Here is a 72,089-nt window from a genome sequence, read left to right as displayed (position 1 = left end):
TAACACCAAAGGTGGTAGTATTAGTAGGTAATGGCTTTGAGAGGTGCTTCAGTTATGGGGGGGTCCTCATAAATGGGACTAGAAACTTATAAAAGAGGCTCCAGAGAGATCCCTAGCCACGTGAGGACACGATGAGACATCTACAGCCTGGATAAGAGCCCTCACCGGATCATGCTAGCACCCCGATCTTGTGCATCAAACCTCCAGAACTGTGAGAAATAAATTTCTGTTGTTTATAAAAACCTTATCTTGTCTGTGGGATTTTGTTACAGCAGCTTGAAAGGACTAAGACGAGCCCCAGTGGATGGTAGCCCAGACCAGGCTGAAGAAGAGGACAAGAAGGGGCCTTCTGCAATCCGCTGGGGTTTGAAAGGTACCCAGTTTAAAAAATCAACATCAAAAAAGTTATTATAAACCTATTATTAGAGGGAGCTGTGTTAAGCAACTAGTCTCCATGCTTTGAGTCAGAATTGAGTCAGATTCCTATGAAATTGAGTCAGAACACCAAGAGCCTGCCTAGGTCCAGGTCACACATGTACAAACAAACAATTAAAAAAAGGTTTATAATAATTAGTCAGTTCCAGATAGAAGAAGATGATTGGAGAACAAAATTTGTATCACACAATGCCTGGTCATGTTTAGGTTTTCAAAGAAGAGGGTGAGTTACTGAGAACTTTGTTAAACAGCAATCTCAGAAAAGTTGGGGACCCATTGCTGGCAATAATTAGGAGTCCTAGCCAAGAATCCTCTTGCTTGAAAATAAGCCTGGAAAATGAAAGGCCTCCATAAAGCCTGCAAGTGAGGGCTTTGCCCTCTTGGTGTAAATCATGCCCTAGGTAATGAGCTTTGACTTGACACAATTGTAACCTTTCTTTGAAAACTTAGGATATTTTAGCTAAAAAATTAAATGGACTGATACCAGTCCTAGAGCTCACTTCATCTTTAGAATGCAACAAAATGTTAACTATGGACATAAAATAACAAGGTAATCTAAGGTTTTTAAAGTCCTAGTAGGAATCCATGAGGGGCTTCCCCGGTGGCTCAGTAGTAAAGAATCCACCTACAATGCAAGACACACGGGTTTAATCCCTGGGTGGGGAAGATCCCCTGGAGAAGGAAATGGCAACCCATCCAGTATTCTTGCCTGGAAAACCCCATGGACAAAAGGATGGGGTCACAAAGAGTCAGACACAACTTACCAACTAAATAACACAAATTTATGAAAAGTAGGTGGGTGCTTAAGTAAACCCCTGAAAGACCTCTGCAGAGATCTTCAGATTGGGCTTTATTAGGACACAACAATATAGGTAAGTCTGGGTCCAAATGAACTATAACCTCATTATGAATTGAAGAACCTTCATGAATTTCAAGAAGTAATGATCAGAAAAATGTTTATTCTGGCAATACCATTTGCACTATTCAGTTATTAGATGTTATGCCACAAGAGAAAAGAATGTTCTACGGTGTGAGGTCTACATTTTTATTATTCTAATAGAAAACCTGTACCCATTAAACAATAACTCCCCATTCCTTCCTCCTTCTAGCCCTTAGTAACTTCTATTCTTTTTGTCTATGAATTTGCCTATTCCAGATACTTCATATAAGTGGAATCAAAGGGATATGCTCTGGCAAGATGGGCTGCCAGATAAACAACCTTCTAAGTCTCATGGGTCTTATTACCTGCATGACAAGTATAGCCTAGTGTTAGGAGCATGCACTGTCATCGGGTGACCTGGATTTGAATCCTAGCTCTACTACTTCTTTTTCTCTTTTTTAATTAAAATATTTTTCTAATTGTGGTAAAATGCACATAACATTAAATTTATCATCTTAATGACCTGCCTTTTGCAGGTCAGGAAGCAACAGTTAGAACTGGACATGGAAAAATAGACTGGTTCCAAATAGGAAAAGGAGTATGTCAAGGCTGTATATTGTCACCCTGCTTATTTAACTTACATGCAGAGTACATCATGAGAAATGCTGGGCTGGATGAAGCACAGGCTGGAATCAAGACTGCCGGGAGAAATATCAATAACCTCAGATATGCAGATGACACCACACTTATGGCAGAAAGTGAAGAAGAACTAAAGAACCTCTTGATGAAAGTGAAAGAGGAGAGTGAAAAAATTGGCTTAAAGCTCAACATTCAGAAAACTAAGATCATGGCATCTGGTCCCATCAGTTCATGGCAAATAGATGGGGAAACAGTGGAAATAGTGGCTGGCTTTATTTTTGGGGGCTCCAAAATTACTGCAGATGGTGACTGCAGCCACAAAATTAAAAGATGCTTACTCCTTGGAAGGACAGTTATGACCAACCTAGACAGCATATTAAAAAACAAAGACATTACTTTGCTAACAAAGGTCCGTCTAGTCAAGCCTATGGTTTTCCCAGTAGTCATGTATGGATGTGAGAGTTGGACTATAAAGAAAGCTGCCTGCAGAAGAATTGATGCTTTTGAACTGTGGTGTTGTAGAAGACTCTTGAGAGTCCCTTGGATTGCAAGAAGATCCAACCAGTCCATCCTAAAGGAGATCAGTCCTGGGTGTTCATTGGAAAGACATGTTGAAGCTGAAACTCCAATACTTTAGCCACCTGATGCAAAGAGCTGACTCATTTGAGAAGACCATGGTGCTGGGAAAGATTGAAGGCAGGAGGAGAAGGGGACAGCAGAGGATGAGATGGTTGGATGGCATCACCGACTCAATGGACATGAATTTGGGTAAACTCTGGGAGTTGGTGATGGACAGGGAGGCCTGGGTGTGCTGCGGTTCATGGAGTTGCAAAGAGTTGGACATGACTGAGCAACTGAACTGAACTGAACTTAATTATTTTTAAGTGGACAGTTCAATAGTGTTAAGTAAATTCACATTGGGAAACCAATCTCCCAGACTCTCTATCTTGCAAGACTGAAACTCTATACCTATTAAACAACAGCTTTCTACTCCCTTCTACCCCCAGGCCCTGGCAGCCACCATTATACTTCATGTCTTTCTAAACGTGACTTCCCTTCTAAATAGGCTTCCCTGGTGACTCCACAGTGAAGAATCCACCTGTCAAGCAGGAGATGTGGGTTCAATCCCTGGGTCAGGAAGATCCCCCGGAGATAAAAACAGCAATGTACTCCAGTATTCTTGCCTGATAAATCCCATGGACAGAGAAGCCTGGTGAACCCCAGTCCATGGGGTTGCAAAAGAGTTGGACACAACTTAGCAACTAAACAAAATTTGACTACTCTAGATACCACTCAGGTAGGTAGAATCGTACATCATCTGTGCTTTTGTGACTGACTTACTTCACTTAGCAAAATGTTTTTAAAGTTTGCCCAAGATGTGGCATGTATCAGAATTTCATTCTTTTACAAGGCTGAATAATATTCCATTGTATATATATATATATATATATATATACACACACACACACACACACACTACATTTTATTTATATATTCAGTCTGGATAGAGAGTTACCAATTTTATTTTTCTCCTCACACTGGAGGGTGTTTGAGCCAAAGAGCGACATGATATGATTTATACTTAGTACTATCATTCTAGTTACTCGATCTAAAATAGAATGGAGAAAAACAGCATGGTGTTGGCACAAAAATGGACACGTCGATCAATGGAACAGAACAGAGCCCCAAAATAAGCTCCTGCATCTAGAGTCAAATAGTCTATGACAAAAGCAGGCAAGAACACAAAATGGAGAAGAGACAGTCGCCTCAACCGTGGTGCTGGGAAACTGGACAGCGGCAAGTGAGACGCTTAGATCAGAGCGTCCCCTCATACCACGTGAAAAACAAACTCAAAATGGTCCAAAGATCTACATGTAAGACACCAGGCCATACAACTCCTAGAAGAGAACACAGGCATAATGCTCTTTGACATAAATTATAGCAATAGTTTCTTGGCTTAGCCTCCCAAGCAAAAGAAATAAAAGCAAAAATAAACAAATGGGTCCCAATTAAACATAAAAGTTTTTGCTCAGCAAAAAAACCCATCAATAATATAAAAAGACAACCTACTGAGTAGGTGAAAATATTTGCAAATGATGCAGCCAACAAGAGGTTAATATCCAAACTATATAAAAGCACACACAACTCAATATCAAAAAAAAATAAAATAAAATAAACAATACAATAAAAAACTGGGCAGAAAACCTGAACAGACATTTTTCCAAAGATGACATAGAGATTCTGGCTAATAGGCATGTGAAAATATACTTGATATGGCTAATTATTAGAGAAATGCAAGTCAAAACCACAATGAGGTATCACCTCACACCTGTCAGGATGACTGCCGTCAAAAACTCTACAAATAGCAAATGTTGAAGAGGATTTGGAGAAAAGGGAACCCCTGTACACTGTTGGTGGGAACATAAATTGGCAAAGCCACTATGGAAAATAGTATGGTGGTTCCTCAAAAAGCTAAAAATAGGGACTTCCCTGACAGTCCAGTAGTTGAGACTTCATGCTTCTACTGTAGGGGCCAAGGATTTGATCCCTGGTTGAGGACCTAAGATCCAACATGCACACCACATGCATGGCCAAAAGATTAAAAAAAAAAAAAAGCTAAAAACAGAACTACCAAATGATCCAGCAATTTCACTCTATGGTATACAATCTGGAAAAGATAAAAACACTAAACTGAAAAGATACACACTCCAATGTTTAGCACTATTATTTACAACAGCCAAGACACAGAAGCAAACCAAGTGCTCATCACAAACAACTGAATTAAGAAGATGTGGTGTATATATATATTATTGTATTATATATATGCACAATGGAATATTACTCAGCCATAAAAATAATGAATACTGCCATTTGCAGCAACATGGTTGGACTTAGAGAATATTATGCTTAGTGAAATAAGTCAGATAAAAAAAACAAACGTATGTGATATCACTTATATGTGGAATCTAAAACTACAAATTAAATGTATATACAAAACAGAAGCACAGACATAGAAAAACAGACTCACAGATACAGAAAACAAACTTGTGCTTACCAAAGGGGAGAGGGAAGTGGGGAGGGGCAGATTAGGGTATGGGGTTAACAGATACAAATTACTACATATAAAATAAATAAACAACAAGGATTTATTGTCTAGCACGGGGAATTATACCCATTACCTTGCAATAACCTACAAGGGAATACAGTGCTTCCCTGGTGGCTCATCCATAAAGAATCTGCCTGCCAATGTAGGGGATGCAAGTTCGATTCCTTGGTAGAGAAGATCCCCTGGAGGAGGAAATGGCAACCTACTCCAGTACCCTTGCTTGGAAAATTTCATGGACAGATGAGCTTAGAGGGCTACAGTCCATGGAGTCACAAAGAGTTGGATACAACTTAGCAACTAAACAATAACAACAAAATGGAACATAATCTGCAAAAATATGGAATGATTCTGCTGCACACCCGAAACTAATGCAATACTGTAAATCAACTATTCATCAACAACAAAATCTGTATTTTGACACACACACACAATAAAAGATAAATTAAACAGAATGTAGAAGAAGAAAAGACAAGCAGGGAGTTCAATTAGAAGAGTATAAAATTAGTCCAAAGCAGAGACAATGGTGGTGCAGGTTAGGCTGTTAGCAATGGAAATGATGTGGTTTATAATATATTCTGATAGTAGAGCAGATAGGATCTACTGATAGCAGGAATTAGAGTATACCTGTATGAAGTAAACAGAAGAATCAAGTACTGCTACCAGTTTTTGGTCTGAACAACTGAAAGAATTGTCATTTACTGGGAGGAGAAGAAGAAAAGTTTTGGAAATGAGAAAGTTAAGAGCAGTTTTACAAGTTAATCAAAAAAATGAGCAAAAGACCTAAACAGACATTTCTCCAAAGAAGACACACAGATGTCCAACAGGCACATGAGATGTTCAAGACTGCTAATTATCGCAGAAATGCAAATCAAAACCTCATACCATTCAGAATGGCCGTCACCAAGAAGTCTACAGATCCTAAATGCTGGAGAGGGTGTGGAGAAACCGGAACCCTCCTGCCCTGTTGGTGGGAATGTAAGTTGGTACAGTCACTATGTAGAACAGCACAGAGACTGCTCAGAAAAACTAAACCCAGAGTCATCATATGATCCAAGAGTCCCACTGCTGGGCATATACCCAGAAATGACGCAAACTCTAAATTTGAAAAGGTACATGCATCCCAATGTTCATAGAAGAACTATTTATAATAGCCAAGACATGGAAACGACCTAAATGTCTATCAACAGATGAATGGATAAAGAAGATGTGGTACACACACACACACACACACACTGAAATATTACTCAGCCAGAAAAAAAGAATAAGACAATGCCATTTGCAGCACCATGGATGGACCTAGAGATTATTCTAAGTGAAGTCAGACAGACAATGACAAATATGTATCACTTTTGAGTCTAAAAAATAATGATACAAAAGAATTCATTTACAAAACAGAAATAGACTCACAGACATAGAAATCAAACTTACGGTTACCAAAGGGGAAGGGGGGAGGGATAAATTAGGAATTTGGGATGAACATATATACACTGTATATAAAATAAAAAACAAGGACCTATTCAGTTCAGTTCAGTTCAGTTGCTCAGTCGTGTCCGACTCTTTGCGACCCCACAAATCATAGCACGCCAAGCCTTCCTGTCCATCACCAACTCCCGGAGTTCGCTGAAACCCACCTCCATCGAGTCGGTGATACCATCCAACCATCTCATTCTCTGTCGTCCCCATCTCCTTCCGCCCCCAATCCTTCCCAGCATCAGAGTCTTTTCCAGTGAGTCAACTCTTCACATGAGGTGGCCAAAGTATTGGAGTTTCAGCTTTAGCATCAGTCCTTCCAATGAACACCCAGGATTGATCTCCTTTAGAATGGACTGGTTGGATCTCCTTGCAGTCCAAGGGACTCTCAAGAGTCTTCTCCAGCACCACAGTTCAAAAGCATCAATTTTTCGGTGATCAGCTTTCTTCACAGTCCAAATCTCACATCCATACATGACCACTGGAGAAACCATAGCCTTGACTAGGGAAATATATTTGGTATCCTGTAATAACCTATAATGGAAAAGAATCTGAAAAAGAATATATATTCTTATATCTATATCTACAGAAACATTGTGAACCAACTATACTTCAATAAAAAATTAATTAAAAAAAAAGAGCCCAATTTTAGGTATGTTAAATTTGAGATGTCTGTTAAATTTCCAAGGAGGCAGTTGACTATATCATTTGGAGTTGAGAGAAGGTTAGACTGTTGATGTAAAATTTGAGAGTATAAATAGCATCACATTTGGATTTTGGGGGAAGCAGATTCTAAGGGAGACGTCAGTGCTTAGAATGTTGAATAGAGAATGTCATTGGAATCAACATCTCTGGAAGGCAGAGGGAGGTGAGCTATGACGCAGGCCTGACAGCCCAAGATGACTACATGAGAAGCTCTGGAGCTGAAATGGCCTGTCAGAGTTTTCCTATATGAGGCTGAGATAGTAAGCCCTTGATCCTCTCGCCTAAACCAGTTATCAAATGTTGACCACCTCCAGAAGGACATGACCTCAGGTGAGGAGGTTCTGTCAACTGAGGTAATCCCTAAGAGGGTTGACAGATGAAGCCTGTCCACTGACAACAGCCTTAGCAGCTGGGACACAAGTCCTTCCCTGAAGGTGCATCAGATGGTACATCAGAGTGCCCACCACGGATAGTATTTAAAATCATAAGGCTGGATCAGCTCACCAAGAGAGTGATGCAGTTAAAGAGGTACAATGACAGAGCTCCGAGGCACATTGAGAGATCAGGGGAATAAGAAGGATGCAGCAAAACAGTTTAGGAGAAGTAGCTAGTGAAGTCAGAAAAAAGACGAGCGAATATGAGATTCTGGAAGCCAAGTCAAGCAAGTATACTACTACTATTACTCCCACTACCCACTCCAGTCTTCTTGCCTGGAGAATCCCACGAACAGAGGAGCCTGGTGGGCTACAGTCCATGGGATCGCAAGAGCTGGACACGACTTAGCAACTAAACCACCACCACCACCACTATTCTTGGTACAATTTAATCATCACAACACTATGAGTTAGATGATATTATTATCACCCCCACATTTTGAGGCACAGAGTTTAAAGGTCCCTATCCAGGTTACACAGTTTGTGGTGGTTGGAGCTCTAATTTTGAACCTTTGCTGGCTTAAGAGTCCACACTCCTGACTGCCTCACTACCTGAACTCCAAACAACTATGTAATATACGGTCAATCAGGTGAAGCAAAAAGACCAAGAGCTGACCACTGAATTTGGCAATGTGTACTTATCAGCAAAGGCAGTTTTGTTGGAACTGTGGGAGGGAAAGCCTGAAGGCAGTAAATTCAAACACAGTACTTACCAGCAGTTCCCTGGTAGTCCAGTGGTTAGGACTCTCCTGACAATGGACCAGACTACTGCATCCCTTGACCTTGAAAACTTGGTTTGTTACTATCAAATTGATTCAACCATCATTTTATTTTGATTATCAAAGAATGCTTGCCAGCAGATATAATTTTGAAGACTAGAGAAACACACTGATCTCTACTTTGTGGGGTAACCCGGGCCCCCTTCAGTGGAAGCGCAGAGTCCTAACCACTGGACTACCAGGGAATTCCCTCTTTCTATATTTACTGTATGACCATGATAGTAAGGAGAGGGGGGAGTTGAAACAATTGAATTGTAATAGACCAAATTATCCTTCCTCCCAGCAATGTCTTCTAGTCTCCCTTTCCTACTTCTCTGAACAACTTCTTCATGAATTTTGGAGAAGAAACATGTGCACTGTGTTCCCTGTGCTGGAAAGTCTCTGCTAAAATGTGTGGATCTTTCATCTCTTCTCTCCCAGAGGAGAGGCCTGTCCCTACACATGGACTGGAGGGGTGGACCCACAAAAGCATCAACAGAGAAACTGAAGGAGGAAGGAAGTCACTAAAAAGGGATAAATATTAAGCCCTGCTCTTAGTTACTTGAGGCAGTGAAGGCAGGAGAAAATATGGACTAGCAGCAGCACAGGTAATACACTGTGAAGTATTAGTCAGGTTATCATACATGACAGAAAACTCATATCTCAGACAAGTTTGAGCCAATACTTGCATCCTGTATTTAAAAAGTCCAGAGGCAGCCTCAGTTTAGGCAAATCTGGATCAGGGATTCAAAAGATATCATCATAATTCACTTTCTATCTCATCTGCGTTTTCCTCTTTACTGGCTTCATTCTCATCCTGCTGATCCCGTGTTGGGGCAAGTTGGCTGCCAGCCGTTCTAGGCTAATATCCTTTCTTTACCTTCAGGTTCCCTGGTGGCTCAGATGGTAAAGAACCTGTCTGCAATGCAGAAGATCTGGGGTTAATTTTTGGGTCAGGAACATCCCCTTGAGAAGGGAATGGCAACCCACTCCAGTATTCTTGCCTAGAGAATTCCACGGACAGAGGAGCCTGACGGGCTATAGTCCATGGGGTCACAAAGTGTTAAAACTCTTTTTAACACTACAGATAGAGAACTTCTATTCTTACAGTTCAGTGAAAGTCCTAAAACTGAGTCTCACTGGCTCTGATTGCTCTAACTTGAGTCACACGGCCATCCTTGAATCAATCAGTACAGCCAAGGAGAGATTTTATCAATTAGAGATGCCTTCAACTGCAGACAACAACAAACTTCATAAAACAAAATGAAGGTCACATTCCTTATATTAAAAGATGTGTGGAGTAGACAGCCACTGCTGATGATTCAATGGATTGACATTTTTTATAGTTCCTTTTTTTTTTATTGAAAGATGGCTGCTGCAGTTCCAAAAAACCACATCCATGTTCTAGGCAGGAAAAAGGATGCTATGGGAAGAAAATGACCCTCTTTGGAGAAAGTAAAAGTTTTCCCTGGCAGACTTCTGCTTATGACCCACTGATCATAAGTAGGTCACAAGGCTACCCCTACCTTCAAGTGAGGTTGGGAGCCAAGTATTTTGCTCTTCCAGACTCTCTAGTTGAGTTAGGTTGGGAAGAAGGGGATTGAGAATGGGAATTAGGTTAGCCAATCAATGGGATCTGCCATACATGTAATGCTCTGACTGGCAAAGCCTGGTTGGCAAGGCCACTTCTGGAGCTGGGGTGGACTCTGTTCCCCCAGGACTGATGAACTGAGCATGACAGAGGAAAACCAGGTGCCATAAACATAAAAAGGAGGAATGGATGTGAGTCGGACAAGAATAAAAGGTGTCTATTGTATATGTTTAAGACCAACTTGTGACTTGGCCTCACCAGAAGCAAAAGAGAAAGTGTCGCTTAGTCATGACTGACTCTTTGTGACCCCATGGACTATACAGTCCATGGGATTCTCCAGGCCAGAATACTGGAGTGGGTAGCCTTTCCCTTCTCCAGGGGATCTTCCCAACCCAGGGATTGAACCCAGATTTCCCTCATTGCAGGTGGATTCTTTACCAGCTGAGCCACAAGGGAAGCCCTCATCAGAAGTACACAGTATCTAACAGCAGACATAAGAGAGCAAAAGTTACATGTATTTACCTCAGCATTATCTTAGGTGATATTTCATATCCCTTTCAATTCTAAAAGGTGAAGTAATAATAGCTACAATTACATGAACCATCCAATTTATTTCATAATAGTTCAATTAAAAATTTCCTCCTTTTAAAAAATATTTTATTTTTGGCTATTCCAGGTCTTAGTTGGGGCACGCGGGATCTTTGATCTTCACTGCAGCATGTGGGATCTAGTTCCCTGACCAGGGATGGAATCTGGGCCCCCTGCATTAGAAGCACAGAGTCTCAACCACTGGACCACCAGGGAAGTCCCAAAAAAGTTCTCCGTTTTTCTTCCCTCCCTCAGAGCATCTGTTGTTGTGTTAAGGAATGTCTGTTTTACCTAGGAGACTACTCAGATTTAGCAATATATGCTAAGAATTAGTGTTAGGTACTTCCACATAGATTATTTTATGCAGTCCTACCACAGAATCCCTTTACTGATGAGGAAACTGAGGTTCCATGACTTATTCAAGGTCTTGTGAGCTTTATGTTCCAAGCTAACATACTCCCTACTCCAAAAACACTTTGCTTCTTGCCATACCACAACTGCAGCATGACTGCCTCAGAAGAGAATGGGCCCATTCCAATGAAACCAGGTCACTGGGGCAGTTTTCAAATATCCTAAAAACTCTTTTTTTTCCCTCCATGTAAAATCGAATGAAGTGCCAATCACTCCTGGACTGAAGGTCCTAAACCTCTTCAAGAGGCAACCCTCTACCTTAATTTAAGAGTGGTTATTTAGGATGCCTTGCATGGATTTTGTGACTTTTTCCAGTTGGACTCTCCAAAGCATTCCAACTAGCCTAGTGCCCTGAAGCAAAAAAAAAGTCATCTACCCTAGCAATAGCTCCCCTGCCCTCTGACAGTCCTCAGGCTGGTGGCACCCTCCTTATGCACAAAGAAGCAGAACTGGCCTCCTGCACCACAACAGACAGTATTGAGCAGAGTGTTCCCAGGCAGGGATTAGAAAGACTAATCTGTTATATCAGCTGAACCTGCCTGCCAGGGACCTCCTTTGATTCCTAAGTGTGGCATTCTAGGGTCCTCCCTTGGCAGAAACTCAGCTTTCTGAATAGCGCTCTTCTGCATTGCTGTACACTTAATATAAACTTCTTAATATATGGTTGACTAGGTAGATGGTAGCTCCTTCTCAAAAATCCAGGTTGTAAAATATACACATGAGCAGATAACTCAGGACATCCAAAAAAAAGAAAACACTCAATAAATGTATAAGATTCATTTTTTCGGAACAAATTTTCTTCACATTGCAATGATCAGTTGTATAATAATCAGTGAACACTTACAGACACTTCTAGCATATTTTATTAGTTGGGATTAGTTATGCCCAACTATTACATATATGAAAAAAATCTGAACTTTTATTAGATCCATACTGATTCCAACCTGAAAAGAAAAATGTTTTATATACTTCCTTCCAGCTTTAGAATTAATGTCACTGAAGAGTGACCTAAATTACAAAATTTGGATTTAATTTCCTAAAATTACATGAGATATTTTAAAAATCTGCTGTATTTGTGAGTACTTATTTTGATCAATCATTTCAGTACTGTCCAAACAAGATAAAATGGAGAAATAAATTATTATATACTATTCCAGTTACAAAATTTTCTCTTATAATGATCAAAAGTTCGCTCTGGTTAAGTCACCGACCATAAGAAGTTTATATTACCAATTATAACTATAAAATATATTCACTTAAAGTTTCCTGAAAAGAAAAAAATATTATCAATAAATACTGAACTGTAGTGATATGGGATTCCCAAGTGGCTTAGTGGTAAAGAAACCATCTGCCAATGTAGGAGACACGGATTCAATCCTTGGGTCAGGAAGAGCCCCTGGAAAAGAAAATGGCAAAGCACTCCAGTACTCTTGCCTGTGAAATCCCATGGACAGAGGAGCCTGGTGGGCTATAGTCTACGGGGTTGCAAAGAGCTGGACACAACTGAGCGACTAAGCACGCAGCATGCGGTTAGTGATGAGAATACTGAACTATTAAGAGGGGAGCTTATTAATATTTGTCATTTCCTTTGAAAGACACAAGCACCTGATATTCACGCATGTGTGCTCACACAGTCATGTCTGAGCCCGCCAGCCTCCTCCACCCATGAGATTCTCCAGGCAAGAATAATGGAGTGGGTTGCCATGCCCTTCTCCAGGGAATCTTCCTGACCCAAGGATCAAACCCGAGTCTCCTGCATCTCCTGCACTGGCAGATGGATTCTTTACCATTCTTTACTGAGCCACCTGGGAAGTCACTGATATTCACTGTAGCACTATTTATAATAACCAAGATACAGAAGCAACTGAAATGTCTACTAAGATCACGGCATCTGGTCCCATCACTTCATGGGAAATAGATGGGGAAACAGTGGAAACAGTGTCAGACTTTTATTTTTTGGGGCTCCAAAATCACTGCAGATGGTGACTGCAGCCATGAAATTAAAAGATGCTTACTCCTTGGAAGGAAAGTTATGATCAACCTAGACAGCATATTAAAAAGCGGAGACATTACTCTGCCAACAAAGGTCTGTCTAGTCAAGGCTATGGTTTTTCCAGTAGTCATGTATGGATGTGAGAGTTGGATGGTGAAGAAAGCTGAGTGCTGAAGAATTGATGCTTTTGAACTATGGTGTGGGAGAAGACTCTTGAGAGTCCCTTGGACTGCAAGAAGATCCACCCAGTTCATCCTAAAGGAGATAAGTCCTGAGTGTTCATTGGAAGGGCTGATGTTGAAGCTGAAACTCCAATACTTTGGCCACCTCATGCGAAGAGTTGACTCATTGGAAAAGATCCTAATGCTGGGAAGGATTGGGGGGCAGGAGGAGAAGGGGACAACAGAGGATAAGACGGCTGGATAGCATCACCGACTCAATGGACATGGGTTTGGGTGGACTTCAGGAGTTGGTGATGGACAGGGAGGCCTGGCGTGCTGCGATTCATGGAGTCTCAAAGAGTCGGACACGACTGAGCGACTGAACTGAACTGAAAGTGTCCATCAACAGATGAATTAGCAAGAAGATATGGTGTGCATATATACATATAGTGGGCTTCCCTAGTGGCTCAGTGGTAAAGAATCCACTTGCAAATGCAGAAGACATGGGTTTGATCCTTGGGTCGAAAGAGCCTCTGAAGGAGGAAATGGCAAACCAATTCAGTATTCTTGCCTGAGAAATTTCACAGGCAGAGGAGCCTGGTGGGCTACAGTCTATGGAGTGGCAAAAGAATCAGACATGACTTAGTGACTAAACAATAACATATATGTGTGTGTGTGTGTGTACACATACAATAGAATATTACTCAGCCAAACAAAAAAATGAAATCTTGCCATTTGAGGCAACATGAATGGATACAGAGGGTATTACACTAAGTGAAATAAGTCAGATAGACAAAGGCAAATATTGGATGTTATCGTTTACATGAGAAATCTAAGAAATAAAACAAATGAAAAAAATAAAACAAAGGAGAAACAGAGTCACAGATACAGAGATCAAACTAGTGATTACCACTGGGGAGAGGCAAGCGGGTAGGGGAGTGATAGGAGTGAGAAATTAAGAGGTACAGCTACAATGTATAAAATAAATAATCTCCAAGGATGTACTGTACAGCCCAGGAAACATAGCCAATATTTTATAATAACCTTAAATGGAGTATAACCTATAAAAATATTGAATCACTATATTGTATACCTGAAACTAATATAATACAGTACATCAAGTATATTTCAATTTAAAAGAAGAATACATATGATGTCAAGCACACGAAAAGGTACTAAACCTCATGAGTCACCAAGAAAACGTAATTTAAAACCACAGTTAGGCACCATTTCCTACACATCAGAATGGCCACAGTAAAAAAAAACACTCTAACAATGTTAAATATTAGCAAGAATATGAAACAACTTGACCCGTCATACACTGCTGGTAAAATAATACAACCACTTTGGAGGACTTAGTAGTTTCCAATGAACTCAAACATACCTTTACCCTATGACTTAATAATTATACTTTTTAGGTATCTACCAAAGAGAACTACACAAATAGTCACAGCAGTGTTTGTTATAGAGGTCTCAAATGAGAAATGACCTAAAAGTACAAACACAGAAGGATGGATTTAAAAAATTGTGGTGTAGGACTTCTCTGGTGGTTCAGTGGTTAAGAATCTGCTAAATGCAGGGAACATGGGTTCAGTCCCTGCTCTGGGATGCCGTGGGGCAACTAAGCCCAAGCACCACAACTACTGAGCCTGTGGTCTAGAACCTTCAAACCGCAACGAATAAAACCCACGCACCCAGAGCTTGTGCTCTGCCAGAGAAGCCACGGCCGCGAGGAGCCCGAGCACAACTAGAGTGCCCATGGTCACGGCAACTAGAAAAAGCCCACACGCAGCAATGGAGACACAGTGCAGCCAAATAATCAAATCAATAAACACTTTCAAAAAATGTGGTATAAAACATGAAGGAAATAACTGATAAACTTTATTTCATGAAAATTAAAAACCTGGCTTTGTGAAACAAAGTTATAAAGAGAATCAGAAAAGAAGTCACAGACTGGGAGAGGACATTTGCAAAAGACACACCTGACAAAGGACTATTTATCTAAGATACACGAAGAACTTTGAAAACTGAATAATAAGAAAACCTGAATTTTAAAATGGGCCAAAGACAACATACAAATGGCAAGTAAGCACATGAAAAGATGTTCCACACCATATATCATCAGGGAAATGCAAATTAAAACAACAGTAAGATATTACCACACACCTAATTAGGTCAAAATTTAGAACATGATGACCCCAAATGCTGGGGAGAATATGGAGCGACAGGAACTGTTACTCATCACTGTGGGAATGCAAAATGTTACAGCCACTTTGGAAGACAGTTTGGTGGTTCCTTACGAAACTAAATATACTCTTGGCAAACAATCAAGCAATTGTGCTCCTTGGTATTTATCCAAAAGAGTTGAAAACTTATATCCACTTAAAAACCTGCCCAAAGAGGTTCACAGCAGCTTTATTCATAATTGCTAAAACTTGGAAGCAACCAAGGTGCTCTACAGTAGATGAACAGGTACATAAACATAACCCAGAAAATGAGATATTATTCAGCATTAATATGAAATGAACTATCAAGCCATAGACGGCAGCTTCCCCGTCCCTGGGATTCTCCAGGCAAGAACACTGGAGTGGGGTGCCATTGCCTTCTCCGGAAAAGACATGGGAGAATCTTAAATGCATATTACTAAAAGAAGCCAATCCGATAAGGCTACATACTATATGATTCCAACTATATGACATCAGGGAAAAGAAAACTAAAGAGACAGTGAAAAGACCAATGGTTGCCAGGGATCTGAAGGGGTTGCAGGGTGTTGGAGAAATGAAAAGACAGAAGACAAAGGATTTTTAGGTCTGTGAAAACATTGTGTATGGTATTACATAAAGATGGATACATTTGTTGAAAATTGTAGAATATACAACACCAGGAATAAACCCTTAGGTAAACTATCAACTATGGGAGATTATGACACATCAGGGTAGGGTCATTCTTGGTAAAATACAGTGTTTTGGTAAATAATGCTGACTGTGGGGAAGGCTATGCATGTGTGTATGGAAAATCAATTTACCTGCCTCTCAGTTTTGTTGTAAACCTAAAACTGTTAAAAAAATAAACATTAAAAAAATGTGGTATTAATATATTTATAAAATGAAATACTACTCAGCAACTAAAAGCAACATACTACTGAAATCAGCAATAGCATGGATAAATCTTAGAAATATGCTGAGTGAAAGAAGCCAGGCATGAAATAGTGCATTATTGTATGATTCCATATATATGAGGCCCAGGACCAGCCTCAACAAGTCTATGGAGACAGAAATCAGGAATGTGTTTCCTTGGAAATCCGAGAGAGAACAGACTGGAAAGGGCATGAAGAAACCTGCTGGGGTGTCATAATGTTCTATACCTTTTTTTCATGTGGTGGTTAGAAAGGAATATAAGATTGTCAACACTCATTAAACTGATCGCATAAGATCTATATGCGTAATTTTACCTTTATTACCTCAATTTAAAATGGACAGGGGAGAAAGGGAGAGGAGGAGAAGAAATGTGATCACTGTGCTCAGCAGCTCCGGCCCTCAGCCCACCTCCACCTTGTCTCCGGTAGCTCCCTAGTTTGAAGTGGTGTTTATTTTCCATTTGAGGGTAGCGGAGAAAGAAGAACAAATGCAAGTGCTTTTACTGGATCTGGACTCCGGCTATGGGAGTACATGTTTATGTGACCGATGATTATTGTGGAAGCATTGATTGAAATGGTGTGTATTACTGCTGCTGCTGCTGCTAAGTCGCTTCAGTCGTGTCTGACTCTGTGCAACCCCATAGACGGCAGCCCACCAGGCTCTCCTGTCCCTGGGATTCTCCAGGCAAGAATACTGGAGTGGGGTGCCATTGCCTTCTCCGTCTGTATTACTAGCACCTGCAAATAAATGTTTGGAGGAATTTGGTGATAAGCTAACACAATCTTCCCCCAGAAGAACAAAATTTAACTGCTCTAAGTTTTTCCACACAACTTTAAGGGTTGGAATAGCACAAGTATGTTGAGAACTATTTTTAGATCTTTCATATAAAAAAATGAAGCGATCTGATAAAAGATGATTTTCTAATTTCTTACTAATACGATGTGACAGTGCCTTCAGATCAACAATTCTGATGAGTTAAACACTCCTAAGAGTGCCCAGATAATGAAAATACTAAGCTTCATTTCATTTGATTTCACACATTTAATTTCACCGGCTATTCAACATGACTTCTATTAGTAAAATTATTCCTCTTAAAGTGAGATGGGAATTCATTCATTATCCCTTATTATCCTGTTTCTTCCAGCTATATTTTACTATTAAAAGTTTTTTAATTTTGAAAAATAAGCATAGGCCTGAAGATATTCTCTCATATATCATCCCAATTACCTTATTTTTGCTTTTTCTCTCACGTGCTTCATAACAAGCTGATTTCTCATCTCGTTTTCATTCTACCCTCTTCAGAGTAAAACCTGCAACAAAAACAACAACAAAAAAAACCCATATAAACTTCAACTTTTCCATTTAACTTGCATGGGTCCCCAGTCAAAAAACATAAAACACTTAAAGGTCGTCTTGTGGTTCTGTGTAACTCCTATTTTTCCACAATATATCACGACTTTTTAAGCACAGCCATATGCAGTTCATTTTCAGATTATTTACCAAAATAGGAAAATGGTACAGGGCTCTGACATGCCTTAGGAAAGAAAGAAGGCTGTGCAATTAACTAAGTTTCAGCTAATGCACTTACGTATTTTAGACTACACTGATGGAATTGATAATCATGGCTAATGTATAATATTTCAGTGCTTGATAAAATTCTGGTAGTATTCTAATAGATTACGTTGCATACAGAAAACTTTGCTGATTTGAAGTCTATGAAAGGGAATACAAGAAAAGAGTTTTATGTGAGTTCATGTATCTTAATTAAATAATAATGAGGAGTTTGTCAACTTTACCAGAAGAAGAGGAAGATGAGGAGGATGAGAGAAAGAAGGGGAGGAGAAGAGGAAGATAAGGATGGGAGGGGAGGAAAAAGGAAGGCAAGGGGCAGAAGGAGAAAGACAAGGTAGGAGGGAAAGTGAAAGAGGAGAAAACGGGGAATGAGAAGGATTAGAAAGTGACAAACAGAGAAGATCCAGGTAAAAAACCTGAAAGAATTTTTAAGTATGGAGATTAGATGAAGGTACAAATGATACAGAAAGTTAGGTACGGGCAACCTAGGAGTTTATTCTATTTGCTTCATATGCATTCGAAACTTTCCATAATAAAAGACATTTTAAAAAAAGAAATAGGGAGATTTACCAAGGAGAAAAAGCATGTAATTATCTCAGTAAACATCCAGAATGCATTTCATAAAATTTAACACCTGTTCATGATTAAAACTCTTAATAAACTAAAAATTGAAAGGAAATCCATTTATCTAATAAGGTTGCATATGAAATCTTATAACTGACATCAAACTTAATGATGAAATATAAGTGAATTTGGGAAGGTTACAGGATACAAATTTAATACACAAAATACATTTTATTTCTACTAGCAATGAACTCAAAAATTAAAATAAACAAAGGTATTTTAAAATAACCAAAAATATCTATAATAATTTTAATGAAACTGTGCAAAATTTCTATTAAAAACAAGACATTTGCTGAAAGACTAAAAAAGACCTAAACAGATGAAGAGGTGTACCATGTTCATGTATTAGAAGACTTAGTATTGTTAAGATGACAATTCTCATCATATCTTTTATAGATTCAATGCAATTCCAATAAAAACCCCATGAGGGCTTTTTTGGCTGAAATCAACAACTTATTTTAAAATATACATGGAAGTGGATAGGATTCAGAATAACTAAAACAATATTGAAAAAGAAGGGCAAAGTTCTAGGGCAAACTTTACCTCATTTCAAGACTTATTAAACAGAAAGCTACAATATTGAAAGACAAGGTAGTCATGGCAATAGAATGAACAAATAGCAATACAGAACAGAGTCCAAAAATAGACCATACCCTATAGTAATTTTAACAAAACAACCAAAGCAATTCAATGAAGGAAGAAAAAGTTTCCCAATAAACAGTGCTAGAACAACTGGATAACTGTGGGAGAAAAAAATAAACACCAACTACCCCTCAACTTCACTTCATATTAAACAAAAATTATTAATTTGATATGCATCTAGGCCTAAATGTGAAAACTAAAATTATAAATCTTTCAGAAGCAGATACAGTAAGATATATTTGCAACTTGGGGGTAGAGAAATAGGAGGTCAGAAAACATTTTTCATATAGGACACAAAAAGCACTATCTGTAAAAAACAACAATAGCCCTCCTCCACAAAAGAAAACAGTAAATAAATTTGATTACATAAAAATTTAGAACTCAGCAATAAAAAGTATTAACTGAATACATGCAATAATAACACAGCTGAATCTCACAGATGTAACGCTGAGTAAAAGAAGCCAGACATAAGTAGTCCATGTTACATAATTCGGTTTTTTGTTTTTAAATTTATTTGGCTGCACCGGGTCTTAGTTGCAGCATGTGGATTCTTTAGTTGTGACTTAGCTACTAGACCATCATGGAAGTCCCTGCAATTTGTTTTATAAATTTCAGAAACATACAAAACTAATTTCTATTGACAGAAATAAAGATTGTCATTGCATTGGGTAGAGAGGAATGGGGGGCTGACCAGGAATTATCTGGAGTGACAAAAATGTTCTTTAACTTGTGCTGGATGAGAGTTACAGGAATGTATGCATTTGTCAAACTTCATTCAGCTGCTCCCTTATGATCTGTATATTTCACTTTATGTAAAGTATACCTCAATAGAAGACAATTTAAAATAAACACTTCTGCAAATCATGTATCTTGATAAAAAGAATTTATATCCAGAATATATAAAGAATTCATCCAACTCAACAACAAAAAGACAATCCAGTTCAAAAATGGGCAAAGGATTCATAATGCATTTCTCCAAGGATACATATAATAAATAGCCAACAAACACATAAAGAGATGTTCAATATAATTAGTCATTAGAGAAATGGAAATCATCACCACAGTGAGATACTAACTCACACCAACTGAATGGTTATTATAAAACAGAAAACAAAACAGAAAATAGCAAGCATTTGAGGGGACTTCCCTGATGGTCCAGTGGTTGAGAATCTGCCTTTGAATGCAGAGGACACGTGTTTGATCCCTGGTCAGGAAACTAGGATCCCACATGCCACAGGGCAACTAAGCCCACACACCCTAGAGAGCCCATGTGCCACAACTGCAGAGACCTCACACTGCAACTACTGAGCCTGTGTGCTCTAGAGCCCATGCTCCATGCAGAGGAGCCCCTGCGTGCCACAACTAGAGAAAACTGGAGCCCTGCAATGAAGACTCAGCACAGCCAAAGTACATACACAAATAATACAAATGTCAGAATACATGGAAAAATTGGAGCCCTTGCGCACTGTTGATGGGAATGTAAAATAGTACAGCCACTATGGAAAACAGTGTGGCAGTTTCTCAAGAAATTAAAAACAGATTTATATATGATGCAGCACCTCCATTTCTAACCATACATTTAAAGAATGGAAAAGAGGGTCTTGAAGAAATATTTGTACATCCATGTTCATAGTAGTGTTATTCATAAAGCCAAATGGTAGAGAAAGAGTTCATCGATAAGGAAATGAATAAATAAAATATGGTGTATATATACAACAGAATACTATTATTTTGTTGTTATTATTATTATTTTGCCATTATTATTATTATTTTGCCACACTGTGCAGCTGTGGATTGACTAGGGATGGAACCTGTACCCCCTGCAGTGGAAGCGTGAAGTCTTAACCACTGGACCACTAGGGAAGTCCTACAATGGAATATTATTCAACCTTAAAAAGGAAGGAAATTCTGACACATACTACAACACAGATGAACTTTGAGGACATTATGCTAAGTGAAATAAGTCAATCACAAAAGGACGAATACTATATAATCCCATTAATATGAGATAACCTAGAATCATCAAATTCATAGAGATAGAAAAGCAGAATGGTGATTGAGGGGAGAGGAGAACGGGAGTTGCTTAACAGGCATCATTTCAGTTTTGCAAGCTGGAGTTTTGGAAATTGGCTGCACCAAACAAACAAACAAACAAACAAAAAAACACCATGCTTGAGGGCTTCCCTGATGGCTACATGGGTTGGATCCCTGGTCCAGGAAGATCCCACATGCCTCAGAGCAACTAAGCCCATGCTCCACAACTACTGAGCCTGTGCTCCGCAGCAAGAGAAGCCACTGCAGTCAGAAGCCTGCGCACTGCAACCAGAGAGCAACTCATGCTCACTGCAACTAAAGAAAAGCCTGTGCAGCAACGAAGACCCAGCAAGCCAAAAATAAAATATAAATAAAATCACATATTAAAAAAAAAAACTTGCTTAAGATCTATGGCCACGGGAGGAACGGAGAAGGGAGAGGGTGAGATGCAATGGAGAGAGTAACATGGAAACGTACACTACCATATGTAAAACAGGTAGCCAATGGGAATTTGCTGTCTGACTCAGGGAATCAAAATGGGGCTCTGTGACAATCTAGAAGGGTGGGATGGGAAGGGAGATGGGAGGGAGGGGACACGGGTGTACCTTTGGCAGATTCTTGTTGATGTCTGACAGAAAACAAAAACATTCTGGAAAGCAATTATCTTTCAATTAAAAAATAAATAAGTGGAAAAAAAATTGCTTGAAATCTTCCTGAGTTTGAAAATAACTATAAAGGATTTCTCTAAGGCAGCTTCAGTTCAGTTCAGTTTAGTTGCTCAGTCTTGTCCAACTCTTTGTGACCCCATGGACTGCAGCACGCCAGGCCTCTCTGTCCATCACCAACTTCCGAAGCCTACTCAAACTCATGTCCATCATGTTGGTGATGCTATCCAACCCTCTCATCCTCTGTCAACCCCTTCTCCTCCCACCTTTAATCTTTCCCAGCATCAGGGTCTTTTTCAATGAGTCAGTTCTTCGAATCAGGTGGCCAAAGTATTGGAGCTTCAGCTTCATCATCAGTCCTTCCAATTAATATTCAGGACTGATTTCCTCCAGGATGGACTGGTTGGATCTCCTTGCAGTCCAAGGGACTCTCAAGAGTCTTCTCCAACACCACAGTTCAAAAGCATCAATTCTTGGGCACTCAGCTTTCTTTATGGTCTAATTCTCACATTCATACATGACTACTGGACAAACCATAGCTTTGACTATACAGACCTTTGTTGGTAAAGTAGTATCTCTGCTTTTTAATATGTTGTCTAGGTTTGTCATAGCTTTTCTTCCAAGGGGTAAGCGTCTTTTAATTTCATGACTGCAATCACCATCTGCAGTGATTTTGGAGCCCCCCAAAATAAAGTCTGTTACTGTTTCCATTGTTTCCCCATCTATTTGCCATGAAGTGATGGGACCAGATGCCATGATCTTAGGTTTTGGAATGTTGAGTTTTAAACCAACTTTTTCATTCGCCTTTCGCTTTCATCAAGAGGCTCTTTAGTTTTTCTTCACTTTCTGCCATAAGGGTGGTGTCATCTGCATATCTGAGGTTATTGATATTTCTCCCGGCAATCTTGATTCCAGCTTGTGCTTCTTCCAGCCCAGTGTTCCTCATGATGTACTCTGCATATAAGTTAAACAAGCAGGGTGACGATATACACCCTGCTTGACGTACTCCTTTCCTGATTTGAAACCAGTCTGTTGTTCCATGCTCAGTTCTAACTGTTGCTTCTTGACTCAAGAGGCAGGTCAGGTGGTCTGGTATTCCCATCTCTTAAAGAATATTCCAGTTTGTTGTGATCCACACAATCAAAGGCTTTGGCATAGTCAATAAAGCAAAAGTAGATGTTTTTCTTGAAACCTCTTGCTTTCTGTATGATCCAGTGGATGTTGGCAATTTGATCTCGGTTCCTCTGCCTCACCTTGCATCATCTCCATTCCTTTCAGCAGAAGTGTGAAGTCATGGGGATTTGTGCAATAAAATAAACAGCCACTAGAGGGCACTGTATCCCCTCTGGTGTGCAGTAAAGATTTTCAATTAGAAATACCTTTTATCTTCAAGATCATGCTTCAGACAGTAAAGTCCAGAAAGTTTCTCTATTCACCTGGTCAAACCATTCATTAACTGAGGTTTGAGGAAACTGTTCCAGTCTCTGGTTTCAGCTTCCACATCTGCATAATGTGGGAGGTTGGGTACAAGATCTCCAAGCATCTGCAGATGGTGACTGTGGCTGTGAAAATAAAAGATGCTTGCTCCTTAGAAGAAAAGCTATGACAAACCTAGACAGCATATTAAAAAAAAGAGATACTACTTTACCAGCAAAGGTCTGTATAGTCAAAGCTATTGTTTGTCCAGTAGTCCATGTATGGATATGAGAGTCAGACCATAAAGAAAGCTGAGCGCCGAAGTATTGATGATTTTGAACTGTGGTGTTGGAGAAGACTCTTGAGAGTCCCTTGTACAGCAAGGAGATCCAACCAGTCCATCCTGGAGGAAATCAGTCCTGAATATTAATTGGAAGGACCGATGATGAAGTTGAAGCTCCAATAATTTGGCCACCTGATTCGAAGAACTGACTCATTGGAAAAGACCCTGATGCTGGGAAAAATTGAGGGCAAGAGGAGAAGGAGACAACAGAGGATGAGATGGTTGGATGGCATCACTGACTCAATGGACATGAGTTTGAGCAAGCTCTGGGAGTTAGTGCTAGACAGGGAAGCCCAGCACACTGCAGTCCGTGGGGGTGCAAAGAGTCAGACACGACTGAGTGACTTAACTGTCAACCCTGAAATTCCTATTTAATACTGCCTTAAAATAAGGATGACATCTGGAAAAACAGTAAGAATTACACCTGCTTTATTTTATCATTTTTTCCAGTTCACTCAAACTGTTTCCTCTTCCTACCTTCTCTATTTCTGAATTTTCTTTCCCCCTTAAGCACCCTTTTAGCTTCCCTTGTGGCTCAGCTGGTAAAGAATCCTCATGCAATTTAGGAGACCTGGGCTTGATCCCTGGGTGGGGAAGGTCCCCTCAAGGGAAAGGCTATCCACTCCAGTATTCTGGCCTAGAGAATTCCGTGAAATGTACAGTCCATGTGTCACAAAGAGCAGGATACGACTGAGTGACTTTCACTTTCACTTAAGCACCCTTTACTGATAATCTGGTCTTCTCTGGTGGCTCAGTGGTAAAGAATAAGCCTGCCAATGCGGGAGATATGGGTTTGACCCCTGGCATCAGGAAGATACAATGGAGAAGGAAATGGCAACCCATTCCAGTATTCTTGCCTGGAAAATCCCAAGGATAGAGGAGTCTGGTGGGCTACAGTCCATGGGGTTGCAAGAGTTAGACATGACTTAGCAATTAAACAACAACAGATAATTTATAAAAATATGATAAAAACATTCTCAGAGTACTTTCCCAGTTTCACCTGTTATTTTCTCTTTCGATTCTCATGACAAATCAGGTTTGTAGGTATTATCTCCAGTGTACCTGGTGAGGAAACTGAAGCCTAGAAGAGTTCAGTGAATTGCCTGCAGAAACATAGCCATCAAGTATTAGCACCTGCCTTCCAACTCCAGAGCCTTACTCTTCATGAAATATTCACTTTGGAAAGATACAAGTTTTGTGGGACCTGACGTATACACATTAAAGCTGTCTGTACTAGTTTTCCATGGCAGGATGCCATGATCTTAGTTTTTTTAATATTTCGTTTTAAGCCGGCTCTTTCACTCTCCTCCTTCACATTCATTAAGAGGCTTCTTTAGTTCCTCTTCAATTTCTGCCATTAGAGTGGTTTCATCCCCATATCTGAGGCTGTTGATGTTTCTCCCGCCTATCTTGATTCTGGCTTGTAACGCATCCAGCCTGGCATTTCTCAAGATGTGCTCACTGTATAGGTTAAACAAACAGGGTGACAGCAGACAGCCCTGTCATACTCCTTTCTCAATCTTGAACCAATCCGTTGTTCCATACTGGGTTCTAACTATTGCTTCTTGACCCACATACAGGTTTCTCAGGAGACAGGCAAGATGGTCTGGTATTCCCATCTCTTTAAGAGCTTTTCACAGTTTATTATAATCCACACAAAGGCTTTAGCGCAGTCAATGAAACAGAGGTAGATGTTTCTCTGGATTCCTAGCTTTCTCTATGATCCAGCAAATGTTGGCAATTTGATCTCTGGTTCCTTTTCCTTTTCTAAACCCAGCTTGGACATCAGGAAGTTCTTGGTTCACATAATGCTGAAGCCTAGCATGCAAAAAATTTTAAGCAAGACCTTACTAGCATGGGTGCTGTGCTTAGTTGCTCAGTTGTGTCCGACTCTGAGACCCCATGGACTGAAGCCCGCCAGGCTCCTCTGTTCATGGGGATTCTCCAGGCAAGAACACTGGAGTGGGTTGTCATGCCCTCCTCCAGGTACTAGCATGGGAGATGAGTGCAACTGTCCAATCGTAAGCACATTCTTTAGTACTTCTTTCTTTGGAATTGGGATGAGGATTGACATTTTCAGTCCTGTGGCCACAGCTGGGTCTTCCAGATTTGGGGACATATTGAATGCAACAAATTGATGATATAATCGTTTAGGGTTTTGAATAGTTCTACGGGAATTCCATTGCATCCACTAGCTCTATTAACAACAGTGCTTCCTAAGGCCCACTTGACTTCGCTCTCCAGAATGTCTGACTCAGGGTGACTGACCACACTGTCGTAGTAACCTGGTTCATTAAGATCTTTCTTGTGGATGCAAAAGTAGGAAGTCAAGAGATACCTGGAGTAACAGGCAAGTTTGGCCTTGGAGAAAAAAAGAAGCAGGGCAAAAGCTAACTGAATTCTGCCAAGAGAATGTGCTGGTCATAGCAAATGTGTTTGAATGCCTGCTTTCAATTCTTTGCGTATATACTTAGAAATAGAATTGCTGGGTCATGTGGTAATATTATGTTTAACTTCTGAGGAACTGCCAAACTGTTCCACAGTGGCTATACCATTTTATAACCCTGTGAGCAATGTATGAATTTTCAGATTTCTCCACATTCTTGCCAATACTTATTTTCCTTAAAAAAAAATATTATTATAATCATCCTAGTGGGTACAGAGTGGCATCTTGCGGTTCCAACTTACATTTCTCTAATGACTCATAATGCTGAGTATCGTGTCATGTGCTTGTTGATCACTAACACATCTTTTCTGGAAAACACCTATTCAAGCCCTTTGCTCATCTTTTAATTGGGTTGTCTTTCTGTTGTTGAGTTGTACGAGTTATTTATGTATTCTGGACATTATATCCTAATTTGCAAATATTTTCTCCCAGGTATTCTTTTCACTTTCTTGATAATGCCCTTTGATGCACAAAAACTTCTAATTTTGATCAAACCCAATTTATCTTTTTCTTCTTTACTCTTCTTTTGGTATTATATCTAAGAATTGATTGCCAAATGCAAGGTCATTTAGATTTACCATGCATATTTTTCTAAGAGTTTTATAATTTAGTTCTTATATTTAGGTTATCAGTTAATCCATTTTTAATTTTTGGATATGGCATAAGGTAGGGGTGCAACTTCATTCTTTTGCATACAGATATTCAGCTGTCCCAGAACCACTTGTTGAAGAGACTTTTCTTGTTCCATTGAAGGGTCAGAAAAAAATCAATTTGCCATAGATTTATAAGTTTATTTCTGGATTTTTAATTGTGTTCTCTTGGTCTATATATCTATCCTTATGCCAATACCACAATGCTTTGATCTCTGTAGCTTTGTAATAAGTTTTATAATAAGGAAATGTGAGTCCTCTAACTTTGTTCTTCTTAAATATTTTAAGTATTCAGGGTCCTGTGCAATTCCATATGTATTTTCCACTTTTGCAAAAAGGGCTATTGGGATTTTAATCAGAATTGCATTGAATCTGTAAAGCAAGCTGGGTAGTATTGCCACCTTAACAATATTGTCTTCCAATACATGAACATGGATGTCTTTCCACTTATTTAGGTATTCTTTAGTATCTTTCAGTAATATTTTATAATTTTTAGTGTGAAAGTCTTTCACTTTTGTATAGTAAGGAATCTGGCCTCATCTAAAGGGAGGTCTGACCTCTGTCCCAGCTCCTGGGAGATGACTTCCACACCCTTGCAGTTTCTCAAGAGGTAGGAGTATAATTCATAGTGGAGTCCCTCAGACCAACTTTAATAGTTTTATGCTAATAAGGTGTCTCAGGGTGGGCCCCTTCATAGTTCAGGCTAATGAAATGACTCAGGGTACAGCTGACAATGTTAGAAAAGCCAACAATGTGACTGGAAAGTTAGGACTGTGTGTCACAAAATAACAGCCCAAACTTCAGGGAAGCATGTGGCTGGAGATTGTAGTTCAAGAATCACATGGACAATAATTCTCCCCAAGTAAAGAAACCTCAAGTACTGGACACCAGTGAGCATTCCTGATTGGCAATATTCTTAGAGCACTTCACACATCATAGATGAGAGGAGATAACTCCCCTCAGGACCCCACCTGGAGAGGACAACCAGAACTTCCAGTTTGGACCCTCCCAGATGCTGCCCTAGGCTACTCTTCCTTTGCCTCAATTCAATGTATCCTTTCTCTGTAACAAATGTGACTGTGTATATAATAGCTTTCAGTGTGTTCTGTGAATCTTTGTAGCAAATTATTGAGTCTAAGCAAGGTTATGAGAATACTTGAATTTGTGGGCAGATGGTCTGAAGTCAGGGTGGCCCTGGAGACTCCCAACCTTGCAGATGGTATCTGAAATAGGGCAACGTTTCTTCCAACAGCACAGTTGCCTAAACTCTTTACAACCTCCTTAGTTAAATCTATCCCTAAGTGTTTTAACTAAAGAGGTTGCAAAGAGTTTAGGCAACTCCCTAGGTGTTTGGGGGCTTCCCTGATGACTCTGATAGTAAAGAATCTGCCTGCAATGCAGGAGGCCAGGGTTCAATCCCTGGGTCGAGAAGATCCCCTGGAGGAAAGAATAGCAACGCACTCCAGTACTCTTGCCTGGAGAATTCCATGGAGAGATGAGCCTGGCGGGGTACAGCCTATGGGGTTGCAAAGGTATTTTATTCTTTTGGATGCTGTTGTAAATGAAATTATTTCCTTAATTTCCTATTTATTCATGTTTTAAAAATACTTATTGAGCACTTGCTGTATGCTAGCCTCTGTTCCAAGTGCTTCACAACACTAATTTTATTCTCCTAGCAACCTTGAGGTACTTTGTTGAAAACTGGGTAGTCAGCCTCCTGAGTCTGTATTCTGAACTCACCATTCTGTTGATTCACGAGGCTTCGAGAAGTTTCCTGGGAACCTCTTATCTACCTCTTCACACTGTCATTCCGTAGTTCAGACCCTTATAAATTCAACACTGAGCCAGAGCTTCCCACTGTCTTCCTAACTCAACTGTCTACCACCTACGCTGAATGCTGCCACCACTCTAACAACTCTGAAGCATTGCTGATCTAAGTCCTGGACATTCCAGTGACAAGAAGTGCCTTCCTTCTCTGCATTTATGAACATAAAAAACAATTACTGCTCATAAGCTGAACTTGACCACGGATTCTTCAGTGTCTTCTAGTAACACTGAATTCTTACTGAAAACTTTGCTGTGAAACAGAGGCAAAGTGGGCGAGGGGAGGGCACAAAGCCTGACCCCACCAACCCCACTTCTCCTCAATCTCAGATTATTCATTTGCAGAACAAACTATAAGGTCTCCTCTCAAAAGTTGTAGGAATTAATTGTGTGTTTGTGAGAAAGAGAGAGAGAGACAGAGGAGCAGTAGGACAGGTCCTGGCATGAGCAAATGCTCAGCAAATGTAGGCTGATTTTTATCTCAGTAGTCACAAAGAATTTCTAAATTCTTTGACAACAAGGGCCTTAGACATACTTTTTTGGTATTTGTTAAATAAACATTATATAACTTTTATCAGAAAAACTTTGGTATCTGGACTTGCTTAAGAACCAAGGCTCTTATGAGAAAATCAGCCTCTAAAGTCTGAATTCAAAGGTTGGCCACTACTGCGTCAGTGACTTCTGTAAAGTTACTCAACTTCTCTCTTGAGCCTCGAATTCTTTATCTGTCACCTGTCAACAGAACCTACTTCACAGGGTCATGAAAGTTCAGGTGAGTGCTTAGTAATAGAATCATCCCCCACCCCCAAACTGCCAGCCATAATTACATCACGTCCTAAATATTGTATCCACGAAATTTGGCCTCTGCATTACTCCATGCTTCTAACACACACACACACACACACACACACACAGACCCCTACCCTTTTGGACCAATCTTGCCACCCTCTGCTTTTTTAATATACTATCAAGGTTGGACACGACTGAGCGACTGAACTGAACTGAACTGAACTGCCACCCTCTGACTTGCTCTTCTTTCCCGACTTCCATGTACCTGCTGCTGCTGCTAAGTCGCCTCAGTCGTCTCCGACTCTGTGCGACCCCATAGACGGCAGCCCCCCAGGCTCTCATCCCTGGGATTCTCCATGTACCTACCATCACTCAAAGACCATTAAAATCTAAATGAGGTCGCCAGTATTACTGTTGCCCTTTTAAACAGCGGAAACAGGCCCTGAGGGTTTTGAGTGACTTCCCGGAGGTCACTGAACACCAGTGGCCAGGTCACAGCCCACCTGCTAAGCTCTGGCCCCCGGCCTATTCCGGGGTCCCAGGTGCGCCCGCGTCCATTCAAACTCCGCCGGGTCCCCCACTTCCATCAGTCCCCTCTCCTCCCCTTACCATCGCGCCCCAAACCCGTCAGGGCCCTGGGGGCACGCCCCATCCGACCTTGGCGGCTTTCCCCTTTTCTCCTCCAGAGACTCAGGGAGAGGCCGACACCGGCGTCACGCAAGTGTGCTGGTGGGACCTGGGGGTGGCGGAGGGGCCGGGAGCCGACGCCCGCGGGCCTCGGGGCGCCGCAGCGCAGTCAGCGCCTGGGGGCGGCGGCCGGGAGGGCCGACTCCGCCCACTGCGCGCTGGCCGCGGCGGGCGGCGGGGTATAAGGCGGCGGCGCCCACCGCTTGCACCGCTGCCTGGCGAACTCCGGCTGCGTGCGGAGCGCGGGGCGTGCAGGTGAGCTCTGCCCAGCGCCGTCCGGGTCCGTCCCGCCCACCCTCACGCGGCGCCGGGAGCCGCGGACCTCGCTTAGTTGGGTGACGGCTGGCTGCAAACCGGGAGCCCTGGCGGCTTGGGCCGGGCGGGAGGGAGCCTTGGGGAGCGGAGAGCTTGGTCTCTGGGGACGGGGATGGGGGCGGTCCGGCAGGGGCTTAGTTGGAGGCGGCGTCTGTGAATCGCCGAAACGCTGGTGTCCCGGCTACCGGCTGGGGAAGACAAGTGATCTGGGGGAACTCGTTTCATCTCCCATGGGGATGCTTCCCGGCAGGAAGAGTAGAGTGACCTAGGGTGTAAAATCTGATAGGGTTGCTTAATCTCTTGCCTGCAGCATCTCTGAGTCGGCTTGTGCCTCAGCTAGGGGTGGGTGGGCGGTGATTTGGGCAGGAGTTGTTTTTCTTTCTGCCGTGGCGTGCCATGCCGCCTGTAACCTTCTAATCCTTAAACTCTTCTAGTTCAGTTCAGTTCAGTCGCTCAGTCGTGTCCGATTCTTTGCGACCCCGTGGACTGCAGCACGCCAGGCTCCCCTGTCCGTCATCAACTCCGGAGCTTTCTCAAATTCATGTCAATGGAGTCGGTGATGCCATCCATCTCATCCTCCGTCGTCCCCTTCTCCTCCCGCCTTCATTTTTCCCAGTTTCAGGGTCTTTTCTAGTGAGTCAGTTCTTCACATCAGGTGGCCAAAGTATTGGAGTTTCAGCCTCTTCATCAGTCTTTCAAATGAATATTCAGGACTGGTTTGATTTAGGATGGACTGGTTTGATTTCCTTGCTGTCCAAGGGACTCTCAAGAGTCTTCTCCAACACCACAGTTAAGCATCAATTCTTTTCAACACTCAGCCTTCTTTGTAGCCCAACTCTCACATCCATACATGACTACTGGGAAAACCACAGCTTTGACTAGAGGGACCTTTGTTGGCAAAGTAATGCTTCTGCTTTTTAATATGCTGTCTAGGTTTGTCATAGCTTTTCTTCCAAGGAGCAAGCATCTTTTAATTTCAAGAGTTTAAATTTCAAACTCTCTTAGACCTTCTTTTAAACCTTCCTTTGACTCATCCTGACTGAATTCTATCCTATTCTTGATTACCCGTGATTTTGCCCTATAGAAATTCCATTTTCTCCTCAAATCCTACCACCCCTGGTCTCCGTTTTGTTTTTCATTTTCTTTTATACTATATTATGCAAATCTTAGTGTCTTAGTCGATAAAGAATCCACTTGCAGTGCAGGAGACCTGGGTTTGCTACCTGGGTGGGGAAGATTCCCATGGAGGAGGAAATGGCTACCCACTCCAATATTCCTACCTGGAGAAATCCCATGGACAGAGGAGCCTGGCGGGCTACAGTCCATTGGGTCGCAAAGAGTCGGACAAGACTAAGGGACTAAACCACCACGTGAGAATCTTCCCTGATTTATCTTTAAATTATCTATTTGACTGCCTTGGGTCTTGGTTGCCTAAGGCTGGATCTTTCTGCTTCGAGCAGGCTCAGTAATTGTGGCTACTTGGCATAGTTCCCTGCAGCTGCACCCTCCTCCCCAACCTGGGTTCTTAGTTCTCAGAGCCGGGATGGAACCAGGTCTCCTGAATTGAAAGGTGGATACTTAATCACTGAACCACCAGGGAATTCCCTTTTATATGAATCTTTACTTTTGTATTATTTTTACTTTCTCTCCACTATTAAGTTTTTAAGGTAGTAGCTGTCTTTGAAATTCCCATAAGCATAGTTAAATGGAACAGTGTGTCTTGAGCAATTTTTCAGCTAATTACCATGACCCATGGAATTCTCTCTTGTTGTGGATCCAGTAACATCAGTTACATTATTTAAATTAGCCCCAAACCTTGTCTTCAGTAATTCACTGGAAAGTATAGGCTTTTGTCATGCCAGTTGCCAGTAACCCCTCTAGAGGCTGATGACTCAGATTTGGGATGCAAATTAGGAATGCACCCCTTGACCACACTCTGCTGTGATTGTACTATGCTGATATTTTTCATATAGAAAACAGCCTGGAAGGGGAGTAGATTAGCAATTTAATCCCTTTTTTTTTTTTTTAAGGGAAGTGAAATAAGATTGTTGAAATTACTGTAAGTGTATTATAAAGTGAGTTTTTTGTTTTACTGATAGAATAGTCTAGGACTTACATTGTCAACATTTAAGGACCTATAATAGTATTTTGAGGTAATAAAATTTCATTTTTGATACAATTTTAGTGTCCAGAAAGGCCCTTTGTAACAATCTTGCCAATAAGTATTTGTCTGTGATTAGTATAAGTAATGTTAGACAAACAATACTTAATTTATTAGTCTTTTGTGGATTATCAGCTTCTTTACAAAACAACTTTATTACTTCTTTGAAGTAATGAGCTCAGATGTAACAGTTATAATGATGCTCAGACTCAGTCATGGATATTCAGTTCAGTTCAGTTCAGTTCAGTTCAGTCGCTCAGTCATGTCCGACTCTCTGCGACTTCATGGATCACAGCACGCCAGGCCTCCCTGTCCATCACCAACTCCCGGAGTTCACTCAAACTCATGTCCACAGAGTCGGTGATGCCATCCAGCCATCTCATTCTCGGTCGTCCCCTTCTCCTCCTGCCCCCAACCCTTCCCAGCATCAGAGTCTTTTCCAGTGAGTCAACTCGTCGCATGAGGTGGCCAAAGTATTGGAGTTTCAGCTTTAGCATCAGTCCTTCCAATGAACACCCAGGATCGATCTACCTTAGAATGGACTGGTTGGATCTCCTTGCGGTACAAGGGACTCTACAATTACATATACAGGAGAGAACTAAAAAGAGACAAATTCAATTGTCTTGCATTTGAGATGAAAACTTTTAAGAAAGATGAGTAAATCGTAGGGGTAAAATTTTAGTCTTTATCATCTCTGGTGGCTCAGCGGTAAATAATCTGTCTGCCAACGCAGCCAGTGCCAGGGGTTTGATCATACTTTTTTTTTTTCAAGAAAAGGAAAAACAAATTTCTCTGCTGTCTTCTTTATGATTATTTATTTTCCCAACTTGGCCTCAAAGAATTGGGTGTGTGATAGATACTGGCAGTGGTATACTAGCATTTCTAGTAATGTAGATGACCATAACCCTAACTCCATTCTTGTTTGTTATTTTAAAGTACCAATACATTTGTGCCTTAAATCCTGGGACAAAATCAGTCATATATTAATCAGTAAAAATAGTATATTTAGGTTTTGGATAGTCTACTTTGGATTGCTGCAGAAAATAATGTTTATAGATTTAGTTTAGATTAAAATCTGGAATTCTACTGAGCAAAACTCTCCTGTATGGTGTAAAGGACTTCAGAGAACACAGTCTGTAACTTCCCTTTCTTCACTGTTACTTCAGGTTTTTATGTCCTTTTTAAAATGTGAATAAAATTGGTATTTAAGAAATCATGCCAAAATAAGACATTTCAAATAACAAAGACAGAAATTTGGTAATTTGGCAGAATTGTGTTGAGTCCATGTCTGGGTTTTGAATTTTTTATCCATAAATTTTCTTTTGACTGCTTGTATTTTATTCACTTTCTTCTTCTCTCTGAATCTTTTTCTTCCTGAAGATACTTGTAGTTTTAAATTTAATTTTGACACTGTGGAATAAATTTTTTAATACAAGACAGTGTTATTATTAAGACTGATGAGACAGTTCTTGGTGACCAAAAACTGTAACCATTAAAAAACAAATTGAGGGGCTTCCCTGGTGGTTTTGTGCTTGAGAATCCATCTGCCAGTGCAGGGGACATGGGTTCAATCCATGGACTGGGAAGATTCCACATGCCACAGGGCAACTAAGCCCATGAGCCATAACCACTGAAGCCCGAGCTCTGAGGTGGGTATTCCACAAGAGAAGCCACTGCAATGAGAAGTCCTTGCACCTTCAACTAGAGAGTATCCCACGCTCGCCACAGCACTCGACAGTGAAGACTCAGTGGAGCAAAAATAAATAAATCTTAAATTGAAAAATAAAAAACAAATTGTGGGAATTCCCTGGTGGTTTAGTGGTTAGGACTTGATGCTTTCACTGCTATGGCCATGGTTCAATCCCTGGTTGGGTAACTGAGATCTTGTGAGCCACAGTTCAGTTCAGTTCAGTTCAGTTGCTCAGTCATGTCTGACTCTTTGTGACCCCATGATGTGGCCAAAAAAAAAAAAAAAAATTAAAAATAAGATAAATACAAGAAATTGTGAGAAATCATAACTGGCATCTAAGCTCAAAGTTTAATCGGATTCAATAAGTATTATATTAGCTGTTCCAACTGAACCTTACTGTATCAAACAGCTCTACTATCATTGAGTGTGTATGTAAATTTAAGAATAAGTATTCTGAGATTTCATGCAAAGATGGGCTCGATAAAGGACAGGAATGGTATGGACCTAACAGAAGCAGAAGATATTAAGAAGAGGTGGCAAGAATACACAGAAGAACTGTACAAAAAAGATCTTCACGACCAAGATAGTCACGATAACGTGATCACTGACCTAGAGCCAGACATCTTGGAATGTGAAGTCAAGTGGACCTTAGAAAGCATCACTATGAACAAAGCTAGTGGAGGTGATGGAATTCCACTTGAGCTATTTCAAATCCTGAAAGATGATGCTGTGAAAGTGCTGCACTCAATATGCCAGCAAATTTGGAATACTCAGCAGTGGCCACAGGACTGGAAAATGTCAGTCTTCATTCCAATCCCAAAGAAAGGGAATGCCAAAGAATGCTCAAACTACCGCACAATTGCACTCATCTCACACGCTAGTAAAGTCATGCTCAAAATTCTCCAAGCCAGGCTTCAGCAATATGTGAACCGTGAACTCCCTGAAGTTCAAGCAGGTTTTAGAAAATGCAGAGGCACCAGAGATCAAATTGCCAACATCAGCTGGATCATGGAGAAAGCAAGAGAGTTCCAGAAAACCATCAATTTCTGTTTCATTGACTATGCCAAAGCCTTTGACTGTGTGGATCACAATAAACTGTGGAACATTCTGAAAGAGATGGGAATACCAGACCACCTGACCTGCCCGTTGAGGAACCTGTATGCAGGTCAGGAAGCAACAGTTAGAACTGGACATGGAACAACAGACTTGTTCCAAATAGGAAAAGGAATACGTCAAGGTTGTATATTGTCACTCTGCTTATTTAACTTATATACAGAGTACATTATGAGGAACGCTGGACTGGAAGAAGCACAAGCTGGAATCAAGATTGCTGGGAGAAATATCAATAACCTCAGATATGCAGATGACACCACCCTTATGGCAGAAAGTGAAAAGGAACTAAAAAGCCTCTTGATGAGAGTGAAAGAGGAGAGTGAAAAGGTTGGCTTGAAGCTCAATATTCAGAAAACAAAGATCAAGGCATCTGGTCCCATCACTTCATGGGAAATAGATGGGAAAACAGTGGAAACAGTGTCAGACTTCATTTTTTTTTGGGCTCCAAAATCACTGCAGATGCTGATTGCAGCCATGAAATTAAAAGACGCTTACTCCTTGGAAGGAAAGTTATGACCAAGCTAGATAGTATATTAAAAAGCAGAGACATTACTTTGCCAACAAAGGTCCGTCTAGTCAAGGCTATGGTTTTTCCCGTGGTCATGTATGGATGTGAGAGTTGGACTGTGAAGAAAGCTGATCGCCGAAGAATTGATGCTTTTGAACTGTGGTGCTGGAGAAGACTCTTGAGAGTCCCTTGGACTGCAAGGAGATCCAACCAGTCCATTCTAAAGGAGATCAATCCTGGGTGTTCATTGGAAGGACTGATGCTAAAGCTGAAACTCCAATACTTTGGCCACCTCATGTGACGAGTTGACTCACTGGAAAAGACTCTGATGCTGGGAAGGATTGGGGGCGGGAGGAGTCGGGGACGACAGAGAATGAGATGGCTGGATGGCATCACCGACTCGATGGACATGAGTTTGAGTGAACTCCGGGAGTTGGTGATGGACAGGGAGGCCTGGCATGCTGTGATTCATGGGGTCGCAAAGAGTCGGACATGACTGAGCGACTGAATGGAACTGAACTGAAATTCTGAGATTAATTAACATTTAATCCTTTTGTTTTAACTCTTACTTCAGAAAAAAATCCATAAAATTCATGCCATGGAGCATTTCTATTTAACCTCAGAACCCAGATTGTTTCCTTTGAATTGAGATGTTACAGCCTCTATAACTCAAACGGAAATTTTAGAAATCTTGGAGACATTTTATTATCCTATCTTCAGCAAAGGTAGGTACAATGCTCTGGGGCAGGTAATCTTCATTCTCAAATGGTGGTAGAGTTTTAAGGACTAACTTTGCAAATCCTCAGTTTGCAAAATATACCTGGAATTTAGAATGAGCTCTTCTAAGATGTGTGGATGCCTCAGGACTGAAATCTCATCTTTGTCTTTAAAAAAATTCCTTTTTTTGAAGTATAGTTGCTTTACAATGTTGTGTTTCAGGTATATAACAAAGTGATTCATATATATTATATATATATTTATACATCTTTTTTCAGATTCTTTTCCATTACAGGTTATTACAAGATATAGTTCCCTTGCTGTGCAGTAGGTCCGTGTTTATTCCCTTCTCCTTCTTTACAAAAGAAAGGCTACCTCACTCATCCCTGTTCTTACTTTGGTGTGCTGTTCCATGCTATCAAAATATTGGCAAACAATCCAAACAAAGAGAAACATCCAGAATGCATTGCCTCAGAGAGAGAAATTTTGAAGGAGACAGAAATAGGTTATAACAGGAATGTTTTTCACTGCTTTGAATTTGTAGGGAAAGAAAACTTTTTCCCTTCTTCGCTTCTAAGCTCTGTGGTTGGTCTAATAATTAAACAATTATAATAATTAAATTGACGTAAGACAGATTAACATCAGAAAAACAATTTCATACATATGCGAGCCATAAAAATATGACACTCAAAGAAGTGACCTAAGCAGGCAGCTTTTTATACCTTCTAGACAAGGAAACAATACATTTGTGAAGAATTGACAAAATGGGCTTGGGTGGCAAATCAGTAAAGAAGTAACAAGATATATTTATACAGCCTTGTCAGTCCTAAACTCCCTATCTATGATAATAAGGATGCCTTCTAACCTCCTGGTAGTGAGAGGGTACTTTCCCAGTGGGAGACTTATGTTCTGCTGTCATGGGGGCAAAGGAAATCAGAAAATTAGAGTGGTGTTCTTATATCAGCTATTTCTTAAGTAATATTAATTCAAAGTAAACAATATGCCAAATGGCATGTTTTGGGATGGCATATTCTGTTCCCTTTCAAATTCAAATGAGGTCACACCTTTTCTGATAGTGAGAACTGGCCAGTTATATGATGGCCATTTTCCAAAAACTGAATAAGCTCAAGTACCAAGGTTTTGACAATAATCTATTTAATGCACAAATAACACACTGTACAATATGCCAGAAACGACATATTTGCAACTATTGAATTTAACACATTTTAGTAGTCAGTGTGTGAGGAACTACAGTTTCTGAATTTTGGGGGGAGGGGGCAAAATGATTGAATACCACAGACTTGGGAGCCATTTGTACACTTAGAATCGAAGAGATTAACAGAGGATAGAATTGTATAATTTAGGACTTTATATCAACCAAGAATTTTGTCTGATTTTTTTTCCTTCCTTTCACCAAACACACTGGGGAAATGTACAACATAGTCTGTATTTACTTGAGGACTTTCACTAATCCTTGTTTGTCTCCATCAATGAATGGGAATGGGTGGAAAATTATATTTCTGATAATGTCATGGTATAATCTTACTCATTCTGATGAATAGCCAAAATAACAGGAAATCTTTGAAGGAGATGAATCTGTAATTGTTACCAGACCCTAGAATAATGGTGCTTTCATGTTCCGATTTGATTTCATCAATTTCTGGGCTTGAGCAGCTACATAGAAGCTTCTAAATATTAGAAGGTGATATCTAAATATTAGAAGGGCTATTTTGCCAAATCACTTTGGAGGACTTGAAGCAATCTCTGTCTGAGCTTCTGTAGACAGGCGTAGCCTAGTGGAACTTGCTGATCCTGGTCATATCTCCATTATGTTTTCTCTAGACAGACTGTCCTGGGGAAGTTTGGGGCAAGGCCAGAGTTTCTTAAGGAACATTGTTGAAGAAGTCTCAGGTCTTCCTGGAGGAACAGGAGGAGTCTGAAAAATTTGCCCAGGCCCCTGCTTGTTTGTGGTGACAGTTGCTTTTGGGGGGTGGGGGGGTGTATGTGTATGTGTTTAATTGAGATTGCAAAATAAGTCTTAGGTATCTTTGTTCATGTGTGCATATTAGTAGAGATAACTAGTTCTGTAGGAGAATTTGTAGGAAATATCTTGTATTTGTTTTTAATTGACAGTCTAAAATAAATAAAGTACTTTTTGATATTGAGGATGACCGTTCTTTTAAAAGGAAAGTACTTTGCATTTTATTTGATTAAAATTAATGCAGACACAAACTAGGATGGATTTAAAGACACAGGCTAGTGAAGAATATGGAAGAATACTTAATATTTCAATGATAGGTTTAGGTAAACATAGACCAGATGATTTTATGGCATAATCTAAACACTGTAAAAACAAATTCAGTATTAGTTTAAGTAAAAAAAAAAGTATGTAATAGGATAAGCATATTCGCTGTTATAGCACTAATCTGATCACAGCATTAATTTATAGTTATAAAAATGGGGCTTCATTTAATTTTCCAAATAATATAATTGCCTTGTATCTGTCAGGACCTACTCTAGATAATGAAAGTATATGGCTGAACACAGTAGATAATGGTGTTTGTTCACAAGAGCATACAGCATTTAATGGGAGAGATGGGCAAACAGATTATACCACAACAGAGGTGTTCTGCTAGAACTAAGACTGGGGTGCTGTGAGTGCACACAGCAGAGGTGACAAACCTGTCTCTGGCATTTCAGGAAAAATGAGACCCAAAAGACAAATAGCAGACCCACATGGAGGGTCTTCCCTGGTGGCTCAGTGGTGAAGCATCTGCCTGCAATACAGGAGACGCAAGTTTGATCTCTGGGTCGGGAAGATCCCCTGGAGAAAGAAATGGCAACCCGCTCCAGTATTCTTGCCTGGGAAATCCCATGGACAGAGGAGCTTGGCTGGCTGCAGTCCATGGGGGACTGCAGAAGTGTGGGACGAGACTTTAAGATTAAACAACAACAAAGTGATGGGAGAACCAGAACGAGGCACGGGGAAACAGAAATGTGTGAAAGGCAGAGGATGAGAGAAGATGGCACTTTGAAGAAGTTCCAGTACTTATTAAGGCTGGAGCATGGGGTATAGTGGAAATCAGGAAGAGGTTAAGTTCAAGAGGCAAACAAGGGTGAGATTAAAACAGGTTTTGAATGCTTTAATAAATTATTCCAAGGGTAGTGTATCTGAAGCCACAGAATAATTGTTTAAAAGGCAAAATGACCAGACTTCACTTTCAGAAGATCACTTGGATTGCAGTGTGGAGAATGAAAAGGGGAGACCCAAAGTTGGAAAGTAGGGAAACCAATTAGGTTATTGCATTAACCCATGGGAGATGGTGACCTGATCTAAGGCGTAGTGGCAGTGAGGGTGGAGAGGTGGACAAATTTAGAGCTATTCAGATTGATAAAATATAGGGCATGAAGGCACATGAGAGAAGGATGACTCCAGGATTTTGGACTCCCTAGCTGGAACTATGCAATCGAGTCATCACATAGGTGATAAGAAAACCACTGGAATAGATATGCTCTGAGTTTGCAGTGTTTGTTTAGGGCAGCTTGTGTGTAGTTCATGTTTAAGTGTTCATTTTCTCTTTGGCTATATTGGCCTCCTCTTTTATTTGTTCATCAAATATTTGTTGAGTATCTATTATTATATGGCTAAAAACTAGAGCTATATCACTATAAAAAGCCCCCATTTTCATGCAGCCTTTTTTTTTTTGGTGTGGAGAGACTGAAAACAGTAAGAGCTAACATGGTCTAGTAGTTAAGAGCACAAACTTGGGAGCCATTCTGATTAGGTTTGAATGCCATGTCCTAAGGTGCTTAACCCTTCTGTTCCTCAGTTTGCTCAACTCTAATTTAGGAATAGTACACTGGAAAAGACACGGATGCTGGGAGGGATTGGGGGCAGGAGGAGAAGGGGACGACAGAGAATGAGATGGCTGGATGGCATCACCGACTCGATGGACATGAGTTTGAGTGAACTCCGGGAGTTGGTGATGGACAGGGAGGCCTGGCGTGCTGTGATTCATGGGGTCGCAAAGAGTCAGACACGACTGAGCGACTGAACTGAACTGAACAGTACTTAACTTCATAGGGTTGTGCTTTTTGCATACTTGGGCCAGTAATTGGAATGTAAGCATGGGATCAGCACCAAAGGAAAACCAACCATAGCTTCCATGTTAAGCCAGGAATCCTGGCTAAAATCATCCAGGTCCATCCATAATGTTCCTAGCTTCTGGGAGATTCTTTCAGAAAAATATTTGCATCTCTCACTTTGTGGAAGAAAGTGTCCTCAGTTTAGGCCCTCAGGTTTCTCAGAGATTAAAATCAGCCAACTAAGCTTATAAACATTACCAAAAGTATACCATAGAAAAATCGAGAAATTCATCATCATTAGGAGATTTCAACATACTTCTCTTCAATTATTAATAGATGAAGCTGAAAATAGAAAAACAGCAAAGATTTTGAAAATTTTAAAAAAGTTTAATTCAACAAACAGTTCAACCCAACAGCTAGAAAATGTATATTCTTTCTAAGCATACAAGAAATATTTTCAAAAATTAATATATCAGTCCATAAATGCCAGTCTTATATCAAAAAACTGAATTGTACCAACCATATCATCTCACCAGAGTGTTGTTAAGTACAAGTCAATAAAGCTAAACAAAAGATTTCCTTTAGAGACATAAAAACCCCCTCCTTTGGGTCAAAGAAGAAATCACAATGGAAATTTTAATTTTATTTACTTACTTTTGGCCATGCCACATGGCATGCAGGATCTTAGTTCACTGACCTGGGGTTGAATCTATGCCCCCTGCATTGGTAGCACAGAGTCTTACCTAGTGGACTTACCAGGGAAGTCTTTGTTTTGTTTTGTTTTGTGGGGGGGTGAGGGGTGGTTAACAATGGAAATGTTTAAAACACTTGGAATAAACAAGAGTACTGTATATAAACTATATAGTATGCAATAAAAGTACTAAAGGGAAATTTGTTTTAAATGCTCATATTAGGAAAAAAAAAAAGTCTAAAAATTAGTCAGCTAAGTAGCCTTTATGTTTGAAAAGGAATCAAATAGGACTTCTCTGGTGGTCCAATGGTAAAGAATCCACCATCCAGTACAAGGGACAGGAGTTCAATTCCTGGTCTGGAAAGATTCCACATTTCACAGGGCAACTAAGCCTGTGCCACACAACTACCGAGCCCATGTGTCACAATTACTGAAGCCTTCACACTCTAGAGCCTGTGCTCTGCAACAGGAGAAGCCATTGCAATGAGAACCCTGAGCACCAGAACTAGAGAGTAGCTCCCATTCGTTGCAACTAGCGAAATCCCATGTACAGCAGTGAAGACTCAGCGTAGCCAAAAATAAATAAACAATGGAATAGAATAAATTCCAAATATGAAGAATGCAAACGATGGTAAAAATAATAACAAATCAATGAAATAAGGGGAAAGTACAATAAAATATCGATAAACCGAGAGTGTTCTTTTTTATGGATATATTGCAGTTGGAGGAAAAACCTGTTCAGGACAGAGAGGTTCTTGTGAGAATGTTCTTTGAAGATAACTTATAAAATAGATAAATTCCTGAGATTAAAGTGGGGAAAGAAGACATAAGAATCAGTGATAATATCCATAAAGAGATTAAAATATAAAAATTCTATGCCAGTAATTTGAAAACTTTGACAGAATGGAAGAAGCCATAAAAAAATATCCTAAAAAGATAGACTCAAAATGCAGCTGAAGGAATGAATAGATCTATAATTGTTGAGAAAATTTAAGATAAGATTTGAAATCTTCCCCCAAAACATAAAGTACCCAAAGAGTATTACTAGTAAATTCTACCAAACTTAAAAGGAGTAGATCATTCCAATCTTATATAATCTCTCTCTGAGAGGAGGAAAAAGAAAACATCTCCTAACTTACTTTATGACTCTAATATAAAATTGATATTTAAGTCAGAAAAGGACAGTATGAGAAGGGAAAATTATATTTCCAAATCTTTTTGGATACATTTTTAAAAAATCCAAACAATATAATAATTTAACTTAGAAACATACTTTAAAAAAAGATGTATATTGTGACCAAGTTGGGCATAGTCTAGGAATGCAAGGGGTGGCTTAACATGTAAAAAAAAAAAAAACTATAAACATTACTCATTATTTGTACAGATAAAAGAAGAAATACCTTGTGAAGGTATTATGGGAGAAAAATACCTGAATTCAGTGGTCACTGGATTTAAAGTTCTTAATGAGCTAGGAATGAAACTTCCCAAATCTGATAATATATTTGGCAAACTTTGGAGTAAATACTTTTCTTGATGATGAGACACTATATACATAATTTTATTTAATAAATAAAATTAAGGTTATATTAGTGGTCATGTATGGATGTGAGAGTTGGACTGTGAAGAAAGCTGAGCACCAAAGAATTGATGCTTTTGAACTGTGGTGCTGGAGAAGACTCTTGAGAGTCCCTTGGACTGCAAGGAGATCCAACCAGTCCATTCTAAAGGAGGTTGATCCTGGGTGTTCATGGGAAGGACTGATGCTAAAGCTGAAACTGCAATACTTTGGCCACCTCATGCGAAGAGTTGACTCACTGGAAAAGACTCTGATGCTGGGAGGGATTGGGGGCAGGAGGAGAAGGGGATGACAGAGAATGAGATGGCTGGATGGCATCACCAACTTGATGGACATGAGTTTGAGTGAACTCTGGGAGTTGGTGATAGACAGGGAGGCCTGGCGTGCTGTGATTCATGGGGTCGCAAAGAGTCAGACATGACTGAGCGACTGAACTGAACTGAAGCACAAGCATTGCCATACTATGACAATCTGAAAACTGAGACAGCTACTAAATGACTAATGAGCTGGTAGCACATACAACGTGGAGCTGCTGGCACAAGAATGATGCACATCCCAGGCAAGAAGTAGAGGGATGATGTGAGATTTATCATGCTAATCAGAATAGCATGCAATTTAAAGCTTATTGTTTATTTCTGGAATTTTCTATTTAATATTTTCAGACTGCAGTTTGATAATGAATAACTAAAACTGCAGAAAGCAAAACTTCAGATAAAGGGGCACTTCTTAGTAGCTCAGTCATGTCCGATTCTTTGTGACCCTTTGGACTGTAGCCCACCAGGCTTCTCTGTCCATGGGATTTTTCAGGCAAGAATACTGGAATGAGTTGCCATTTCTTGCACCAGGGGATCTTCTTGACCCAGGGATTGAAACTGCATCTCCTGTGTCTCCTGCATTGCAGGTGGACCCTACCCATTGAGCCATACTGGAGTGGGTTTACTATATACAAAAATCAACTGTAGTGGAATTGCTTTTGGAATGGTAAAGTGAGGTCTTCTGAAACTTTGCTCTTTCATAAAAGCAATAAGAACATTGGCCAAAAAAACAAACAAACCCACACTTTTGAAAACTCAAAATTAACCCAAGGCTTGCAATAATCCAAAGAGAATATAATCAAGAAACAACTGAACCTCAGAACAGCAAGATTTGTGGTATTTTAACATGATCTATACCTGTTCTCCAGAGAAGGCAATGGCAACCCACTCCAGTACTCTTGCCTGGAAAATCCCATAGACGGAGGAGCCTGGTAGGCTGCAGTCCATGGGGTCGAAATGAGTCGAACACGACTGAGCGACTTCACTTTCACTTTTCACTTTCATGCATTGGAGGAGGAAATGGCAACCCACTCCAGTGTTCTTGCCTGGAGAATCCCAGGGACGGGGGAGCCTGGTGGGCTGCCGTCTATGGGGTCGCACAGAGTCAGACACGACTGAAGCAACTTAGCAGCAGCAGCATACCTGTTCTCATCTCCCCAACTCTAGTAGAACTGAAAACAAAAACCTCACAATCATAGGGGCCATGAAAATCATCAGTGTAGTAATCACTGTGGGGACAGAATTGTTTGGAACTCACAAAAAAGCCCCATTCTTAGAGAAATATTATTAGCCAATATGTCTGACAGTCGTGGAAACTCTAACTCACAGAGCTTGCCTTTGACTTGATTCAGAGCTGCTGCTGCTGCTGCTGCTAAGTCGCTTCAGTCGTGTCCAACTCTGGGCAACCCCATAGGCGGCAGCCCAACAGGCTCCCCCGTCCCTGGGATTCTCCAGGCAAGAACACTGGAGTGGGTTGCCATTTCCTTCTCCAAGGCATGAAAGTGAAAGTGAAGTCACTCAGTCGTGTCCGACTCTCAGCGACCCCACAGACTGCAGCCTACCAGGCTCCTCCATCCTTGGGATTTTCCAGGCAAGAGTACTGGAGTGGGGTGCCATTGCCTTCTCCAGATTCAGAGTTTGCCCAGTAAAACAGTTTTTTCCCCAGGACATTTGTTGAAAACAATCAGGGACAATTACTTAACGTCTCAGCTGCCTGAATTGGAAAAACAATTGGGGCAAACAAAAAGCTGACCAAGCACTTCAAAACAAAAGCTGGGGAGTGAGATGTTCACAGTGGGCTTCGAAAAGCTCTGCCATATTCCCAGGATACTAGAAGGTCATGCACACTGTGTCCATGCTTAGGAAAGACCTGAGAAGGCCTGAATCTCCCTCCTCTGACTGACCTTGAAGCTCTATACAAGCAGGAATTGAAGGCTAAGGCAGAATTGTAAGCTGCCTGCTGGATATTTGAAAGCATGCCCCAACATACAAGTAAAACCCTTTGGTGAAGCCTGGGAGATATACTGACTGATTCAAGGCATTTTAAGAAAATTTTTGTCCAACCATTGGCTAATCACTGAGCTAAGCAAGATTTCAATAGCAACATATGACAAAAAGTACAAACTTCATGGAATTTATTTAGGAAATTCATTAAACAAACAAAGGGCAATAGTAGTAGTGTCAACATGAATAACAAACAGCAATAACAACTAGCCGTGGGGAGGAAGGGAATCTGAAATCAGATTGCCACAGTTGCCGCACTGTATTATTTTAAATGTCCAGTTTGCAATAAAAACACAAAAACAAAATGTGAGATACTCAAAGAAACAGAAAACTATGGTCTGTAGACAGAAAAGTCATTAAATAGAAACTATCCCCAAGGAAGCCAAGACATTTGGACTTACTAGACAAGGGCTTTAAATTACCTATTACAAAGTTTTTTTTTTTAAGAATTAAAACCATGTCTAAAGAACTAAAAGAAATGATTTGAGAACAACATCTCATCAAATAGACAGTAGTTATTTAAAAATGAAAAAGTCAAATAGAAATTCTGGAGCTGAAAAAAAAATAGTAACTAAGTGAAAAAAATTGTAAGAGGGACTCAACAGCAGACTTCAGCTGGCAGAAGAATCAGTAAACCTGAACACTGGTCAATTATCAAATCTAAGGGGGGAAAAATAAATGAAAAGTGAATAGAACCTCAGAGACAAAGACAAAGAGAATCTTGAAAGCAACAAGAGAGAAGCAACTCATTACAAACCAAACCTCAATAAGGTTCAGTTCAGTTCAGTTCATTTCCTCAGTCGTGTCCAACTCTTTGCAACCCTGTGAACTGCAGCACGCCAGTCCTCCCTGTTCATCACCAACTCCCAGAGCTTACCCAAATTCATGTCCATTGAGTCGGTGATGCCATCCAACCATCTCATCCTCTGTCGTCCCCTTCTTCTCCTGCCCTCAATCTTTCCCAGCATCAGGGTCTTTTCCAATGAGTCATCTGCATTAGGTGGCCAAAATATTGGAGTTTCAGCTTCAACATCAGTCCCTCCACTAAACACTCAGGACTGATCTCCTTTAGGATAGACTGGTGGGTCTCCTTGCTGTCCAAGGGACTCTCAAGAGTTTTCTCCAATACCACAGCTCAAAAGTATCAATTATTACGTGCTCAGCTTTCTTTATAATCCAACTCTCACATCCATACATGATTACTGGAAAAACCATAGCCTTGACTAGACGGAGCTTTGTTTGCAAAGTAATGTCTCTGCTTTTTAATATGCTGTCTAGGTTGGTCATAACTTTCCTTCCAAGAAGTAAGCGTTTTTTAATTTCATGGCTGCAATCAGCATCTGCAGTGATTTTGGAGCCCAGAAAAATAAAGTCTGACACGGTTTCCATTGATTCCCCATCTATTTGCCATGAAGTGAAGGGACCGGATGCCAAGATCTTAGTTTTCTGAATCTTAGTTTTCTTAGTTTTCGCGTTAAGCAAACTTTTCCACTCTCCTCTTTCATTTTCTGCCATAAAGGTGGTGTCATCTGTATATCTGAGGTTATTGATATTTCTCCCGGCAATCTTGATTCCAGCCTGTGCTGCTTCTAGCCCAGCATTTCTCATGATGTACTCTGCATATAAGTTAAATAAGCAGGGTGACAATATACAGCCTTGACGTACTCCTTTTCCTATTTGGAACCAGTCTGTTGTTCCATGTCCAGTTCTAACTGTTGCTGCCTGACCTGCATACAGGTTTCTCAAGAGGCAGCTCAGGTGGTCTGGTATTCCTATCTCTTTCAGAATTTCCCACAGTTTATTGTGATCCACACAGTCAAAGGCTTTGGCATAGTCAATGAAACAGAAATAGATGTTTTTCTGGAACTGTCTTGCTTGTGCAATGATCCAGTGGATGTTGGCAATTTGATCTCTGGTTCCTCTGCCTTTTCTAAATCCAGCTTGAACATCTGAAAGTTCATGGTTCACGTATTGCTGAAGCCTGGCTTGGAGAATTTTAAGCAGTACTTTGCTAGTGTGTGAGATGAGTGCAATTGTGTGGTGGCTTGAACATTCTCTGGCATTTCCTTTCTTTGGGATTGGAATGAAAATTGACCTAGTCCCGTAGCCACTGCTGTGTTTTCAAAATTTGCTGACATATTGAGTGCAGCACTTTCACAGCATCATCTTTCAGGATTTGAAATAGTTCAACTGGAATTCCATCTCCTCCACTAGCTTTGTTCACAGTGATGCTTCCTAAGGCCCACTTGACTTCACATTCCAGGATGTCTGGCTCTAGTTGAGTGATTACATCGTGATTATCTGGGTCATGAAGATCTTTTTTGTACAGTTCTGTGTATTCTTGCCACCTCTTCTTAATATCTTTTGCTTCTGTTAGGTCCAAACCATTTCTGTCCTTTATTGAGCCCATCTTTGCATGAAATGTTCCCTTGGTATCTCTAATTTTCTTGAAGAGATCTCTTGTTTTTCCTATTCTGTTGTTTTCCTTTATTTCTTTGCATTGATCGTTGAGGAAGGCTTTCTTATCTCTCCTTGCTATTCTTTGGAACTCTGCATTCAAATGGGAATATCTTTCCTTTTCTCCTTTGCTTTTCACTTCTCTTCTTTTCACAGCTATTTGTAAGGCCTCCTCAGACAGCCATTTTGCTTTTTTGCATTTCTTTTTCTTGGGGATGGTCTTGATCACTGCCTCCTGTACAATGTCATGAACCTCCATCCATAGTTCATCAGGCACTCTGTCTATCAGATCTAGTCCCTTAAATCTATTTCTCACTTCCACTGTATAGTCATAAGGTATTTGATTTAGTCATACCTGAATGGTCTAGTGGTTTTCCCCACTTTCTTCAAGTCTGAATTTGGCAATAAGGAGCTCATGATCTGAGCCACAGTCAGCTCCCAGTCTTATTTTTGCTGACTGCATAGACCTTCTCCATCTTTGGCTAAAAAGAATGTAATCAATCTGATTTTGGCATTGGTCATCTGGTGATGTCCATGTGCAGAGTCTTCTCTTGTGTTGTTGGAAGAGGGTGTTTGCTATGACCAGTGCGTTCTCTTGGCAGAACTCTGATAGCCTTTGCCCTGCTTCATTCCGTGCTCCAAGGCCAAATTTGCCTGTTACTCCAGGTGTTTCTTGCCTTCCTAGTTTTGTATTCCAGTCCCCTATAATGAAAAGGACATCTTTTTTGGGTGTTAGTTCTAGAAGGTCTTTTAGGTCTTCATAGAACCAGTCAACTTCAGCTTCTTCAGTGTTACTTGTTGGGGCATAGACTTGGATTACCATGATAGTGAATGGTTTGCCTTTTAGATGAACAGAGATCATTCTGTCATTTTTGATATTGCATCCAAGTATTGCATTTTGGACTCTTTTGTTGACCATGATGGCTACTCCATTTCTTCTAAGGGATTCCTGCCCACAGTAGTAGATATAATGGTCATCTGAGTTAAATTCACCCATTCCAGTCCATTTTAGTTCACTGATTCCTAGAATGTCAATGTTCATTCTTGCCATCTCCTGTTTGAACACTTCCAATTTGCCTTGATTCATGGACCTAACATTCCAGGTTCGTATGCAATATTGCTCTTTACAGCATCAGACCTTGCTTCTATCATCAGTCACATCCACAACTGGGTGTTGTTTTGGCTTTGGCTCCATCCCTTCATTCTTTCTGGAGTCATTTCTCACTGATCTCCAGTAGCATATTGGGCACCTACGGACATGGGGAGTTCATCTTTCAGGGTCCTATCTTTTTGCCTTTTCATACTGTTCATGGGGTTCTCAAGGCAAGAATACTGAAGTGGTTTGCCATTCCCTTCTCCAAGTGGACCACATTCTGTCAGACCTCTCCACCATGACCCATCCATCTTGGGTGGCCCCACATGGCATGGCTTAGTTTCATTGAGTTAGGCAAGGCTGTGGTCCATGTGGTCAGATTGGCTAGTTGTCTGTGATTGTGGTTTCAGTCTGTCTGCCCTCTGATGCCCTCTCTCAGTGCCTATCATCTTACTCAGGCTTCTCTTACCTTAGACGTGGGGTATCTCTTCACGGCTGCTCCAGCAAAGCACAGCCACTGCTCCTTACCTTGGACATGGAGTAGCTCCTCTCAGCCACTGCCCCTGACCTTAGACATGGGGGTATCTCCTCTCAGCCGCTGCTCCTGACCTTGGACATGGGGTATCTCCTCTCAATAAGATTAACAGGTAATTTTTCTTTAGTGGCCATAGAAGCAAGTAGACAATGGGAGAAAATATTCAAAGTGCTGAAAGAAAGACTTGTCCACCAAAAATTCTATATCCAGCAAAGCTATCTTTCAAAATGAAGGGGAGATTAGGACATTCCCAGATAAAAAGTGAGAGAATTTCTTGCCAGCAAGCTTGCTCTACAATACCAAAGAGTGTCCTTCAGACTGATTTGAAAGGACACTGTACAATATCTTGCATCCACATGGAAAAAAATTAAGTGCACCAGTAATGGCAACTTCATTGATTAATATACAGTAAGACAGTAAAATATATTTTTTCTTTGTAAAATTTTTTTTTGGTCTTTAACCCAATTTTAAAACAATAATTATATAACTTTTGATAGGCTTATATAAAGATGTCATTTGTAAGACAATAGTGTGAAAGGGGAGACTGTACAGGAGCAAAATTTTTGTACATTATTACAATTAAATTGGCATTAAACCATACTAGATTGTTTTAAGATGTTAATTGTAATTCATAGGACAACCACTAAGAAAATAACCAAAAGCATAATAAAAGAAACAACAAGGTAATTTAAGAGGCACACTAAAAATATATACCTAACATAAAAGAAGGTAGTGATGGAGGACTAGAAAAACACAAAAGACATGACAGAGAAAATGAATAGTAAAACAGCAGACTCAAGTCCTACCTTATCATTAATTAAATGTAAATAGATTAAACACTCCAATAAAAAACCAGTGATTGGAAGATTGGATCAAACCTTATGCTATCTACAAGAGACACATTATAGATTCAAAGGCAGACTGATTTAAAGTGTACAGATGAGGGGGGAAAAGCCATGCAAACAGTAACCAAAGAGACCTAGATATAAATAAGGACATATTATGATGCTAAAGCTGAAACTGCAGTACTTTGGCCACCTCATGCGACGAGTTGACTCACTGGAAAAGACTCTGATGCTAGGAAAGGTTGGGGGCGGGAGGAGAAGGGGACGACCGAGAATGAGATGGCTGGATGGCATCACCGACTCTGTGGACATGAGTTTGAGTGAACTCCGGGAGTTGGTGATGGACAGGGAGGCCTGGCGTGCTGTGATTCATGGGGTCGCAAAGAGTCGGACACGACTGAGCGACTGAACTGAACTGAACTGATGATGGTAAAAGGTTAATGCACTATGAAGATATAACAATTTTAAACATGTTGTTTTTGTTGTTGTTAGTCACTCAGTCGTGTCCAACTCTTTGCGACCCCATGAATCACAGCACACCAGGTCTCCCTGTCCATCACCAACTCCCGGAGTTCACTCAAACTCATGTCCATCGAGTCGGTGATGCCATCCAGCCATCTCATTCTCTGTCGTCCTCTTCTCCTCCTGCCTCCAATCCCTCCCAGCATCAGAGTCTTTTCCAATAAGTCAGCTCTTCGCATGAGGTGGCCAAAGTATTGGAGCTTCAGCTTTAGCATCAGTCCTTCCAATGAACACCCAGGACTGATCTCCTTTAGGATGGACTGGTTGGATTTCCTTGCAGTCCAAGGGACTCTCAAGGGTCTTCTCCAACACCACAATTCAAAAGCATCAATTCTTTGGTGCTCAGCTTTCTTCACAGTCCAACTCTCACATCCATACATGACCACTAGAAAAACCATAGCCTTGACTAGATGGACCTTTGTTGGCAAGGTAATGTCTCTGTTTTTTAATATGCTATCTAGGTTGGTCATAAATTTCCTTCCAAGGAGTAAGCATCTTTTAATTTCATGGCTGCAATCAGCATCTGCAGTGATTTTGGAGCCCCCAAAAATAAAGTCTGACACTGTTTCCACTGTTTCCCCATCTATTTGCCATGAAGTGATGGGACCGGATGCCATGATTTTAGTTTTCTGAATGTTGAGCTTCAAGCCAACTTTTTCACTCTCCTCTTTCACTTTCATCAAGAGGCTTTTTAGTTCCTTTTCACTTTCTGCCATAAGGGTGGTGTCATCTGCATATCTGAGGGTATTGATATTTCTCCCGGCAATCTTGATTCCAGCTTGTGCTTCTTCCAGCCCAGTGTTTCTCATGATGTACTCTGTATATAAGTTAAATAAGCAGGGTGACAATATACAGCCTTGACATACTCCTTTTCTTATCTGGAACCAGTCTGTTGTTCCATGTCCAGTTCTAACTGTTGCTTCCTGAACCTGCATATAGGTTCCTTAAGAGGCAGGTCAGGTGGTCTGGTATTCCCATCTCTTTCAGAATTTTCCACAGTTTATTGTGATCCACACAGTCAAAGGCTTTGGCATAGTCAATAAAGCAGAAATAGATGTTTTTCTGGAACTCTCTTGCTTTTTCCATGATCCAGCTGATGTTGGCAATTTGATCTCTGGTTCCTCTGCCTTTTCTAAAACCAGCTTGAACATCTGGAAGTTCATGGTTCACGTATTGCTGAAGCCTGGTTTGGAAAATTTTGAGTATTACTTTACTAGCGTGGGAGATGAGTGCAGTTGTGCAGTAGTTTGAGCATTCTTTAGCATTGCCTTTCAGGTTCCTCTGTCCATGGGATTCTCCAGGCAAGAATACTGGAATGGGTTGCCATTTCTTTCTCCAAATTATAAACATATATACACCTAACCACAGAGCCCCAAAATACATAAAGCAAAAACTGACAGAATTAAAGAGATAAATAGACAATTCAGTAACATTAGTTGAAGATTTCAACAGAACTTCAATAAAATAAGCTTCCCTGGTGGCTCAGAGGTAAAGTGTCTGCCTGCAATGCAGGAAACCTGGGTTCGATCCCTGGGTCAGGAAGATCCCCTGGAGAAGGAAATGGCAACCCACTCTAGTACTCTTGCCTGGAAAATCCCATGGACAGAGAAGCCTGGTAGACTACAGTTCATGGGTTCGCAAAGAGTCGGACACATCTGAGTGACTTCACTTTTACTTTCAATAAAATAACTAGGCAGAAAATCAACTAAGAAATAGAAGACTTGAACAACCAAGTACATACTGAGTATAAACCAAATAAATCTAACAAACATCCATAGAATATTTTATCTAACAACAGCAGAATACACATTCTTCTCAAGTAACATATGAAACATTTTCCAGGATAGACGATCCATTAGGCCATAAAACATGTCTCAGTGTATTTGAAAGGACTGAGTATGTTCTCTGATTATAATGAAATAAAATCAGAAATGAATAACAAAAGAAAATTTGTGAAATGAACAAATATGTGAAAATTGTCAACACATTCCTAAATAACCAGTGGTTCAAGGGATGAATTGTAAAAAAATTAGGAAACCCATTGAGATGAATGAAAACAAATACAAAATATCAAAGGTTCTGGAATACAGCTAAAACAGTGCTTAGTAAGAAATCAATAGCTGTATACATCTATATTTAAAAAGAGAGAAAATCTCAAATTAATAACTGAAACTTTTACCATAAGAAATGTGGGGAGAAAAGGGCAAATTAAATGTAAACAAACAGGGAAAGAAATAATAAAGATTAGAACAGAAATGAACTAGAAAGTACAAAAACAAAATGTCAATAAATCAAGTTTGATTATTTGATAAAAATCAATAAAATTGACAAATTTTTAGCCAGACTAACCAAGAAAAGAGAGAAAAGACACAAATGACTGAAGTCAGAAATACAAGAGGATGCAGTAGGTATAGTAAAGAATTAACCTTATGAAAAACAAGGTTTGACCTTTGTCCTTGGCTACTGTAATATGATCTCTAGCCCTCTGAAAAGTTCTGTCTGATAAGAGTGTCTTTGCTAGGCTTTTTAGCCATATTGTCTTTTTTCCAATCGCCAAAAGAGCTGGAGGCTTAATAGTTAACCCACCCTCTGATAAGGACTGGAGACTAACAGTTAGCAGTCGTGTGGGCAGTATGTGATCAAGTGCCATTAAATTCTAGACACTAAAAGCTTAGGTGAGCATCCCTGGTTGGTAATACTCTGTATTGTCTCGCATTGTGACTGGGAGAAGGTGATGCTTCCATGACTTCATGGAAAGAGGATGATCAAAACCTCCACACTTGAATCTCTCCCAAACTCTACCCTGTACATCTCTTCCTGTGGCTAATTTCAACCTGTGTCCTTTCCCCTGTAATAAATCGTGGGTATAATAGCTTTCAGTGAATTCTGTGAGTCCTGTGGAATTGCCAAACCTGATTTTGAAACCACCTCCCACCATACACCCCCACCTCCAATGCCTAAACTTGCAGTTGGTGTTAGAAGTGAGATCAATTTTGTGAGGCCTGTTCCCTCTAATAGTACTCTTGTTGAAACTCTTCATGGTATCGTTGTTGTTTAGCTTGTAAGTCATGTCTGACTCTCTTGCAACCTCATGGACTGTAGCCTGCCAGGCTCCTCTGCTCATGGGATTTCCCAGACAAGAATGCTGAAGCAGGTTGCCATTCCCTTCGCCAGGGGATTTCCTGACCCAAGGATTGAACCCGTGTCTCCTGCATTAGCAGGTGGATTCTTTACCACTGAGCAACACTTCATCTGCTTTATTGACTATGCCAAAGCCTTTGACTGTGTGGATCAAAACAAACTGTGGAAAATTCTGAAAGAGATGGGAATACCAGACCACCTGACCTGCCTCTTGAGGAACCTATATGCAGGTCAGGAAGCAACAGTTAGAACTGGACATGGAACAACAGACTGGTTCCAAATAGGAAAAGGAGTACGTCAAGGCTGTATATTGTCACCCTGCTTATTTAACTTATATGCAGAATACATCATGAGGAATGCTGGGCTGGAAGAAGCACAAGCTGGAATCAAGATTGCTGGGAGAAATATCAATAACCTCAGATATGCAGATGACACCACCCTTATGGCAGAAAGTGAAGAGGAACTCAAAAGCCTCTTGATGAAAGTGAAAGAGGAGAGTGAAAAAGTTGGCTTAAAGTTTAACATTCAGAAAACAAAGATCATGGCATCTGGTCTCATCACTTCATGGCAAATAGATGGGGAAACAGAGGAAACAGTGACAGACTTTATTTTTGGGGGTTCCAAAATCACTGCGGATGCTGATTGCAGCCATGAAATTAAAAGACACTTACTCCTTGGAAGGAAAGTTATGACCAACCTAGATAGCATATTAAAAAGCAGAGACATTACCTTGCCAACAAATGTCCATCTAGTCAAGACTATGGTTTTTCCAGTGGTCATGCATGGATGTGAAAGTTGGACTGTGAAGAAAGCTGAGCAACGAAGAATTAATGCTTTTGAATTGTGGTGTTGGAGGCGACTCTTGAGATTCCCTTGGACTGCAAGGAGATCCAACCAGTCCGTTCTAAAGGAGATCAGTCCTGGGTGTTCATTGGAAGGACTGATGCTAAAGCTGAAGCTCCAATACTTTGGCCACCTCATGCGACGAGTTGACTCACTGGAAAAGACTCTGATGCTGGGAGGGATTGGGGGCAGGAGGAGAAGGGGATGACAGAGAATGAGATGGCTGGATGGCATCACTGACTTGATGGACATGAGTTTGAGTGAACTCCGGGAGTTGGTGATGGACAGGGAGGCCTGGTGTGCTGTGATTCATGGGGTCGCAAAGAGTCAGACACGACTGAGCGACTGAACTGAACTGAATCTTACAGAAATAAAGGGATTACAGAGGGATACTACGAACAACTGCAGACCAACAAATTAGATAACCTAAATGAAATGAATACATTGATAGAAAGACAAACTGTTAAATGACTCGTTAGATATAGACAATCTGTATATACCTATAGAAAATAAAAAGATTGACATAATCACCACAAAAAAAAAAAAAAAAAACTACCCACAAAGAAAACCTGAAGCCTAGACGGCTTCACTGGTGAATTCTATGAAACATTTAAAGAACAAACAACTCTTAAAAATTGTTCCAAAGAACAGAATACCTCCCAACTTGTTATTTGAAGCCAGAATTACCATGAAACCAAAATCAGACATTACAAGAGGAGAAAACTACACATCCCTTGTAAATATGGACATAAAAATCTTCAACAAAATATGAGCAAACGGAATCAAACAACATTTAAAATGGGTTATATATCATGACAAACTGGGACTTATCTCAGAGGTGCAGGAATTCATACGTGGGTCAAAATTTAAAAGGGTCAGTCAAACCACACTGTATTAATAGAATAAAGGTTCCAAACTACAGGGTCATCTTAATAGATACATAACAAAGCATTTGCCACAATCCGATATCCTTCTGATGCTGAAGGACTGATGCTGAAACTCCAATACTTTGGCCATCTGATATGAACAGCTAACTCATTACAAGACCCTGATTCTGGGAAAGATTGAAGGCAGGAGGAGAAGGGGACGACAGAGGATGAGATGGTTGGATGGCATCACCCACTTGATGGACATGAGTTTGAGCAAGCTCCAGGAGTTGGCGATGGACAGGGAAGCCTGGGGTGCTGCAGTCCATCGGTTTGCAAAGAGTCGGACAAGACTGAGTGACTGAACTGAACTGAACATCCTTCTTGATAAAAATACTCAACAACCTGGAATAGAAGGAAACTTCCCAGACTTAATAAAGTTAAAGTTAGTCACACAGTTGTGTCCAACTCTTTGCCATCCCATGGACTATAGCCCACCAGGCTCCTCTGTTCATGGAATTCTCCAGGCAAGAGTACGGGAGTGGGTTGCCATTTCCTTCTCCAGGGGATGTTCCCAACCCAGGGATCAAACCCAGGTCTCCTGCATTGCAGGCGGATTCTTTCCCATCTGAGCTAAAGGGCATCTACAAAACCCCACAGCTAACAGCATACTTACTGGTAAAATACTGAAAACTTGCTTTCTAAGGTCAGAAATAAGATGAGGATGTTTGCTTTCACCACATGTACTGGAGGTTTTATCCAAGGAATTAGGCAATGAAAGATGTAAAATCATCACAGATTACAAGCTTTTGTAAATAGAAAATCCTGAGAAATCCACAGATACTTAGGTAAGCCTATTAGAACTAATAAATGAGTTCGGCGAATTTGATGCCTGCAAAATTAACATCAAAAAATCAATTTCTAGACATTTGCAATGAAAAATCCAAAAGTGAAATTCAGAAAACAATTTGATTTACAATATCATAAAAAAATAATATTTAGCAATAAAATTGCTAATGGGTACAGGATTTCTTTTGAGGGTGATAAAAATGTTTGATATTAGTGATGATAGTTGATAGTTTTGTGAATATACCGAAAACCACTGAAATATAAAGTTTAAAGTTTTATGATATGTGAATTATATCTCAGTAAAGCTATTATTTAAACAAATAAGTTGTGTCTTTATACACCAGCAACTAACAGAAAATGCTCTTTTATAACTACTATCTATAAGAGTAATAAATCACCTTGGAATAAATCTAACAAAAGTTTGCAAACTCTGGGAGTTTTATAATTTTATAAAGGTGTTAGAAACTTTACTTCTATAAAAGTTTTATTTAAAAAACTTAGTCTTTTAGCTTCTCAAGCAGAATTGAGTTTTTTTTTTATCACTACAGCATCACTTTCTAAATTATATTTGAAGTGTTTAGTTAGAATGTGAGCTATTTAAAAGTTAATTTCTATGGATAGGAAGGTAGGATTTGTATTAAAAAGGAATAGTAAAATGTGATGTTTTTAACCATTTTATATCATTTATATCATATTGTCATTGTACTGTGTCAATACTGTCCTAGATCTCTCCAGGTAATGTTAGGGTGGCCAGAAATGTGTATGATAATTGTGTATGTGTATGTTGTTGTTAATTTTGACATAAAATAGAATCCGGTTTAAGTAAATCCAAGGAGAACTTAATTTCTCTAGACTGGTAAATCTGCTCTCAACTTCTCCCACCTGCTGGTAATTCATAATCATATTATATTTCTTTTTCTAGCTATGTTTTTCACTAATGCTGGAGCTTAAGAAAAGGTGAAATCTTTGGCTTAAAACTACTAGTCTCTGATATCAGGATTCATTTTGCAGATTTAAACTGTATTGGCCAACTATCATTTAGGAATCTTTCTAGTCACATAATAGTAAAACAACAAAAAACTTAAGTCTAAGCATCTGGATGAAAAATAAACTTTACTGAGATAACTTTCCAGCCCATTAAATGAGAATCTAATGTTTGACCTTTTATTTAGAAAACTGCTATATGCCTTTATTTATTTCATAAATGTAAGGGATTTTCTGGAAGTGCTTTGCTATTGATCTACTTGTTCTGTACTATTTTGATTTCATACCCTTTAGATATCTGGATTTGAACTGGATTTTAGAATTCATCTTTACTTACAATGCCACCATCAAATGGAGGTCCAGCTGGATATACCCCACCAGATGGAGGCTGGGGGTGGGTAGTGGTAGTTGGAGCTTTCATTTCCATTGGCTTCTCTTGTGCATTTGGCAAATCTATTAGTGTATTTTACAAAGAAATTGAAGAAATATTTAAAGCCAACACCAGCGAAGTGTCATGGTTATCTTCTATCATGTTTGCTGTCATGTATGCTGGAGGTAAGTACCCATGAAGGCTTGCTCTTTTAACTTTCAGTGGGTAGGCAGAAGTTCTGTATTAAGTACTTTTTGCTCTTGATATCTTTATCAGTAAAAATTATTGAAATGTTAGTTATTGGAGTTCAGTTCAGTTCAGTTCATTTCAGTTCAATCGCGCAGTCACGTCCGACTCTTTGCGACCCCATGAATCACAGCACGCCAGGCCTCCCTGTCCAGCACCAACTCCTGGAGTTCACTCAAACTCATGTCCATTGAGTCGGTGATGCCATCCAGCCATCTATTCTCTGTCCTCCCCTTCTCCTCCCACCCCCAATCCCTCCCAGCATCAGAGTCTTTTCCAGTGAGTCAACTCATCTCATGAGGCCAAAGTATTGGAGTTTCAGCTTCAGCATCAGTCCTTCCAATGAACACCCAGGATTGATCTCCTTTAGAATGGACTGGTTGGATCTCCTTGCAGTCCAAGGGACTCTCAAGAGTCTTCTCCAGCACCACAGTTCAAAAGCATCAGTTATTTTTCATTCTCTATAATAATGAAAGTTACATAGCAATCGTGTGCTCTGTTGGGTCAGTTAAAATATAAAACAGTGTCATTATAAAGGATAGCTTTCTTTAAAAATATGTTTTGTGTTGGCTGCTGGGTATAGACAGGTAACTGATATTTGTACTTTAATCATATATCCTGTAAGCTTTCTAAACTCTTATTTCCAGTAGTTTCTTGGTATATTTCTTTTTCAAAAATTTTAGATAGACAAATCTTCTACAAATACTGATACTTTGGTTTCTTCCTTTTCTTACACCTTTTTTCCTCCTGTCTTACTGCGCTGGCTTGGACCTCCAGTATAATGTTGAAGAAAAGTGGTGATGGTAGGCATTCCTATTTTGTAGGCCTGTTTTGGTTTTGTTGTTGTTATCTATGAGAAACAATATTTTAGGTAGTTTGTAGTAAATATGCCCTTAAATCAGAAGTATGATCAGACTAGCTCATATATCTCATCAGTCATGTATGTTTAAATTCCATCTAAAATTTTAAAACAAGGACTTCACTGCTGGTCCAGTGGCTAAGACTCCATGCTCCCAGGGCAGGGGGCCCAGGTTCAACCCTGGTCAGGGAACTAGATCCCACATGCCACAACTTAAAGAGTTCATATGCTGCAACTAAGATCCAGAGCAACAAAATAAATAAGTTAAAATATTTTAAAAAAATTTAAATAAGCAGACTTGCTACATATATGTGGATAATATCCTGGATATATGAAGAATCCTATAAGCACTTATAATCAGGGTACTTGCAGCCTCTTCTGCCTTAAAAGAGTGAGCTTATGGTCTTTCATACTTCAGTTAAAACCCATCTAACATGTCCTAGGTATATAGAAGATATATAATCAATACTATATTTTTTTTCCATTAGACAAACCTGTGACTCTGAAATAAACATAGAAAGCAATATTCTTTAGCACTGTCTTCTATCTGTTTATTTTCTGGGATAGCATGCTGTCATGTCAGTAATGGCATGAGCAGGTGTGGATGGGAGGGCTGTGCTTCTCCTCTGTATTGTTACTAATCTGTCTGTTCTCTCATAGGTCCTATCTGCAGTGTCCTGGTGAATAAATATGGCAGTCGCCCCATCATGATTCTTGGTGGCTGCTTGTCAGGCTGTGGCTTGATTGCAGCTTCCTTCTGTAGCACTGTGATGGAACTTTACTTTTGTATTGGAGTTATTGTAGGTGAGTTGTACTAATACCTTTTCAAGCAATAATCTCTTTGTGGACCATTTATAGCATCCATTTGCCATACTTTTGAAAAATGAAAGTTCTTTGTTAGAAAATTACTAGGTCACTATGTTTTAGAGCTGTTGATACATTAATTTAATAGTATTAGAAAAGCAAGTTTTTAAAGAAAGTTCACATTAAGTGTAAAAGTAATCACACTTAATGAGTGATTATTTTTTATTGAATGAATACAGTGAAAGAGAATTTGTTCTTTTTTTTTTAAGTAAAGAAGATAGCAGTGATAGGTAAAAAGTTGTTGAAAGGGAGGTCATTAACTGTTCCCACTCATTTCCCCTTCTGCCTAAGAAGACACTGGCTCAAATTGGAGAAAGAGAGAATGTCAGATACATAGAAAGTTTTCTGATAGAATAGCCAGATACATTTTCAAAGGCTAAAGGGCACACATGGGAAAACTCCCTTTCTAATAGTTAAATTAAGAAAATAGAACTGCTGAATATAAATACTGTCAACACCCAGAGCTCTCCAGTTCAGAGAAAACTACCATTAATATTTTGATGACATGGGGGGTGAGGGATAAACTGGGAGATTGGGATTGACATATGCACACTTCTATATGTAAAGAAGATAATTTATAATAATCTGTTGTATAGCACAGGGAAATCTACTCAATACTCTGTAATGTCATATATGGGAAAGAATCTTAAAAAAAAAAAGAGTAGATGTATAACTGATGTACATGTATAACTGATTCACTTTGCTGTACATCTGGAACTAACCCAACATTGTAAATCAACTATACTCCAATAAGATTTATTTTAAAAACATTTTGATGCCATATCCACTGATTTTTCTATAGTTTTTCTATATGATTTTTCTACAGTTTTCTATATTCTTTCTAAAAACAAAACAAAAATTTTTTGTTTTAAAAATTCTTCTATACACATAGAACTTTTAGAACAAAAAGGGATGAGATTAAGTAAAGTAAGTCAAAGAAAAATATTATGATATCACTTATATGTGGAATCTAATTTTTAAAAATTATACAAATGACTTTCCCTGGTGTGATTCCATCCTGTGTGGCTGCTGGTTCAAATAGTAGTCGTTTAATTCCATCCAGCTTCTCTCCCACATGAGTGCGTGCCGCCAACCCATGGAGGATTCAGTGGACATGGACATGAGCCCCTTGAGGCCCCAGAACTATCTTTTCAGTTGTGAACTAAAGGCTGACAGAGATTATCACTTCAAGGTGGATGATGATGAAAATGAGCACCAGTTATCTTTAAGAACGGTCAGTTTAGGGGCTGGAGCAAAGGATGAGTAACACACTGTTGAAGCAGAGGCGATGAATTATGAAGGCAGTCCAATTAAAGTAACACTGGCAACTTTGAAAATGTCTGTACAGCTAACGGTTTCTCTTGGGGGTTCTGAAATTACACCACCTGTGGTCTTACGGTTGAAGTGTGGTTCAGGACCTGTGCATATCAGTGGACAGCACTTAGTAGCTATGGAGGAAGATCCAGAGTCAGAAGATGAAGAGGAGGAGGACGTGAAACTCCTAAGTATATCTGGAAAGCGCTCTGTCCCTGGAAGTGGTAGCAAGGTTCCCCAGAAAAAAGTAAAGCTTGCTGCTGATGAAGACGAAGATGATGATGACGACGACGATGATGATGATGATGATTTTGATGAGGAAGTTGAAGAAAAAGCTCCAGTAAAGAAATCTGTACAAAATACTCCAGTCAAAAATGCACAAAAACCAAACCAAAATGGGAAAGACTCAAAACCGTCAACACCAAGATCAGAAGGTCAAGAATCCTTCAAAAAAAGGGATAAAACACCTAAGACACCGAAAGGACCTAGCTCTGTAGAAGACATTAAAGCAAAAACGCAAGCAAATATAGACAAAGGCAGTTCCCTTCCCAAAGTGGAAGCCACGTTTATCAATTGTGTGAAGAACTGTTTCTGGGTGATTGACCAGGAGGCTATCCAAGATCTCTGGCAGTGGAGGGAGTCTTTTTAAGAAAATAGTTTAAACAGTTTGTTAAAAATTTTCCGTCTTATTTCATTTCTGTAACAGTTGATATCTGGTTGTCCTTTTTATAATGCAGAGTGAGAACTTTCCCTACCGTGTCTGATAAATGTTGTCCACGTTCCATTGCCAAGAATGTGTTGTCCAAAATGCCTGTTTAGTTTTTAAAGATGGAACTCCACCCTTTGCTTGGTTTTAAGTACGTACGGAATGTTATGATAGGAAGAGTAGTAATGGTGGTCAGACAGATGGAAATGGTGGGGAGACAAAAATATACATGTGAAATAAACTCAGTATTTTTTTTTTAAAAAATTATACAAATGAACTTATTTTCAGAAACAGAGTTATAGATTTTGAAAAAACTTACGGTTACCAAAGGGGAAATGTTGAGGGGTAGGGGATAAATCAGGAGCTTGGGATGAACATACACACACTATTGTATTTAAGAGATATAATGAACAAGGACGATAACACAAGGAATCCTACTCAGTACTCTGTGCTAACCTGTAAGAGAAAAAAATCCTAAAAAGAATGAATAAATGTATATGTAAAACTGAATCACTTTGCTGTACACCTGAAACTAAAAAAAATCAGCTATACTCCAATAAAGTTAAAATTTCTTTAAAAAGGGGTATTGTTCAGTTACTAAGTTGTGTCCCACTCTTTGTGACCCCATGGACTGCCGCTCACCAGGCTTCCCTATCCTTCACTATTTACCAGAGTTTGCGCAAACTCATGTCCATTAAGTCAGTGATGCCATCTAACTATCTCATCTTCTGTTGCCCCTTTCTCCTTCTGTCCTCAATCTTTCCCAGCATCAAGGTCTTTTCCAATGAGCTGGCTCTTTGCATCAGATGGCCAAAGTATTGGAGCATCAGTTTCAGCATCAGTCCTTCCAATGAATATTCAGGATTGATTTCCTTAAGGATTGATTGGTTTGATATCCTTGCCATCCAATTCTTTGGCACTCAGCTTTCTTTATGGTCCAATTCTTACATCCATACATGACTACTGGGAAAACCATAGCTTTGACTATATGGACCTTTGTTGGTAAAGTAATGACTGTTTTTTAATATGCTGTCTAGGTTTGACACAGCTTTCCTTCCAAGAAGCAAGTATCTTTTAATTTCATGGCTGCAGTCACCATTCCACAGTCGTTTTGGAGCCCAAGAAAATAAAATCTGTCACAGTTTCCATTTTTCCCCCTTGTATTTGCTGCGAAGTGATGGGATCAGATGCTATGATCTTAGTTTTCTGAATGTTGGGTTATAAGCCAGCTTTTTCACTCTGGATGAGGTGAAAGACCCGCATCTAGAGGCTCTAAAGTTTCTCTTTGCTTTCTGCCATTAGAGTGGCATCTTCTGCATATCTGAGATTGTGATATTTCTCCCAGCAATCTTGATTCAATCTTTTGAGTCATCCAGCCTAGGATTTCACATGATGTATTCTGCATATAAGTTAAATAAGCAGGGTGACAATGTATAGCCTTGACATACTCCTTTCCCAGTTTTGAACCAGTCTGTTGTTCCATGTCAGTTCTAATTGTTGCATATTGACCTGCATACAGGTTTCTCAGGAGGCAGGTAAGGTGGTCTCATAGTCCCATCTCTTTAAGAATGTTCCAGTTTGTTTTGATCTATGTAGTCAAAGACTTTACCATAGTCAATGAAGCAGAAATAGATGTTTTACTGGAATTCCCTTACTTTCTCTATTATCCAATAAATGTTGGCAATTTGATCCCTGGTTCCTCTGCCTTTTCTAAACCCAGCTTGTATATCTGGAAGTTCTCAGTTCATGTACTGCTGAAGCCTAACTTGAAGGATGTTGAGTATTATTTTGCTAGCATGTGAAATGAGCACAATTATACAGTAACTTGAACATTCTTTGGCATTGCCCTTCTTTGGGATTGGAATGAAAACTGACCAGATTATGTGAAATGTTTGTAACCAGTTTTTTTTACTTAGTAATACATCATGTACATATTAATAGTTTCCCCATCTCAGTAAATATACTTTCAGTTCAGTTCAGTTCAGTTCAGTCACTCAGTCGTATCCGACTCTCCGCGACCCCATGAATCACAGCACGCCAGGCCTCCCTGTCCATAGCAGCTATTATTTTTTCACTGGATAGATGTACTATAATTTATTTCCCTTTAATTGAAGGACATTTAGATTGTATTTTTACTCTTAATAAACAGTGTTTGTATGATAGTGCCTCTGTATGTATCTTTGAAAATGGTATTTTCCTTTGGATAAATTTGTAGAAGTGCAATTGCTGGGGAAAGAAAAGGTTTTTGATACGATTGGTTTTTAGAAAGGTTTTAATAATTTATAGCCCCACCTGCAGGACCTGAGATAATGCTAATAATAGGTATTATCTTTTTAGGTCTATACTTTTACTGCATTAAATTTTTAAACATTTAAATATTTTAATTCATCTGGAATATTTGAATAACACAAAGAAGGAATAGAACTTTATTTGTTCCCACATGGTTATTGAACCTGTTCATTATTTCATGTCATTAACTTACTCAGCAAATATTCATTGAGTCCCTAACTATATGCCAGACACTGGTCCAAGCTCTGTGGGGAGACCCAACATGACAAGCGAAATTCCTGATCTTTAGTGGAGGGAATCAGACAATAAACAGGCCAACAAATAAATGAATAAATAAGAAAAATTCAGGTAGTAATAAGTGCTTTGCAAAGACTTAAAACAGAATTTGATAGAGAAGGATAGAATGGTCCCTAAAGGAAAGGAGATCGTGATTTTGAGTTGAGATCTGAATGATAGCCAGGAGAAGGCTTTGTGGAAACCTCGAGTAATAGTTCCACTTTGCACGAATAAGAACAGACTGAAATGAGGGCAGGGAGGTAGGTGTGAGCCAAGTCATAGGACCTCTTAATCCAGAGTGAAAAGTTATGGACAGGCAGTCATTAGAGAGATGGAAATGGACAAGCATCCTAACCTGGTTTACCTAGTAGAAAAGCAAGATTGGAAGACCACTTAAAAGGTTATCAGCATAGTTACTGTCCCAACCCCATTAGCTGAAAAATCCATTTTCTCCCTATTAGTTTAAGTGTATCTTTTGGTTCTATTTCTGGACTTTCTTCCCACTTTTAGAAATCATTATTCAATTTTGAGTAAGTGTTCTGTTCTATTACTGTAGCTGTACAATATGTTTATTTATTTGTTAGGGTAGGCCCACCAATTATTTACCCTTTGCCAATAGTTCTAGTGCATTTGTAATTATGAAATTAGACAAATAATCTCTATTTTTCTTTTTGTTGCTCAAGTGAAAAGAATTGTTTTTAATAATGTACATTTTTTAGGGACTTCCCTGGTGATGCAGTGGTTAAGATTCCACACTTCCGCTGTAGGGGGCATGGGTTCAATCCCTGTTCAGGGCACTAAGATCCTGCAAGTCACATGGTACGCCACATACACACACATGCATGTGTGTGTATAAATCTAGTATTTGCTGCATAAAGAGATTTTATGTCTATATTTATTTGATAATAGTCCACTTCATGACCTACTAGTTACAATAGCCTCTCATGATTTTGACCTCTTTCCATGTCAAGTCTTTCCCTAGTTAATCATTTCTGAATATGTTTCTGATAGTATGTGATTCTTTTTTCCTCCCCTCTCCCCAGGTCTTGGGCTTGCCTTCAACTTGACTCCAGCTTTGACCATAATTGGCAAGTATTTCTACAAGAAGCGACCGTTAGCAAATGGACTAGCCATGGCAGGCAGCCCTGTGTTCCTGTCTGCCATGGCCCCCCTCAACCAGACTCTTTTTGCTATCTTTGGCTGGAGAGGAAGCTTCCTAATTCTGGGGGGCCTCCTACTAAACTGTTGTGTGGCTGGAGCCCTGATGAGACCAATAGGGCCCAAGCCAACCACTGCAGAGAAAGAGAAGTCTAAAGAATTCCTTCAGGAAGCTGGAGAATGTGATGCAAACAAGTGGGCAGGTAATCCAAAGACAGGAGTTACTGGCAGAAACTCCCCAAAGGAGAAACAATCACTTTTTCAAACAGTTAACAAACTTCTGGACATATCCCTGTTCAAGCACAGAGGCTTCCTGCTGTACCTCTCTGGGAATGTGATCATGTGTTTTGGGTTGGCTACACCTTTAGTCTTTATTAGCAATTACGCCAAGAGTCAACATCACTCTAGTGAGAAGGCTGCCTTCCTTCTTTCCATTTTGGCTTTTGTTGACATGGTAGCCAGACCTTGTATGGGATTTGTAGCCAACACAAAGTGGGTAAGACCACGAATTCAGTACTTTTTGGCTGCTTCTATTATCACGAACGGAGTATGTCATATGCTAGTACCTTTATCTTCCAGCTACATAGGGTTCTGTGTCTACTCGGGATTCCTTGGATTTGCTTTTGGGTGGTTTGGTGCCGTACTGTTTGAAACACTGATGGACCTTGTTGGACCCCAGAGATTCTCCAGTGCTGTGGGATTGGTGACCATTGTGGAGTGCTGTCCCATCCTCCTGGGGCCACCAGTTTTAGGTACAGTATGTCTCCCAATTTCTATGGTTTTATTAACGTAAAACAGGCAGAGAAGATTGGGAAGGTGATGGAAAGCAGAAGTCAGTGGGCTGCTTGATAGTCCTCATTTCTGTACCCTAAGTGCTGACACAGTGCTTGGCACAGCATAATTGCCCAAATACTTATAGAACTGAATTAAAGTGAATCCTCAAGCTGAAAGAGGAATAAAAAACTATTACAAATTTAAGTATTTCTAATAATTTCCCTGATTAAAAAAATTCTAACATTTACTGTAGAAAAATGCATAACCACCTTTAAAATACTGTTGGTGTTTATTTTTAATTGTGGAATTTATTTCAAAAGTAATATTTAAAATAATAACAGTAGGTACCAGATGAGGGCTCACAGTATACCAGGGACTGTCCTAATCATTTCTATATTCTGTCATATATTGCAAGACTATGATGTTAGACTATTATTGTTCCCACTTTAAAGAAACAGAGGCTTTTGAAAGTGAAATAACTTGCCCAGGATCACACAGCTAAGAAGTGACCATAAAACCTGAGGTATTATTCTCTCAGTCAGTTTACATTTTTAAATTATCATTAATACAAAATACAACAATAATTTGGACTTCTGGATGTGATGCATGTTTTTGAGATTATGTACGATAACGTTAAGAAGGACACATAATGAAAGACCCACTACTGACCTGTCAAAACTTTTCCACCTTCTCTCCTCCATAAGATCTTATAGAAAAACCCAAATGAACTTTTTTGGCCAACCCAGTATATCCAAGGAGATTCCAAATCCTGTTCGTTTTTGCTTCCTAAATCTCTTTCTAATCTCATTTGTTTCTCCATCACTACTACCACTCTTATCCTAATCTCCGATCGTCTATCAGTAGACTTCTAACTTTACCATATCCACTCTAGCTGTTCTCCAGTCTCTTAGAACACTCCAGTTGCTTCCTGCATTTTTAGGGTGAAGATGAAATTCCCTCCTATGGCTACTGGTTCCTGCATGGCCTGGCCCACCTTCTTCTCCAGCCTCATTTCCTGCCACTCAGTTTGCTTTCTGTGCTTTCCCTCTCACACCTGATGTTTCCCCATACCACCTGCCTTAGCACTGGCTGTTCGCCCAGATCCTTTTCCCATCTTCTTTCTCCTAGATTAATTCTTATCCTCCTGTAAATCTTGGTTAAGTTTACACTCTAAAAAAGCCTTCCTGACCCTCCTTGCTAGCCGCAAACCCCTATTTTCTGCCTTCAAACGCACCTGAAGCACTTGTCACAGTCTGTGTGGTTATTGGATTAACATTTCTCTTCTTCACTGAACTATGGACGTTATCTCCTTTGCTCACTCTTAACTCACGGCTTAGCAGACCCAGGGCTGTATTGATATATAGAAACGAAGTATTGCTGAGTGAGTGATGCCCTGCATTGGAAAACCATATGGAATCATATTTGAATTGGTTATTATAGCCTTTATATGTGTCAAGTTTTCCAAAGTTTATTTCTTAATATTAGTTTGATTCAGTTCAGTTCAGTTCAGTTGCTCAGTCGTGTCCGACTCTCCGCGACCCCATGAATCACAGCACGCCAGGCCTCCCTGTCCATCACCAACTCCCGGAGTTCACTCAAACTCATGTCCACAGAGTTGGTGATGCCATCCAGCCATCTCATTCTCTGTCGTCCCCTTCTCCTCCCGCCCCCAACCTTTCCCAGCATCAGAGTCTTTTCCAGTGAGTCAGTTGCTAATAAATTTTACTATGCTGCTGCTAAGTCACTTCAGTCGTGTCCGACTCTGTGTGACCCCATAGACGGCAGCCCATCAGGCTCCCCCGTCCCTGGGATTCTCCAGGCAAGAACACTGGAGTGGGTTGCCATTTCCTTCTCCAATGTGTGAAAGTGAAAAGGGAAAGTGAAGTTGCTAAGTCATGTCTGACTTGTAGCGACCCCATGGACTGCAGCCTACCAGGCTCCTCCGTCCATGGGATTTTCTAGGCAAGAGTACTGGAGTGGCTTGCCATACTATAACGAGGATTAAATAAGTTTCTTTAATATCAGATCTCATAAAACCTTGAATAGAAAAGACTATGATGTGTCATTTCCAAATTTACTTGACTGTGCAAATGTTAGGGAGGTAGCCTGAAGCAAAGAAGTGGTACGCCTCAGAGTCAGACTCCTTGGGTTTAAAGCCAACTTGTTTCACTTAAAGCTTTGTGACCTTGGATGACTTCCTTAAAGTTTCTGTACTTCAGTGTTTATGTTATATAGTGGGAATGATGATAGAATCTTCCTGTTGTGAGGTTAGAATGGTGGAAAATATTGCTGTTAGTTAATGTTTTAGCAGAGGGTGAGTATTCCCAGGAACACTCTTTGGGAAATGCTGATGTCAGAAAAAGTGCATTGGCCTGGGAGACTGGAATTAGCTCTGTGGCCTTGGGCAAGACTCCTAAACCTCTTTTGAGCAAATTTTTCCATTGGATATTGAGAGAATTGATTCTAGGTGATCTCCAGGACTTTCTCAATTCAAATTTGCCAAGATTTAATTATTTTCAAGTTGCTAAAGATAACAGAATGTGCAGGGACATCCCAAAATCAGTGTTACATCATAAACAAAAGGTCATATAATTTTGAGCAGTTTCTTTTTAGACTAATTTGTCATTTATGGGCTCTTTGAAAGGATCCTTAACCTTTATTTGGGAAAGGGTATAATTGTTTACCCACATAACTTTCTTTTTGGACATCCTTAGGTCATCTCAATGACATATATGGAGACTATAAATACACATACTGGGCATGTGGCATAATCCTTATTGTCTCTGGCATCTATCTCTTCATCGGCATGGGCATCAATTACCGACTTGAGGCTGAAGAACAGAAGGCAGAAGAGAAACAGAAAAAGGAAAGTAAAGAGATGGAACCAAAAGAAGTTATTAAAGCTGCTCAGTCTCCAGAACTGAAAGACACAGAAGAAGGACCCAAAGAGGAGAAACTTTGAAGCTGAAATCAGGGATAAACAGAAGCTTCGGACCAAAGATACATGAAAAATGCTACTGAATCATGTTCTACTCTTGGTGCTTACCATGGACAGTGGACACTTGTGTAGCAGTCAGGCCAGGTGTTCACTGATGGAACTTTTATTCCTTCCTTTACACCCACTTACAGTCACACTTTTTAGGGGCAAGGGACATTTGCAAAAGGTGACAGAAGGAAATAGCTTTTATTCGAAGTCATATTTATTAAGGTGTATTTATATACTGTTCACACTCCTTTTATAAAAGTGCAGTTTAATGAATTTTGACAAAGTTCTTTTGTCAAATAACTACCATTCCAATGTAGAACATTTCGAACAGCCAAGATAATTCCCTTCTGCTCCTTTGCAGTCAATCCTCTCTCCTTAACTAAAGCACCTGGTACCTACTTCCCCTATGCCTGCATGCTTAGTAGTGTCGACTCTTTGGTATCCCATGGAATATATAGCCCACCAGGCTCCTATGTCCATGGGATTCTCTGGAGTGGGTTGCCATGCCCTCCTCCAGGGGATCGTCTGCACCCAATTCATATCTCTTGCATCTCCTCATTGACAGGCGGATTCTTTACCACTGTGCCACCTGGGAAGCCTGTATGGAACGACACAGTATGTAACTGTGGCATGATAGCATATATTTGATCTTTATCCTCAGTTCCTGGTATACAGCTCCTAGAACCCTTGGAACCTTGGGAGTGATAAGAGTATGTTTTGCATGCTAATTAAGTGACCGGTGGCTGGAGACCCCCTTCCTAACTTCAGGATGGCGGTTAGTCTCTAGAAAGGCCAAGGCATGATTAGAAGGTTAGCTCTTTCAGCCCCATCCCCTGACCTCTGGGGAGGGGAGAGGGACTGGAAATTGAGTTCAATTATTAATGTCCAATAAAATAATCGATCACACCTATGTAGAAACCCCCTAAACTACAGAGAGCTTCCTGGCTGGTGAGTACCTTAAGGTACTGGGAGAGTAGTGTGCCCAGATAAGGCATGGAAACTCCCTGCCACTCCTCCCTTCCATATTTTGCCCTATGAATCTCTTCCATCTGGCTGTTCTGAAATGTATACTTTATAATAAATCACTGCATGTAAGCAAAGTGTTTCCCTGAGTTCAGTAATCCATTCTAGCAAATTATCAACCTTGACAAAGGAGTCATAGGAACTCCCAATTTATAGCTGATTGGTCACAAGTATAGGTGGCAACCTGGGACTTGAGAATGTCCCTGGGACTTCAGAAGTGAAGGCAGTCTTGTGAGACTAAGCCTTTAAATCTGTGGAATCTGTTGCTAACTCTGGGTACTTTATGTCAGAATTGAATTGAACTGTAGGACACCCACTTGGTGTCTGGAGAATTGGCAAAGTGGTTGTTGGTGTGGAAATAACCCACACATTTGGTGTCAGAAGTGTTTGAGTAAAAATGGTTGGGAGGAGTCTTCTGTGTCTGACTTCACAATAGCATAATGTTTTATGATCCCTCCTGTTGTTGCATTTTTCAGTAATTATTTGCTTTTTATTGTTGAGGAGTATTTGTTGTTGTTTTGTTGTTTAGTGACTAAGTCATGTCTGACTCTTTTGTGACCCCATGGACTGTAGCCCTTCCGGCTCCTATGTCCATAAGATTTCTCAGGCAAGAATCCTGGAGTGGGTTGCCATTTCCTCCTCCAGAGGCTCTTTCTGACCCAGGGATTGAACCCAAGTCTCCTGCACCGGCAGGCAGATTCTCTACCATGGAGCCACCCAGGAAGCCCATTTCTTTGTGCAGATGTACCATACTTTGTATACCATCCACCAGCTGGACATTTGAGCTGTTTCCACTTTTTAGCTGTTACAAGTTAAGATGCTGCAAATATTCACATAGGGGTCTAGCACACATATGCTCTCATTACTCTTGGGTAGATGCCCAGCATTGGAATTGCTGAGTCATGGCAAATGCATGGTTAACTTTGTAAGAAATTATCACACTATTTTCTCAGTGGCTATCAGTTCAGTTCAGTTCAGTTCAGTCGCTCAGTCGTGTCCGACTCTCCGCGACCCCATGAATCACAGCACGCCAGGCCTCCCTGTCCATCACCAACTCCCGGAGTTCACTCAAACTCATGTCCACAGAGTCGGTGATGCCATCCAGCCATCTCATTCTCTGTCGTCCCCTTCTCCTCCCGCCCCCAACCTTTCCCAGTATCAGAGTCTTTTCCAGTGAGTCAACTCATCACATGAGGTGGCCAAAGTACTGCAGTTTCAGCTTTAGCATCAGTCCTTCCAATGAACACCCAGGATCGATCTCCCTTAGAATGGACTGGTTGGATCTCCTTGCAGTCCAAGGGACTTTCAAGAGTCTTCTCACCACAGTTCAAAAGCATCAATTCTTTGGCGATCAGCTTTCTTCACAGTCCAACTCTCACATCCATACATGACCACGGGAAAAACCATTGCCTTGACTAGACGGATCTTGGTTGGCAAAGTAATGTCTCTGCTTTTTAATATACTATCTAGCTTGGTCATAATTTTCCTTCCAAGGAGTAAGCGTCTTTTAATTTCATGGCTGCAATCAGCATCTGCAGTGATTGTGGAGCCCAAAAAAATAAAGTCTGACACTGTTTCCACTGTTTTTCCATCTATTTGCCATGAAGTGATGGGACCAGATGCCATGATCTTTGTTTTCTGAATGTTGAGCTTCAAGCCAACCTTTTCACTCCCCTCTTTCACTTTCATCAAGAGGATTTTAGTTCCTCTTCACTTTCTGCCATAAGGGTAGTGTCATCTGCATATCTGAGATTATTGATATTTTGCTAATCTCACTAATGATGTATGAAAATTCTAGCTATTCTGCATTCTTGTCAGCGCTTGGCATTGCTGATCTTTTTAACTTTCCCTTTCTAGTTGGAATGTAGTGGGTGACATTTCCTTTAACATGAATGATGTTGACCCATGTGTTGC

General features: G+C 40.2%; 1 protein-coding gene and 1 pseudogene across 1 annotated transcript; both read left to right on the top strand.

Moving 5' to 3' along the window:
* Positions 1-30,074: 30,074 nt before the first annotated feature.
* LOC129541508 (monocarboxylate transporter 1-like) lies at positions 30,075-69,128 on the top strand. The gene is made up of 5 exons (XM_055403456.2): positions 30,075-30,255; positions 57,605-57,865; positions 59,446-59,589; positions 65,278-66,144; positions 68,881-69,128. The coding sequence occupies exons 2-5, from the start codon at positions 57,649-57,651 to the stop codon at positions 69,126-69,128; spliced, it is 1,476 nt and encodes a 491-aa protein (XP_055259431.2). The 5' UTR covers positions 30,075-30,255; positions 57,605-57,648.
* LOC148778090 (nucleophosmin pseudogene) lies at positions 60,746-61,839 on the top strand (annotated as a pseudogene).
* Positions 69,129-72,089: the final 2,961 nt, after the last annotated feature.

The sequence above is a fragment of the Moschus berezovskii genome, chromosome 4 (genome assembly GCF_049115385.1).
Source record: "Moschus berezovskii isolate FMDL1 chromosome 4, NW_MosBer_1.0, whole genome shotgun sequence".
Lineage (NCBI taxonomy): Eukaryota > Metazoa > Chordata > Mammalia > Artiodactyla > Moschidae > Moschus > Moschus berezovskii.
The sequence above is the reverse complement of the archived record's forward strand: the minus strand, read 5'-3'. Positions and strand labels throughout refer to the sequence as shown.

Bases quoted from the DNA above. Each gene is read 5' to 3' on its own strand.
- LOC129541508 (XM_055403456.2), top strand. From the start codon at position 57,649: ATGCCACCATCAAATGGAGGTCCAGCTGGATATACCCCACCAGATGGA. The intron at 57,866-59,445 runs GTAAGTACCCAT...GTTCTCTCATAG, and splicing joins TGCTGTCATGTATGCTGGAG to GTCCTATCTGCAGTGTCCTG. The intron at 66,145-68,880 runs GTACAGTATGTC...GGACATCCTTAG, and splicing joins CCTGGGGCCACCAGTTTTAG to GTCATCTCAATGACATATAT.